This window comes from Castor canadensis, chromosome 15, assembly GCF_047511655.1.
Source record: "Castor canadensis chromosome 15, mCasCan1.hap1v2, whole genome shotgun sequence".
NCBI classification, from domain to species: Eukaryota; Metazoa; Chordata; class Mammalia; order Rodentia; family Castoridae; genus Castor; species Castor canadensis.
Genome location: NC_133400.1, coordinates 34,235,033 through 34,301,700, shown reverse-complemented (window position 1 = coordinate 34,301,700; position 66,668 = coordinate 34,235,033). Strand labels below are relative to the sequence as shown.

Below are 66,668 nucleotides of genomic sequence, written 5' to 3'. Positions count from 1 at the left end.
CCTAGTGGAAAGAAGTTAGGTCATTGGGGGTCTGCTGTTGAAGGGGATATTGAGACCCTGGCCCCTTCCTCTTTTTCTTCCAGGCTGCCATGAGGTGAGCAACTTCTGTTGCCACACACTCCTGCCATAATGTGCTGTGCTGTTTATAGGCCCAAAGTGTCACAAACCAGCCAGCTGGGGTCCCTTTGCCCTACCCAGATAGAAATAGCGTGTAGATGAGGAGAGGCTCTGGCCCTTTTGGAAATTTGCAAGCAGTAGAGTGGATGACAGAGGGCAGCAGCAGTCAACACTGGGCCTTTGACAGCTAGGGTATTGCATGGGATTTGGGCCTTGGGATTCAGGCTTGAAGCTCCTGACAGCTTAGGCAGTGGCACAGGGTTCCAGGGCCCTAAGTGGTGGGAAGAATCTCTCTGCCAGCTGATCCTGACCAGCCACCAGTCTTACCTTTTCCATTCCCCACTGATATTCTCTGCTTGCCCCAGCTGCTCAGCTTGCTGTCCTTACTACTGCCCTGCTGTTGGCAATTTCCTCCCTGTCATCTCTGCTTCTTCTCTCTCTTCACATTACCAGCTCAGCAAAGGTGGGCAAGACCACTGGAGAGAAAGCCTTTTTTTTTCTTGTAACATCAGGTTGACAGAAAGGAGAGTGTCACTCAGTTATTCACAGAGTGAGTTGAGCAGATTGCTTATATAGCCTGGGGTTGGGACAAGGGTGTCTGCACCAGTCATATCAGTCTGCCATGTTTGTACCAGTCATGGTACAGTCCATTATACAAATGAAGGATTTGTGTTTGCACCAATCACAGGTCTTCTGATGTATGGAAGTGCTGCAACCTCGGGCCAAATCAGGAGTGAAGGTTATGGCAGCTGGTCTTCTGTTGCTTACTGGGGCAGTCCCTTCTTGAGCTACAGTTGTGCTTTGGGTATTGGCATGAAGGAAATCCGGCTGCCTGGTTGGCAGTCCTTTGCTCAGGGGAACCAGGGCCCCAGAGAAGGGTCTAGCAAGTGTCAGGGAGTTAAGTTTCCGTAGACCCCAGCATCTCAGGACATTTAGAGTAGAAAAAAAAAAAACCCAAAATTTGCTAAAGGGTAACTACAACAGAGATTTAACAGTAACAGTACTTTAACAGTACTTAGCAGTGGTCTGACAGCACTTAACTTCTGACCCACTGTCACAGGAAGAGGTGAGTCCTTATCATCTGTTTCAAAATCAACAGGGTCAAATGAAACCATGAGGCAAAATAAACCTTTCCTCTTTGTAAGTTGTTTGTATCAGAAAATGAAACTTTACTAATATGGAAATGCACAAAAGTGCAAGGTAGAGAGGATGTTCTCAGACCATTGAAGGACTGGTGCAAGATGGGTTCTCTGAGGAGGTGCCAGGTCAGCTCTGTTCCCAAGAATGGGAAGGGGCTGATCATGCCATAAATGATCAGGGAGAGAGAGCATTCCTGTCACAGGAACCGGCTATCCAAAGACTCCATTGTGGAAAAGAGTGTGGTGTGTCTGGCAGGCTGAGTGATGGTTCCTGAACACATCCATGTTCTAATTCCTGGGACTGTGAATGCTGCCTTACATGGTGAAGGGACTTTGCAGATGAAATTTAGTTAAAAAAAATTTTTTTTTGGTGGTACTGGAGTTTGAACTCAGGGCTTCATGCTTGCTAGGCAGGCGCTCTACCACTTGAGCTACTCCACCAGCCCTAGTTAAGAGTCTTGAGATGCGGAGATGATTCTGGATTATAAGGTAGCCTTAAATGCAATCACAAGTGTCCTTATAAGAGAGAGGCAGAGGGAGAATTGACACAGAAGACAGCCCTGTAACCATTGAAGCAGATGCCACACTCCTGCCTTTGAAGGCAAGGAAGAGGCAGGAACTAAGGACTGCAGCATGACAAGCTGAAAAATACAGCATGCATGTGGTGAGCTAAGAAAATGGATCTGCAGAGGGTAGGTGGGGCCATTTCTTGAGGGACCTAGATGCACATGGTCAAGAATTTGGCTTTGATCTTAGAATAGTGGCAAGCCACTGGAGTGTTCTAAGTAGGGGAGATGAGACCCCATTTATACTCAACAAAGATCTTCTTTGCTCTCAGGTAGAGATGGGGATGGAATGCACAAGTTGGGGATGGGGGAAGTGGATATGAGGGGGCTGCCTAAGAGCCCTTGCAGGTGGGAGGCAGTGGGCCAGCCTTGAGGTGGGTGGTGGAGGTGGTGAAAATTTCCGGAGACAGATTCCCAAGGGCTTACAGGTGGGGTGCATGAGACAGCCAAGGGAAAGGAAGAATCCTGGATGACTTCCAGATTTCTGAATCTACCTGGGGACTGGGGATGATGGGTAGGAAATGAGCTTAGAAGAGGGAAGGACTTGTGTCTTGGCTTGTTAAGTCTGAGACATCTATATGAAGTAAAGTGGAGACATAAAGTTATGACATGCATCTGGAGCCCATGGAAGTCACCACTAGAGAGAATGATGTGGGCATCCTCACATCAAAATGGTGGTGGTGGTGGTGAGGTCTTTGGACCTGTATGACAGAACCCAGGAATAGATTATGAAGAAAAAAGAATTTACAAGGGCCGGTAAGGACAGCATCAAGATCTTGGCATGTCATTACTGTCAGAGTTTAGAGTAGGAGAAATTTCATAACGTTCAAAAGTTCAGCAGACACTGCTGAAGGAACTTCTGGGCTTGTGTAGGTGATAGTGAAATAGAATTCTTCATCTTAGGTTCTCTGTCAGGGAAGTTACCTAAGAGGTAGTATGTGCTCATTGTGGCTTATCCAGGAGCAGACAGATCCCAGATTTGTGGTAAAGAATGCATAATTCATATGTACAGAACAACAAGGTATTAAAGCCAGAGAATTTTCAAATAGCCTTGGGTTTTAATTATGTTAGTCATCATCATCTGAAAGAAAAAAAATGTCAATTTGAGTGTTTCCATCACCCCACTCTAGCAACCTCCATAGTCCTGAAATAGGGTGCTGAAATGAATACACCTCACAGAAATGTGAGTGCTGGACTCATATCTCAAGTGGGCTGGGTTGAGACCAGAACGTCATTCAGGTATTGTACCAGTACCTCTTCAAGCCTCTCTCCCTGCTCAGTGATTGGCATAGCCCATGGGGGAAGCACACAGAATTGGGCACCACCTTGGCTATGTCCTTGCATGAGGGAGCGCACAGCCTTGGGCCCTGGGTAGGCGTTACAGGTGAACAGCCAGGTCATATGGACAGGGGACTGACCTGCACCATTTCCCCTTGGAGAGTTACAAAGAGACTACAGCTTTGTAGACTGGAAATCCAAGATCTTTGACTTGTGCTTCCCTGAGATATCTTTCTGTTTTATTCTAAATTTAATTCCAACTTATCTTTACTTTCTGGACAAGCGACCGATCCAGTCCTCTAAGCCTCAACTTTTCCCCTATCACTCATCCTGAAAAATCCTTCCTTTCAGGAGCACTGCATCCTTTTTAAAAATAATATTTGGAACTTCTTTCTTGACATCTGTTCCAGGGCCCCTTATACCTTGCTTCTCACCTGCCCCTCTCCCACCTCCAGGAAACAAGGGACCCCTTTAGAACCCACTCTGCAGCAGTCTCCCTGCCTCTGCCCTTGACCTACAGAGTAAGACGATTAGAACACAAGTCAGATCAGCCACTGTTTTGATCTAAACCCTTCAGGAATTCCTGTATCGTACAGAAAAACTCAAGGTCTCATGATGGCTTGGACCACCCTGCGTCCTCTCTGGCCTTACCCTTGCCGCCCACAATTCTGTTCTCTGTGCTCCAGCCATACTGGCTTCTTTGCTGCCCCTTGATCATGCCACGCTCTTTGCTGCTTCTGGACCTCCACACTTGCGCAATTCGTCTTATGGAGATGCTCTTTCCCTCCATAAGAGGGACAAAGACAAAGATGAGGTTTGGGTCCTCGTTTCCTTCAGGTCTTTTTTTGTTCATTGAGGGAGCCCTTCCCTGAACAGCCTGCCTATCTTCAAGCATTCTTTTCTTCTCTACCCTGCTTAATAGTGTCTTCTTGGTGTGTGCTGCCTGATGTACTTCTGTTTTTCCCTTCTTGTTAGAGTTTGGGTCTTGAATGTCCTCTCACCCTGCTAAAGGCCCATGCGTTATAGGCAGTTGGGAGGTGGTGGAACCTTTAAGAGTTGAGGCCTAGTGGGAGGTCTTCTGGTTATTGGGGGCGTGTCCTAGAAGGGGCTATTGAGATTCTGGCTCCTCCTACCTCTCTTATTTGATTCTGGGCTGAAATGAGGTGAGCAATGTCTTTGTCATGTGCTCCTTACCATAACACACTGTGGCACCACAGACCCAAAACAACAGGGCCAGGTGAATGTAGGCTGAAACCTCTGAAACTGAGTCAAAATAAAACTTCCCATCCTATAAGTTGACTTTCTCAGGTATTTTGTCCCAGCAAAAGTCAGCTGATTAAAATACTTGCTGTGCTCATGGCATTGGCCTCAGTTTAGAAAGATGTCTAGCACAGAGTGGGCACTCTGACTATTTGGTAATTTAAGTAAGGAATGCACTCTACATAAAGGTGCAGAAAGTCAAAGCTGGAGCAGATTATAAGAACAAATCACCTTCCCCAACCCTGGCAGTGCCTCCTTCCCAGGGAGGAAGCTTGTGCTGGACAGGGGACCATTCTCAAGGTATCACCTTCCTCAAATAGGATCACAGATGTAGCACAAAGGCCTCCATGATGAGCATTCAGCCCTGTTCCTCACTGCTTGTTTTTACACACACACACAAGTCATTCATCTCTGACAAGAGTAAATGGCTCAAACAGGAGACCAAGTGTTTATAGTTTGGCTGGATTAGTTTAAAGATGATTAAGGCAATCCCTTTAATCTCATCAAAAAGACGTATTAGGTGATCAGTGTAAAAGCCCCAGATAGATTGTCTGGGTATACCTGGGGCTCCTCTTCCCTGAGAGAAAAGGGCATCTCTGGGATGGAGAGCTCTCAATTCCTCATCTATTAACTGAAGCACTACACTGGGATTCTCTGTAGAAAGCACAGGTATCCTACCCTTGCCTGTGGGGACACCTGATCCAGGTAGTCCCTTGGCTCAGAGCTCCTTCCAAATGTCCATGTTCACTGGATTGGTGGGGAAATGACTAGAACCATAAGAGGCTGGATGAACAACTGGAAGTTACCATTTATGGCAGTGGAGAAGGCAGAAGGATTGCAGTGTGGGTGGGGAATGTCAGGGTGCCCACGTAGAGTAGGCAGTAAGATAGGAAATAAACGTGGAATTTGGTGAGGCTGGAAGGAGGAGGCCACCTATGATAGCCAGTAGGAAGCATAGAGCAGGGTCTATTCCATAACCTCAGCCAGCACTGCTGCAAAGGTTTCTTTCAGTTTTGACTATGTGTGACTCTATGTCATGGGCTCTGGAAGAGAGCTCCTTTTAATTCAGTGGCTTTTTGCTAGTTTCCTGCTGTACACAATATGATAACTATGCAACACAGCTTACTTTACTACCTGGCTAAAACCCTTCAATGGAGCTCCTCTGTTCTAGGGATGGGGACCAGCCTTGCCCCAGTGCAGTGTCACACTCTGTGCTCTGCCTTTTCCAGTCCCTTCAATATGTCATGCACTTTCCTTTTCCTTTGTCTGGAGTGCTCTGCCTCACCCTATCTCATCTTAAAGGTGCCTTCCTTAAATAGGCCTTCCCTGGGTACCCCACCACCCTTCATGTGTGCTCAAAGCTATTCTCCTGCCCTTACCATAACTGTAAATAAGGTGATTGTGTAACCTTATGAGAGGCAAGGCTGGCACCTTTCTCATCCTCTGCTAGTTACCTGCTCAGTACCTTAACCACTAGTTTGCCTGAACTCGGGTCAAGGCTGGGTGGAATAGACTGAGGGAGGGTGGAGGTGACCAGTGAGGACTGGAGCCACCTGCAAAGACCTCTGGAGGAGGTTGGACTTTGGCTGAGCGCCACACAAAGTGAGGATTTGGAAGGTAGAGAGAATGGGCACTTCAGCTGGAGAAGCCATTTGAACAGAGGTGGTGAAAGAACCTGACTTGCAACCAGGAGACTCAGGGTCTCAGTCCACCTCCTGGATGACAGGGGCAGTTATTTTCCTCCTTTGGGCCTTCATCTCCTTTCTGTAAAGTGAGAGCCTGGTAGATGAGAGACTGCAAATAATAAATAGCACTATGACACTCTGCTCCCACCTCAACCCCTGGCAGGCATCTCTCTTGCCTGTGAACTTGAACATACAGTTTCAGGATTGGGCCAACACAGTTCTGGGCAGCTATTACCAACCTCTAGGAGAAGGGAGATGGTAATTGAGATAAAGCCTGTTTGTCAGGCTTGGCTTAGCTGATGATCTCTTGGATGAAGTCAGGCCCTGACTCTGATTCAATGAGCATGTGACAGGAGGGCTGAGGGAGGTATCTGGCCATTGCTGGTGGTGGGAAGAAAGCCCTCCTGAAGCAGAGCCCTCAGTGGCACCAGATGCCATGAAAGGACATGAAGTTGCTCCAGTCCAAAGATGGCAAATCAAATGTCTTCAGGAACAAGTAGTTAATGCTAAAGGGAGAAGTAGTCCATGGGGGAGAATAGGGAATGGTGAGGGGTGTGGTAAACTGGAGAGAGTGAGAGTGCTTGCTTTGTCTAAAGGATTAAAAAACTCTCTCCCAGTCCTTTTCCTCTTCTCCTTCCTCCTCCTTACTGTGTGGGTCAAGCAAAACAGTCTTAAGGCTGAAATTCTCTCCCACACAGCCAGCCTGTGACGTCTGAGTCCCACCAGCTTTATTGAGAACGTAGATGTAAGGCCACACTGGAAGTCACTGTTGATCCCCCTCACTTTGCTTCCTCCCAGGGTGAGCTACTGAGGTCTGGGAACAGGGTAAGGATGGACTAAGGAAAAGAAGTGGATGGAGGCTTGGGTTTTCCAAACATGTCCCTTCATTTCATTGTGGGTGATGATGGCGAGAGAGAGGAGAGGAGTGGCCTGCTCAGAACTACTTTTAGTACCATCCGTTTCAAGTCCCCAGATCTCTAGAAGCATGTCACTTTCCATTGGGGAAATTTGTGCCATGATTACACACACACACACACACACACACACACACACACACACATATACCCCTTGTTTCTCAGTATTAATCATCTTCCTCCATAATTAGTACGTAAAATGTCAAAGGAGAAGGAATTAATTAACAGGAGTATCCAGTGCAGGAAGGCATGCTGCAGGCTCTGGGACTTGTTATAAAAAGCATTTCCTTAAATATTTTGAGTACTTTTGGGACTCAGAAGCCTCCCTCCTAATCGAAAGATTCTTAACTACACCGAAGTCCTGGCTGGTGGCCAGAGGTGCAGGGCTGAGCAAGACACCATGCAGAATTCCCTTTTTCACCACCCTTAGGAAGCCTCCCTTCAAACTGGGATAGGTGGCCATAGGGGTGCAGAGACAGCAGGGGTCCCAAAGCCGCATCTGAGGGGCAGGCAGAGGTTTAACCTTTACTGAGCTCCCACTGAGCGTCAGGAACGTTATTACAGCATTTCACAACGTTCCCATAAGACAGGTGGTCCTATTGTCTCCATTTTACAGGTAAGAAAACTGAGGCTCGGTGCGGATGTGAGTTCTCCTTGTCACGCGACAACTAACTAAGAAAGCAAAAGATTCAATCTGAGATGTGATTCTAAATCTTTGCTCTTTCATGGAATCCTGGAAAACTATTCCTAGCTCCCGGCTGGACTGCTTCCCACCCCAGTTTTGACAGCAAAAGCAAGAGCCAAAACCAGAACCTGGGAGGTGGAGCTGGGAGCACAGCGCCCCGCCCCGGCTTCGGTATCAGCCAATGGTGACGCCTTTCGTCCAGTCAGCCAGGGCTTGCTGTCCCCCGTCCGTTCCCCCCACCCCCCCAGCTCTTCTCCGCCCCTCCCCTCCGCTTTCCCTTTGGCTCCACCGAGCTTGACAGAGCGGAAAGTCCCTCAGCCGGCGTCACGTTGGCAGCCATTGGAGGAAGGTCTGTCATAGGAAGAGCCAATCAAGAGGCCAGTGGGAACTCAACTCTGGCTACGATTGGTCAGTGCGGCGGTTGTCCCGTCCGCCCCCGCACCCTCCCTCCGCCCTTCGGGTAGTTAGGAGGCGGGGCAAGTGGGGGCGGGCCCAGGTAGCAGGTTCGGTTGCGCCGGGGCCGCGCGTCTAAGGTAAATACTAGGGCGGTGGGTGTGGGGCTCCGGGGCCGAGCCGGGACGCGGGCTAGGGAGGCAGGGCAAGGGGCGTCGCCTCGCAGCCCGACGTGACTAAGTGTGTTGCTGACGAGCGGCGGGCGTCCAGGTGCCCCCAGGCTTCCCAGGCCTTGGGGATCCTCTGGCCGCCGCGGAGACCATCGGGCCTCGGCACCTGCCCGTTAGTTGTCCCGGCTCGCCGGACCTCTGCCGGGCCCGCGGGGTACTGAGCTCGCTGACGTCAGCTCGGGCTTCCCCACCCCCAGAGCCTTCCGGGAAGGGTCCTGAGTCGTGGGAGCTGGGTCGCCGCTGCCGGGACCCCTGGAAAGAGGGGGCTCGGGGTGGGAGTGGCGCAGAACTCAGTCTCCCTCTTTGGCCCCCTTTTGCAGATGGGGAAACTGAGGCACGGGCCGCTGGCTGGCTCTCGAGGGCTCCAGTTGGCACCGAGGGCCAGTATCTTATGTCCGTGCTTTGGGGCGTATGCCTGGGCCGTTTTGGGGGCGTTTGTGGCTCCCTTCCAGGGAGAGCAGTCGGGGTTCTGGTCGCCTTAATGGCGCGTTCTGCTTTTTCTTTCAGTTTCCTCCTTCCAGGGTGAGGATGGTTTCGCACGACAACTCGGAGCTCCGTAGGTGAAAGGTGTGCCCTTTCGAGCCAGGTATTCGTCCTTCCTTTCTGGTTTTCGTTTTATTTTCCTTAACAGCCCCGGGGGAAACCGTGTTCTTGATGGAAGGTGATGTTGTTGAGTGTGGAGCTCAGCTGGTCAGCTGCCCGGTTATTCACGTAGGAATAATGCCATCCCTTGGCATTTGCATGTTTTAGGGTGGTTGTCATCTTCCAGCCACCAAGCCTGTGGTCTTGCAGTCTCCCAACCCCCGTCATCCCTGCCACCCTCCTGTCCCTAATTTTCCCTGGAAAGTTGTCTCCTTAGCTCAGCTAAGGAGCATTCTTACCTTGCTTTTGAATGGTGGCTGATTAGGGATCTTAGTAAGATTGCTCATTTTGCAATCATTGGCTCCCAGAGAAAATCCAAGCCTCAAGAGGGCGTGCATTCAAACACCGGTTTCCTGCACACCCCCTTGTCCCTAAGTAGGTTGAATAGCCCTAAGAATTTAGCCTCCTTCCCCACTGGGTGGTGGGTGGATGTGCTCTAGAACAGTTTTAGGAGAAAACGAGTTGCTGGAAATTTTTGTTGAAGTTCAAGTGTTCTGAATGCTTATAATACCCACAACATTCTCTAATGTTCTGCTGCTGAATTTCAAGACATGCTTGCAAAGAAGCCTCGTTTGGGTGGTAACTTTTGTGAGATGCTGATAAAGCAGGGCACTTGTTATATAAAACATCAGACATTAAGCAGCAATGATTTCTGTGGTCTGGCAGGACTAAACTGTGGGTTTTATTTGATATAAGGAAGTCTTTAATATGAGAAGGGAGTAATTGTCTTATTCATCAAACTACGTATTAGTGTTTTGTTCCTGATTTTCACAGTATGATCTTAGATTTGTCAGGGGATTTATATTGTTTATGCACAATTTATAAACATCATACATGGTATGAGAGTCTAGGAAGCTAGTTTCAAATGAACCTCAAAACAACTTGATTTCATCATTGTGAAGTTTTCCTTATTTCTACGTGTGTATGTAACAAGTAGTGTAAAACTTGATCATGAACTGATTTGTCTAGAGGATTTAATCATTAAATGCTCCCAACTCTTCAGTCTTTTTTTTTTTTTTGGTAACCTGAAAGATGCTGTTAATCACTTAAACAGTATAAGGCAATGGCATTTTGGCTTTTGTTTATCACTGCTGGCTTAATGAAGTTTCTGGTCTGGGCCCTGGAGGTACAAAGAATGATTTGGGAATTTCACAGTTTAGGAATGGAGTGGGTTGGTTTAACTGTAGTGATACAGCAATGTTCCTTTTAATTCTGACACAAACATGCAGATGCTTGAGTCAGAATTTTTAAATTTCTAACTATCTAAGTCCCAATTGTTTTAGGGACTGTGTTCTTGTGTTATAAGTTAATTTGTAAGGAAAATTAAAACCAACTATCTTTTTCCTGATCCTGAATCTCTACATTTCTATTTAGCTCTTTAGGAGTATAACAACTTGTTCTTTTAGTGGGAGATGTTCTTTCTTAAGAATGATAATCATTCTAGCTATTTAGAAGCATTAGGAAAAGGACTCACATGTGTTTTTTCTTGGGTGTTCATGTCGTCCTTCCTACCTGTTTGCCATTTGTGGTCAGGGACAGAATTTTAGTATTGTAATTTTTATTTTGATTTATGGAGCTTCCTATGGGTTTTAGACCAATATGATATCCAGGAGATGCCAAAAGTTCTTGGATTACATCTCTTTGTGAGATTCTTATGAATGGTGCAACCTGGTAACTTAAGCATCAAAATGACATTGTATCTTCTAGATCAGCTAACTGTTGTCAGTTTTATGTAGCTAATGATCATTTGTATTATGTGTGTGACACTTATTTCTTAATCATCTCCTTTCTATTTTAATGATAGGGAACTGGTCAATATTTATATTCTTTAACCCTTATTTTGGTTGAATGGTTTTATTTTAATACAACCATCAACAAACTCAGATTACCGGGTATGATTTCAAATCTCTGTGACAGTGAATTGTTTGCTTATCTTCAGTGTCTTCCAAAGAGAGGTCTTCTGTTCATCAGGGTTTTAGGGTGAACAGTTGTAGTACTAGTATATTCCAACTCTGGTGATCTTCATTCAGTACTTACAGTAATTATCAGGATATTCATGATAACTCAATTAACCAGCCTTCAGTAAAATAGTATTTAGATGAGTCACTTGTGATGTACTTACCCTTAAAATGATTCCACCTGCAAAGTAATAAGGGTCCACAAATGGAAAATTTTCCCTTCACACTGATTTCCCACCCCTGTTTTGAATTTGGCCACGTTTCTTTTTCCTTGTGTTTCACTGCTCTCATGACCTGTACTTACTGGCAGAAGCTTGGTAAAATGGAATGACTTGTAGACAGTCATCATGGCTCCTGTAGTTTTTCAGTATCTAACATTGTCCCACCTTCCTGGAACTCACTTATAGTGTGATTTAAATATTTCCCTTTATATTCTTTCTCTTTTTTGTGGTACTGGGATTGAATGCAGTGCCTTTTGCATGCTATGCAATTACTCTACCTTTTGAACTATGCCCTCATCTGGCCTTCTCTCTAAAATTTTGTTTTGAGACAGCATCTCACTACCTTTTGCCTAGGCTGGACTTGAACTTGAGAATCCTCTTTTCTCTACCTTCTGAGTAGCTAGGATTACAGATGTAGGCCACTTTGCCCAGGCTCTTAATATTTTGTCTTGAGTCAGTTTTTACTGCTTAGTGTTTTTTTTTTTTTTTTGTCTTTTTTTTGTTGTTGTTTTTGCTTTTTTTTTCTATTTTTTCCTTTTTTTTTTTTTTTTCGGTGCTGGGGACCGAACTCAGGGCCTTGCACTGAGAGAAAAGAGTGGAAGAGCCAGGCAAGCGCTCTTCCACTGAGCTAAATCCCCAACCCCCTGCTTAGTGTTCTTAATGCTTCAACTATTGTGCATATTGCAGTGAAAGAAGAATGTTGGCATTATATTTATTACTACAGTGGGAAGAAATAGTAGTAGCATATTTCTGTTGTGAATACTGGTATTTTGAGAATATTAATGATTATTAAATTTACCATTGTATACATCCCTACACTGAAGCCATGAAGTTCCCCATTCAACTTTCTCTGACAGTTGCAATGAAGAGACTTGATTTATGAATATGAATATGAGAGCTCCAAGCTTATTCTTAATGTAGTCTTTCTTCTTCTTTTATTATTTTTTTTGTTGGGTTCTAGTATTTGAACTCAGGGCTTCATGCTTGCAAAGCAGGTGCTTTACTGTTTGAGCCACTCCTTCAGTCCTAAATGTATTCTTTCTAAATGAGGAAAGGCCACATGGTTTTTATTTTTGGATATTGCTTTTTAAATATTTTATGACCTTTGCTTTGGCTGTTCTAGTTCTCTAATGTGACCCGTCCTATTATTGAATCTAAGCTCATTCCACGGGTGCTATTGCAAATTAGCGGAAACTTACTGCTCTGTGTAAGTCACTTTAAAAATTGCTTGAAAACTATTGCACTGCCTTCAACCTTTTTATAAGCCAAGTAGTTATATCAGGTTTTACTGTGTATTATCTCCCTTAAAAGAGTTTCAAAAAGCAATCTTATAATCAAATTCATTTAAGATATAGTATCCTGATACATTATATATAGTAATTTTGTTTTGCCAATATTTTATTAGCACCAGTAGTTTTTACTTTAGATTGTGACATGAATTGTTGAGCTAGAGAACCAATAGAGTAGGAGTTTGTGGCATGTAATTACTAAATTTCAAGGAAGTCAATTTTAACATTTTAAGAAAGCCATTTTAGTAATTTTTAAAGAGAATTTCTTTTGAAAATAGAATTGTTACCCTTAAAAAAATTCCCCCCCCCAAATTTAAATATATTTTAAAGGGAACTAAAACAGCTCACTGTCATTGCTTTTTGACAACTTCTACTTCTGGAAGCAATATTGTAATAATGCCTATCTACTTTACTTCTCAAGACTCTTCCAAAGTTTATGTCTTCCTTTTTGTTATTGTGGTTTTGCTTTTTTAAACACATAAGCATATCTTATCATCTAGCTTCTTAGAACTGATTAAAAGTAGTAAATTGGAAAGCAATAAGGCTGCAAAAGGAGTCAAATGCAACCACAGAAAATGGCTGATTGCAAGAAAGAATATAGACTGTAGATCTATAGAAAGTCAGCAGGAGAGCCAGAGGGGTGTTATAAGGTCCTTTAACAAAGAAACAAACAGCCTTCCATTACTATGAGAGTCACACAGAGTAATTGATATTCCTAATGATGATGCAGTGACCAAGAAAACAAAACAATTTCTTTGTTGAAACAATGCTGACATTTTAAAGGTATTTTAGTCAAAACCTCCAGATACTTCCCTTAGGTACTTTGAAGGTGCAGAGTCAAATTAAAGGGCTGGGTAGCTGCTTGAGTACTCCTTTGATGGGGTTTTGTTTAAGTGGTGCCGGGATTGAGGTGTCCGCAGGTATCTTATGTAAGTGACACATATAAATTGATTCCAATCCTGCTGAAGTAGACAGTGCCCTCAAGTGGAATTAAAGCAAGCACATTACAGAAAAAGAAAAAAAAGAAAGAGAAGCACTTCAGGCTACCTTTGCCTTTGTCCTCACTAACTGTTGCACATGTACTTCAGTAATGTTGGTTTGAAAGCACACCAGGCTCAGCCTATCTTGGGGTAACTTGTGCTTCTCATTTTAGCTTGTAGAGGGACAGACTTGTAAAAACTTTACCATGCTAGAATACCTCATCACCTTAACAATACTTTCTAAAAGAAATTTGCCAGATTCTTTCATTATTAAGTTAAGTGATTAAACTTCAAGTTTGGTTCTTTAGTTGTAGATGTGTTTATTTTTCATTGCAAGGATAAAATGGGTAAATATGATAGTGCTATCAATTGCTGCCATTAACCACAAGAATGGAAATAGATATCTTCATCTCAAAGAAGGATGAAATAAGAACTATATTTAGAAGTAAATAAATGTCCATATTCCCGTGACAGATTACATAGGAGCTATTAATTTCAGCAAAACAATTGCTGAAAATAATGAAGTTCTAAATTTTTGCATGAATGAAACTGTATAGTTTTCAACCATTAGTTAAAATAGGCTACTTAGTTTTGAAGGATTACTTTTGTAAAAATGAAAGTTTGAAACTGACAAAGAGTTTTTTGTATATTCCTTCCTTGAATAGTTCAAATTGTGGTAAAAACGCATTATATTTCATTTAAATCTGTTGATTTAATGTCACTATACTGCAATTATAGTTCTTTGTTACATAGTTCAAGTTTTGATGGTACAAATTGATTTATTTCAAACACCTTTAATATAATCAGATTATAATACCGGGTATTCATGATTATGAGAAATTAAATGATAGCTATGATTAATATGGCTAACATTTGTCTAAGAACAAAATGTACAAGATTAAGAAGAATGAAATTGAGTCAGAAATAAAATGTTCCATTATCAAAATAGAGCATGCAGATAAATGACTTGTGGTTAACATTTCATAGTGTGATATTATATTTTTATTGATAAAAGATGTTCACTAAATGGTGTAACTTTAATTTAAACTATGTGTTCAGAAATCATTGCCTTTTTATTTATAAGATTATATATGTTTTATTCAAACTTACTAGCTTATCTATTAAGCTACTCAGAATCCATTTTTCAAGTTTTAAAAAATGTCAGACTGTATATGATGGTAACTTTTAAAATTTTTCTAAAGTCTGATTTTATAAATTTCAGAGCCTTGGAAAAAATTATTATTGTGTTATTTTTGAAGGCACTTTACCATTGGATTTCTTTAAACATGCATAGTTATAGTAGATATAAGTTATATCTGTCTTTTTAGCCCTTTTAGATATTTTTGGAAATACTTCATTTGTGTGTGTGTGTGTGTGTGTGTGTATATTTAGTAGTCAAATGATATTTTAAAAAGTCTTTAACCTTAATTTAAGTTCGTGAAGAATGAAGTCTAAAGTTTGTTTTTGCTTGTTCACAGGCATTTTGATTTGCTGTCTTTTTACAGCATGGACACCAAATTGCTAAAAACATGCTTTGGGACTGCCAGTGAGTTTATCTTTTATGATTTTACAACAAATTTACTAGTGGCTCCCTTTTTTGAGTTAATGTTCTGAAGTTACTGTCACAATGAGTTCAGGCATATGGAGCCAAGAAAAAGTTACTTCACCCTATTGGGAAGAGCGGATTTTTTATTTGCTTCTTCAAGAATGCAGTATCACAGACAAACAGACACAAAAGCTCCTTAAAGTACCCAAGGGGAGTATAGGACAGTATATCCAAGACCGCTCTGTGGGACATTCAAGGATTCCTTCTGCAAAAGGCAAGAAAAATCAGATTGGATTAAAAATCCTAGAGCAACCTCATGCAGTTCTCTTTGTTGATGAAAAGGATGTTGTAGAAATAAATGAAAAATTCACAGAGTTACTGTTGGCAATTACCAACTGTGAAGAGAGGCTCATTCTGTTTAAAAACAGAAGCCGACTAACTAAAGGCCTCCAGGTAGATGTGGGCTGCCCTGTAAAAGTACAGTTGAGATCCGGGGAAGAGAAATTTCCAGGAGTTGTGCGCTTCAGAGGACCTTTACTAGCAGAGAGGACAGTGTCAGGAATATTCTTTGGAGTAGAATTGCTGGTAAGTTCAATAAACCATTTTAGTGTTTTTGTGTGTATGTGTATTTGTACAAATGTATTTATATCATATATGTAATCTTTCCCCTTCAAACACAAAATAGGCTTTCCCAGAAGTCTTCTGTAATTTTTAATATTCATGAACCACAGGATTTTTTTTGTTGTAACTGTTCTGGTGGTATTGGAATTGGAATCTAGGGCCTGACATATGCAAAGCAGGCACTCTTCCACTGACCTACCTCTGAACCCAGGATTTACTTTTTAATGATGAATTGAGATGATGTAAAGATGATGCTTGAAAACTTTAAAACTGCCTATTACATTAGGAACATAGATAGTTATCATGGATTTTCAGGTTTTAGAAATTTTAACATTGCCTCTATTAAAAGTTAGCTTTACCAATTATGATTAACCATTTCAGAAATTGTTATAGTGTGACTTCATGTATAGTTTTCTCATTTCTTCTTAATGTATGCTGTTAAGTAATGAGTTTATATATAAGATTTTTAATAAGTTGCAGCAATTTAGCCTTGCTTATAATTATCTCTGACTATATATGTGAAAATCATCTTGGAACTTACTATACTGAATCAGAGCCAAGAACTCTGTAAATGTTTCCAAACTGAATATAAATTCTCAAAAGTTTAAATGTCAATTACATTTTGATATTCTGGTGAATAGAATTTCATGCCTTATTTTTTCTTGATTTAATTTTTCAAGCAGTGAAACAATTGAGGATTTGGTGAACAGTTATGTCAGTTTCTATCTAGGTTGCCAGGTTACTTAACCTATCTACTTAACTTCTCTAATTCTACTTCTTCCTCTGACTTGTGTGTTTTTGTAATACACTGATACGGGATTTAGCACAATGGTCATTAAATGGAGCTAATGTTGTTAATTTAAGGTAAAATTTTTTTTGACAAAATAATGTTAGACTCACATTGGAGATTTCAGCCTAACTCTTGTAAGAGAATTATGACTTGAAATTATCAGGTAATTTTATTTCAGCTTCTTCCTTATGTTTTAAACATCTTATATCTAACAGCAACTGCTAGTCATTATATTTCTTATTATAAGGAGTTATTTAGAACTTTTCCAAAGTAATTACCCTGAAACCCCTGTATGGATCCTTTTTCCTGTGTGTAATCTTTCTATATTTAGCTTAGTTTTTTAAATCTCTCTTTTAGGAAGAAGGTCGTGGTCAAGGTTTCACTGATGGGGTATATCAAGGGAAACAGCTTTTTCAGTGTGATGAAGATTGTGGAGTGTTTGTTGCGCTGGACAAGCTAGAAATTATAGAAGATGATGACAATGGGCTGGAAAGTGATTATGCAGGTCCAGTGGACACAATGCAGGTTGAACTTCCTCCTTTGGAAATCAACTCCAGAGTTTCTTTGAAGGTTGGAGAAACTATAGAATCTGGAACAGTGATATTCTGTGATGTTTTGCCAGGAAAAGAAAGCTTGGGATATTTTGTTGGTGTGGACATGGTAAGAAAATTTTGGATTGTATTATCATTTGAATATATGTATTAGTTTTATGACCAATTTAGGTACAAATTTATACTTTAAATATTTAAAGTAGACTAATTTGGTGTACTTTAAAGAACATGTTCTAGTTTATCTTTGGTAAAAGAACCTTGAAATAGGACAGGAGTCTATATATAAAATTACTTTTTTTCCAGTATGAATAATCAAATTAATCTTTAAATTTTTCATATTACAGCTGACAAGTAGACAAAAAGCAACAAAACAATAAGAATAAAATCAAGTTAAAAAACCCCACCAAATACACTACATTATGTGATGCCTTATTTTTATTTTGAAAGGTTCTTTTTATAATATATGCTTGTCCTCTAGTATATTTTGTAAAATTTTATTGACTAGTCTGATTCTAGTGAGGTTTTTAATGTATATATTTATGCACATGTATATGTATTTATATATTAAATTTTATATATATTAATATATTTAAATTTTTAATTTTAAATATTTTAATATAATTTTAAAATTTAAAATATATTAAAATTTTATAAATAAATCATTTACAGAAAGTGCCTGAGTAGAGGAAAGTTTGAGGAATAGACAATTCCCATAGGATATCTTTCTTTAAAAATGTTTTTCTTATTGTGGTAAAATACATGTAATGTAAAATTTACCATTTTACCCATTTTTAAGGGTACAGTTCAGTGTCACTAAGTGTATTCTCATTCTCCTGTCATCACTCTCTTATCTCCAGAACTTTTTCATCATTCCAAACTGAAACTCTGTATTTATTAAATAAATTCTGTTCACCTTCCTCACCCACTGTTAACTACTACTCTACATAATGCCTGTGAATTTGCCTGTGCTAGGTACCTTAAAGAAGTGGAATCATATGGTATTCACCCTTTTGTGTCACTCATTTTTAATGTTACCTTATAACCGTACTTGTTAATAATGAATACTTCCCATTGTGGCATACTGAATTCCATTTGTGGCATTAAGAGCATGAGAGAAAAAAGATGAGAATATTTTTATTATATATTGAAAATATGGGCAAAAATTTATTAGATATAAAGAAGGAGATTTATATAGAATTATTAAATAGGATGTTTTAGGAGAGGATGTGAGTAATAGACTTGTACTTGCTGTGAGGAAGGTTTTAGTAATAATTTTAATCTATTCAGGTATAATCTGAATATTTTGGTATAGTGTGAATGTTGTAACATTTCTGTCATCTTGTGTTTGGAAATTGTATTTGATAGTACTTAGGTGCTAAATAAGTGTTTGTTGAACTCACATGTAAAGTTAGAGCCAGAGTAGAACATGTGGATCCCTCAGTATAGCCAATAATCAAGAACTTTTAAAAACTTATTAAAATCTTTAATATTAATTCAATATTTTAGAGGAGAAATTGTGGACTGGGTGGGGGAAAGATTGGAGAAAGAGGGCCACTAGTCACTGGGGTTAGTCTCCCCTTGCTTCAGGTCCTTTGGCCCAAACTCCAAACTTGGCAAGAGCTGTTCAGGTCTTCCCTTCCTTAGATGGTAGTCAAGGGATCCTCCTGTTTAGCCCTGGCAGCATAGCTAAATGTTTGCCTGAAGCTCTTCTCCCTGCTCTGTCCGTGCACCATTTGGCTTGTGTAGGCATGCAGTGTAAACACTCCTTGTAGGCTCCTTAAGAGGAAATTTCTGCCTAGTACACCTTTCTTCATACCTTGTTTCCAGGGACATTTCAGTATATACACATTGGCGCTTAGGGAAATTTTCCAGTTGGCCCATCTATTAGTTTTATCCACGAACAGCTTTGTACACTTGGTGCTACATTGAAATATAAATTATTTAAATAGGAAAATCACCACTTTTGAAGGAAATTCTTGTGTACCCATAAATGACAAAAGAGCACCTTGAAAAATAGACTTTCTGTGGTCCAGAAAGGAATACCATAGTTCAAATTAAATAGGTCCTCAGCGAATATAAAGATGTGATCAGCTTTGAGGGGCAGGTTTCTGGGTAAAATAATGTATTACTAGCAAATTTTCCTATGGAAACAATGTCTTTTTAAATCTCAGATAAGTGTTATTCCATTGACTAGTATTTATTTATTCAGTATTTATTGTTCAGTAAAGTATGAAAAACAGATTTGATTCCTTGTTTATCTGTGGGTTTGCTGTAACTTGATTATTCTTGGTTCTTATTTTTCAAAAAACAAAACAAAAATCCCAAAGCCTTATTACTTTGGTAATTATTTCTAATATGTTTTCATTTTTTAAGGTAAAATAGTTAAAATTTACCAATGTAAAATATTTTGGAGGGTCTTTTTGTGGAAAATACAGACTTTAATATTTATATTTTATCAAGGAGAGTTTTAAAGTTTATTTTATTATGTAATTTTTAGGATAACCCTATTGGCAACTGGGATGGAAGATTTGATGGAGTACAGCTTTGTAGTTTTGCAAGTGTTGAGAGTACAGTTCTCTTGCATATCAATGATATCATCCCAGGTATGTTTTCTATATTTGTAAGGCAGAGTTTCTAACATATATTTTGTTAGGAGACTGTAAATATACAATTCAAGGTACATTTTCTGAATTTGGCTTTTATATTGTAGCGTTGTTATAAAATAGAATATCCTTTCTTACCCCCAAATGAAAGCAATAAAGATTTTCATTTCCAGAAGTATGTAAGTATGGGATAACATTTATACATTATCTTTCACTTTTCCCTCTGCTAGCCATTGTAATGGAGAAAAAAGCCCTTTCCAATAATTATAAGTTAAATATGATAAACTGTTACCTGATGGAGTAAGAGCTTGTTTTAAACTAGAAACCTTTAATCAGAAATTGGTCATCTCATCTAATCTAATCCACTGTGGACAGAATTCTTGTTGAATGACTTCTGAGATCCTTTCTAGTTTTGAAAGTGTTTCATTGATCATGCCTTATGACTGTAGTAAGAAACAGATTATTCAATTTCACTTTTTTTGTGGTACTGTGGATAGAACTCAGAGCCTTGCACATGTTAATCAAACACTTTACTACTAAGCTACACTCCAGGCAAAAAATTCCTGAGAACCTTTTATTTTGTAACAAGTAGCACTCAGTGACTGCTATGAGGTAATGGACTGATTCCTAGTGATGGCAACATCAATAGTATCATCCGCTGCTGTTAGTAGAATTCCTAGTGATAGGCTAGTACAGTAAAGGTAACAGAGGTAATCAAAGATGATGTTGATACTGAGCATTCTGCAGCTATAACTAAAATGCCCCCAAACCTGCAAATATACCAGGCCCTGAATTAGATGATTTGTACTTTTTTATATTCTTTTTGTTTGTTTTTGGCAGTAGTGGGGATTGAACTCAGGGCCTTGCACATGCTAGGTAAAGGCTCTTACCACGTGAACCATGCCAGTCCTTTTGCTTTTAGTTTATTTTTTGGATAGGGTCTTGCATTTTTGCCCAGACAGGCCTCTGACTACCATCCTCCCTCCCAAATAGCTGTTATTACAGGAATGTCCCACCATGCCAAGCCTATTTTATACATTCTTTACAAGCTTATAAGGTAGGTCTTAATGGTCCCCATTTCGCTGATAAAAAACTGAAGCTCAAATAGGGCTAAGATTGCCCAAAGTCAAAATAAGAGATTGAACCAGAATTCAAATCTAGACCTGTCTAATTTTTTAAGTTGTGTTCTTTTTTATTACCGCCCTTCCTCAACCCCCAAATCCTATGTGTATTCAGATGATATAAAACTCTGCATAGAAAACCATATTTCTCAGTTTCACATACTAGGGAATTTTGTTTCCATGGAGATGTATTTTGCCTCTAATTCTATAAAAGATGAATTTTCACTGTAGCAAGGATCACAGCTGAGCAGGCAAACTAAATTGTTTCTTCTAGTGTTTCCCATTGTTGTTACTTTTGACACAGAGCACTATTGGGTTTCCTGTAGGTCATTTCAGGTGCCCAGGTTCTTGTCTTGTAAAAATGAAAGATGAATTTAGGGGTCTGTCTAGACTGCACTGTGTACCCTTCTTGCTCCCCTGTTGATGTGGCAAGTCATAAATGTTTGTTTTACAGAAGTAGGAAATGCTTTTCATACCGCTTCTTTTTAGTTTTAGAGCAAGAGCACATTAATTTAGTTGGAGCTATGGAATTCAAATGATAGCTTTATTTCAATTTTGCTTTGAAAAATTCTGACCTACTTTGCTTTCTTAATTTCTTTAAAATCAATTTTTAATTTCTTGCAGATTGCATACCTAGCTACTTCTTTGCTTCCCTTTGGAAGCAAATGGTTTATATTCGAGGGAAAGCATATATGTGCTTCATGTTTTATCTAGTGATGACATTTAATTTACTTTTTCATGCATGTAGAGATGAAACAATTTATGGTTTTATAAATTAGAATTCTTCTTGATATTACAATGAGTGCTTATTGCTTAAAAAACAGTATTATAAAATATAAAAGGCTATTCATTCAGACATTTTTAAGCTCCTACATAGGCTTCTTTTAGATGTTGGGGATACAGTAGGAAGCAGATAAAAATTCTTCTAGTGAGTGGAGACAGACAATAAATAAGTAAAATGTGTGGTCACTTAGATGGTGATGAGGGGAAGGGAGTGCAGGGCTGGAAGGGGTGGGTTTTTCTATTTCAGAAATGGTAGTCCCAGTGGACCTCTCTAATAAGACATTGAGCTCATGACATGAAGGAAATTGGGTACTGAGCACACAGATTCCAAGCCAGGGTCCAAGGATGCAGTCAGCTTGAGCAATATCAAGAGTTCCTTGTGATTGCAGCAGACTGTGGGGGAGAGCTGGCACAGATAGGGCCAACTGGGATATTGGATGTATTCTTGGTTTTTACTCGTCGGGAGATGGAACCATAGGTGAGTTTTGAGCAAAGACAGCTTACCCTACTTTCCACTTTTAAATGATGCTATGACTACGTGCGAAGAGTGGACTATAAAGACAGTAGAAGCCAGGGGCCCCAGAAGGAGACTGGTACAACTATCAGTATTGCATTCTGCTTATTTTTCTGTTGAGTTGTTTATTGATTTAGAATTCCTTATTTTTTAAATTTTCATGAAATATTTTTAACATTTTATTTTGAAATTTCAAACATACAGAAAAGTTTAAAGAATTTTATATTGAACATTGTACCTCCTACCTACATCCTACAGTTAACATTTTACTATACTTTATGAGTATCCATGCACTAATCCACTTTATTTTTAATGCATTTCAGAGTAAGTTACAGACAGCAAAGCATTTCCTTCTAAGTAGTTTAGCACTCTAGATTAGCTAGAGTTAAGCATTTAAGATTTTTTTCATTTGAGATAAAAGTCATATGTGTAATATACATTGAATCATTTGAGTTTTGGCTAATGTCAAAACCCCCATCAAATTATAAAAATAATTTTAATGTCAAATAAACTCACATATATCAAATAAAAAGAAAAATGCAGTAAGATATTTTGTTTCCATTTTTTATTCCATATATTCCAGTTGCCCCCCACTTATTCTTTACTTCCCACTGGTAACTAGTTTTATTAGTTTTTAAATATATTTCCAAAGTTTCTTTATGCAACATAAACATACATTCTTTTTTCCATTCGTTTCTATAATACAAAAAGCATACTAAATACACTATTCTGCCTCTTGCTTTATTCTCTTAACTTTATGTCTTGGAGCTCTTTGTATATCTGAATAGAGAGGTTGTTCTTGTTTTTTTTCCGTTGTATGGAAGATAATTCCATAATTTAATCACTTTCTTATTGATTGATAGTTGGATTGTTTCTAACTTTTTACTGTTCTAAACAACGCTGTAGTAGTAGTCTTTTGCATACATATTTCCAATATGTACTAGAATATTAATTCCCAGAAATAGGGTTATTTCTTAAGGAGTACATGCATTTGTAGTGTTGTGATACTGCTAATCACAACCAGTAATGAATATAACAATTGATATTTATACCAGTAGAATAGAAAGGTAACTTCTTACAGCTTAATCCAATAAGTGAAAAATATATTCCAATATAGTTTTAGGTTACATTTTTCTGATAAGTGATGTTGACACCTTTTCATGTGACTAAGGGCAATTTCTGGTTCTCTTTTTGTCCATTCAGATCTGTTGTTAATTTAATTTGATACTGGTTTTTTTTCTTTATGTGTTAGGATGTACAACTCTTCTGTGATATGAGGTGTGAATGTTCTGTTCCTTTACCCCATTTGTCATTTGTCTTTTTTTTTCCTTCACTATTTGTTTATCTGGCTAACCTCATTAATTTTTATTGTGTAAAATATTTATCATTTAATGATTTTAAGTATACAATTCAGTGGCATTAAGTATACTTAATGTGCAACCATCACCACTATTTCTGCCCTTCTTTCATTATCTCAAACAGAAATTCAATACCATTAAGAAATAATACCCTTTCTTCCCTCTCCCCACCTCAGAAATTTCTGTTTTCTACTTTCTTTATAAATTTGCCTATTTTTGACACCAAATATAAGTGGAATAATATAATGTTTGTCCTTTGTATCTGGCATATTTCACTTAAATAGTATCTTTTGACTTTGCTTATGATGTTTTTGTCATGCAGGATTTAAAAATTTTTGTGCAATTGAGTTTATCAATTGTTTATATTTTGGATTTTGAGAGACTACAAGATTATAAAGGAATTTCCTTCATTTACTTTTAATACTCTTATATTTTTATTTTTTGTATATACATCCTTCATTCATTTTTATTTTATGTGTTATATGATGCAGAATATGGATCCAATTTAGTTTCTTTGTTTTTTCACCCAAGACAAGTACTTGTTGACCTAATATTATTCATTAAAAATCCATCTTTTCTCTTGTGGTTTGAGATGCTACTTTGATCTTACTAAATTCCCATATGTACTTTGGTATCTTTTGGGATTTTTTTGTTCTGTATACCCTTATATTGGTACCACATTGTTTTGAGTTATTCTTTAAGTTTGTTTTAATGTCAGTAGTGCTAGTCTCCTCTCATAACGATTCTGAATTTTCCTATTCAACATTGTCTTCTGAAGGTTTGATAGTTTTGCTTTTCACATTTAAGTCTGTGATGTACCTATATTTGATATTGTGTAGATAGGAGGTATGAGTAAAAATACCCAGTTTGGTCTGCCAAACTTGGTGTGCATAAAGAATTTTCTACATATGTATATATGGGTCTCTAGAGTCTGGGCTCTGTCTTTTCTCTACATTAAGGCCTTTTGAACTTCATTGTTGGGGCTTTAGAAGTTTTGCCAAGGATGAGGGAGTGCTGGTGGCTTGGCTCAAGTGGTAGAGTGCCTGCCTAGCAAGCACAAAACCCTGAGTTCAAACCCCATTACCTGCCAAAGAAAAACAAAACAAAACTTTAAGAAAAAAGAAGGCTTGCCCATTGTGAGAATACATTTCCCTTTTTGTTTTTGTTCTTAACGAGTATGTGGGCTATATTATTGGCTGTCTTCATTATAACTTTAACTATTGGTGTCTCAAATATTATAAGAGTTCTGTTGTAATTTTAATTGGAATTGTAGCTAAATTATAGACCAATTTGAGGAGAACTGACATTTCTATTATAAAACTTCTAATAATTGAACATTGTGTTTCTTTTCATTCATTTAATCTTGTTTTAGTAAAACATTTTTCTCTGAAAGGCTTGCTTGCATTTTGACACACTACAAAGTAAAACATCAAAAGTGGGAAGATCATTAGCTCAAGGCTAGCCTGGGCTATAGAGTTGAGAAAAAAAAAAGTTATGGTGAACTTATTCACATATTGAAAATCTTCTCACTTTAAGTATTTTGGTGTATTTTCAGATAAGGTATTAATACAGTCAATTTTAGAACATTTTCATCTCCCTATACAGAAACTATATTTTTAGGTATCACTCACATAAACTGTCATCCTCGTCAGTCATAAACAATCACTAATCTACTTGTTGTTTACCTCTAGACATGTTGAAGTTTATATTCTGTTTATAGCAGTTGAACTATGATCCACATACTGTAATTTTCTTCATATTTACCTTGCTTGGGGTTTGCTAAACTGGGATTGGTAAGCCTATATTTTTTAACAAGATTGGAACAAACTTTAGCCAGTATTTTGTCAAATACTTTTTCTGTTCTGTGTTCTCTCATTTTCTACTTCATTTAGATTTATGTTAGAGTTTTTGATATTGTCTCTCAAATCCTTGTGGTTCTACTAATTTTTTTCCTTCTGCAGATAATTTCTGTTGTTCTAGCTTCAACTTGACTCTTTCCTCATTGTGTTCAGTGTAGCCCATGTATCTTAGTCATTTCTTTTGCTATGATAAAATACCTGAGGCTGGATACTTTATAAGGAAAATATGTTTATGTAGCTAACAGTTTTGGAGACTGAAAATCCAAGATTGGGTGACCCCATTGGTTCTGCCTCTGGTAAGGGTCTCAGGGAGGATGGCATCATGGTGAGAATGCTTGTGAGGGTAGATCACATGGCAAGATGGAAACCATAGAGCACCTTATTCTTTTTATAGTAGCTTGCTCTGGAAAGAACTCACTTCATGAAATCAGCATTAATCCCTTTTGATTGTGATACCCTCAGTGACTTATTCCCCTTCCATGAGGCCTCACCTCTTAAAGGTTCTGCTATCTTGTACTGCCATCCTAGGGACCATACTTTTAGCATATTAATCTTAGGGGATGCACTCAAACCTTATCCAAACCCCATAGCATCATCCAATGAATATTTTCAGATGCTGTATTTTTAATTTTTTTCAAACTATTTTTAAAACTTTTTATTTGGTTCTTTGTTTAAATTGTGTTAATTTCTTTGATCAGAGATTTTCTTTATTCTCTTTTACAATGAGCATATTTTCCTTACCCACTTAATTCCAACATCAGAATCATCTGTATTAGTAACCATTATGACTTTTTCTTTTGAGAACAGGTCACAATTTTATTTTCCTTCTTTCCTTCCTTGCTTCCTCCTTCCCTCCCTCCCTCTCTTGTTTTTGTATGTTGAGCAGCTTTGGATTGTATCTCTGTACTGTTCCTTCCTTCCAAATTTTGAGTCCTGTTGTAATCTGTCTGCTTTTTTTTTTTTCACTCCACAGTGCTGCAGTTAATTGTGTTTCACATTTTATTAAAGTCTGTATCTATTGTCTATAAGATGAATGTTCTAGTAAGAACTTACACTATCAAAGCAGTTATACATTTTAGAATATAAAGACATTTATTCAAAAAGGGGAGGATTTCCCTAGGCAGGCATAGTAATATGATTATTGTGCATTTTATTTTTACAGTTTTTTGTTATTTGAAATGTATTATTTTCACTGGGTAATTGTTAAATTTTTAAGGGTGTTTTTAAAGCATTAGTACAAAACCTTTATAAGAAGATCCTTTTAGATCCAAGCCTGTAGTTGTTAACCTGGGATGATTTTGCGTCCAGGGGACATTTGGAATGTCCAGAGACATTTTTGATGGTCACATCTGAGGTGGTTGGGTACCACTGGTATGTATTCTGGTGTCTAGTGAATAGAGATCAGAGATGCTACTAAGTATCCTATAATGCACAGGGCAGCCCCACACAGCAAAGAATTATCTGGTCCAAAATGTCAGTAGAGCTGAGTTGAGGCATCTCATCCTAAACAAATTATGGGAGTTATCCTAATTTTATAATGCTAATTTGTTGGATGGTGATGAGGAATGCCTTGTGGAATGTTTTCTTTCATTGTTTAAGTATTCTTGCAGGGATAGCCAATTCTGGCCAACAGTGTTTCTCCATAATCATGTAGCAAATCAAATATGTTTGGGAATTTCCTTTTGAAGTTTTTTTTTTTTCTAGAGGTGGGAAATGTCTAAAGGGTACTGTTGAAAGTTCAAAACCTTATGGCATTTTAGATTGAATGTAACTGACCTTTTTATCTACCTTTATTGCATTTCTTTGAATTACTCATTTTACAACTGCATATACTTCATTATATTGAGTAAGTTGAGAGGGGGAAATCATTAATTTAGTATTATCATTTAAGAAGAAGATACCTGAACTGTGAAGTTCACTTATGTATAATTGATTGTGTTTTTCTCAGTCTGTTGTAGAACAAAGATTTGGAGTGCTTTTCCTCCCACCCACTATAGCTATATTTCTTTCTCTATATTTTTTTCTACCTTTCAATTTGGTTTGAAATGTAAATTATGTTGGGGTCTGCAGTATAATTAAAGAGAAAAGAAAAAGCTACCATATCTGTTTTTCCTGTGATAGGATTTAACATAACCTGACAAGGAATTCTTCTCTAGTAGTATTTATCTTAAAAACACTTACAATTATAATGTATTTAAATATTGGTATAGCATTAAGATAATGAAAATTGGTTATATGACTCTCTCGGGAGTCACTTGTCAGGCACGCAGGAATCTTCCAGATCCCTGGTTGTCATTGACGTTATTGCTGGCTCACAGCACTGATGAAAAAGGAAAAGAAGACTGTTTTTTTTCCTTTCTTTTAAAGCTTGATATTCATAAACCCTGAATAGGAGATAATTAAGAATGATACCAGCTTTTATAGCATAATACAGAAATTACACTTATTTGCCAACAAAATAAAGCTTGCAAATACAGTTTAAAAAGTAAAGTTGTTTAAATGAAAATTAATTTAGTTTATTTGAATGAGTCTCATCTATATTTCATGTCATCATTAACACTCTTTTCTTGAGGGGAAAAAGAATCACAGTGTCTCCTGTAATTCCTTAGTTTCTTTTTCTTGCCCAATTACCTTCATTTGTGGGCCAAAATTAATATTTCCAGTATTGAAGGAAGATTCTTTTTTTGAGCAGTGGAACAGCTGGTGAGATTAGGAAATAATTCTTTTTAGTCAATTGCTTGTTACTGTTGCCTTTTGTATACCTTAGCTGGAAAGATGCAGGAATCTGAAATATGCTAAAAATTTTCCTCTCTTCATTGATGTTCCTAATGTTTAAAACGTGAATATATCTAATTTGACATTATGTTCAGGTTCTTGAAGTTGTGATGAAGCATATCAATTAGTGCCACCCCTAAATAATATATTTCTTCTTTTCAAGCTCCATCTCTGTCTTTTAGTTGTGGGGTTAGTAGTATAATGCTATTTATTTTTTTTTATTTTAAACTGTGTAGTACAATCACCTACACAGAATTTTAAAAAGGCATTTAATGGGAACTTTCCTTCCTACATTGATACCAACTACTTCATTTCCTTTTGTGTTCTTATTGATCAGTTTTTTCTTTGTGTTATATAATATTTGCATGTGTTTACACTTCATGAGCCTTCTTTAAAAATAATTAACAGCTTTATAGTGATAGAATTGATATACAGTAGACTGCACATGCACATATTTAAAGTATGTGATATGGTAAGTTTTGGTATATGTGTATACTCATGAGACCATGACTACAATCAATATGGTGAACATACTCATCACTCCAAAGTATGCATTTTGGCATCCCTCCCTCTGCCTCTGCCCCTCCACCCCCCAACTCACGCATCTACTGATCTTTCTTTCACTATACATTTGTCCACATTTTCCAGAATTTTATATAAGTAGAAAAACCTGTGATATATTTTTTTGGTTTGGCTTATTTTACTCAACCTAATTACTTTCTGATTGGTCTCTAATGTCTTTTTATTTCTGAGAAGTATTCCAGTTTGTTTATCCATTTACTTGCTGATGGACATTTGGGTTGTTTCCAGTTTTGACTATTATAAGCAATACTGCATGAAAATTCATGTACAAGTCTTTGTATGGACATATGTTTTCATTGTTTTTGAGTCACATCTAGTTGTGACATGGCTGTTACCATTGTAGGTGATTGTTTAACTTTAAAAATATTTCCCAAACCTGCCATAATATTTTCCAAAGTAGTACTATTTTGCATTCTCAGAAGCAGTGTACAAGAGTTCAGTTCCTCCTCATCCCTTGCTAGCACTTGCTATGGTCTGTCTTCTAAATTTTAGTTTTGTAATGGGTATATAAAGCCAATTGTGGTTTAATTTGCATTTTACTAGTGACCAATGATGTCAACCATTTTTTCATATGTTTGTTTGTCATCTGTATATCTTCCTTCATATAGTATCTGTATAAATCTTTTGACAATTTTCTGTTTTTTTATTATTGAGGTTTAGGAATTACTTATGAATTCCAAATATAAGCCCTTTATCAGATACATGATTTTCAAATATTTGAGATTATGATAGATTAGAGAAAGCACCTATTTTACCCTTTAGTTAGTTTGTTCCAACGGTAACATCTTATATAACTAGTACAGTAACACAGCCAGGGTATTGGTACAGTGTGGTCATGATGCAAACATTCCTATCAGCACAAGAATCCCTTACATTGCCCTTTCATTACCACACTACTTCCCTCCTACTCCCACCCTTTCTTGACTTCTGACGACCAATAAACTGTTCTCCATTTCTCTTAAGTTTGACATTTTAGGAATGTTATGTAAATGGAATTGTATGGGATGTAGCCTTTTTGGGATTGGCTCTTTTTACTCAGAGTAAGTCTCTGGAGATTTGTTCATGTTGTTCAATGTTTTTTTTTTTTTTTTCCTTTTTATGGCTAATAGTCCTTGTTATGGATGTAGTACTGTTTAATGATTTGCTCACTGAAGTACATCCAGCTTGTTTCTAGTTTTGGGCCACTGTAAATGATGCTTTTACAAGCATTTATGTCAGGTTTTTAAGTGAACACAAATCTTCATTTCTCTGGCATGAATGTTCAGGTAAGTAATTGCAAGATATAGGATATTTGCATGGTTAGTTTTTAAAGAAACTGTTACACTGTTTTCCAAGGTGACAGTACTATTTCACATGATCACTGGCAATATATGAATGATAGCTTTGCCACATCCTAATTGTAATTTTAGCTATTCTGAGAGATGTATGGTGGTAGCTTATTGTGGTTTTAATTTGAGTTTCAGCTCATGATGCTGAACATCTTTTCATGTGCTTATTGCCATCTGTTTATTGTTTATCTTCTTTAGTAAAATGTCTCTTCGGCTGTTTTGACCAGGTTCTAATTGAATTGTTGCTCTTTTAAGAATTCTTTATCTATACTAATCCTTTGTTGGATGTGTGATTTGCAAATATTTTCTTTTATTTTTTTTGTGGTGCTAGGATTTGAACTCCGGGTCTTGTGCTTGCTAGGCAGGCACTGTACTACTTGAGCCATGTCTCCTAGCCCTTTTTGCTTTAGTTATATTTTGAATAGGGTTCCACGTTTATGTCCAACCTGGACCTCCATCTTCCTGTTATGCTTCCCATGTAGCTGGAATGCCAGGCATGAACCACTATGCAAGGTTTTATTGATGGAGATAGTTTCATGAACTTTATGCCTCAGCTGATCTCAAACCACAGTCCTCTTGATCTCTGCTTCCTGAGTAGCTAGATTATATTGCGCCCAACCTTTTTCATTCTTTTAATAGGGTCCTTAACAAAGGAAAAGATTTTGATTCTGGTGAAGTCAAATTCATAAAATTTTCCTTTTATGGTTCAAACTTTTGGTGTCTTGTTTAACAACTATTGTCTAGCTCTAGATTTGGAAGATTTTCTCTTAAGTTTAAAAAAATGAAATATAACTCATATATCATTCAGTTCAGTGATGTTAAGTAAGTTTACAATGTTGTGCACATAACACCACTATTTAGTTCAATGATTCTTTTTTTATCAACTCAAATAGAAACCCTTTACTATTACTCCCTATTGCCTCCTTAAGCAAACATTAATCTGCTTTCTATAGATTTGCCTATTCTGAAGACTTTGTATAAATGGAATAAAAAATGTGGACTTTTGTGACTGGCCTGTTTTACCTAAGCATAATCTTTTCATCTTGCAGCTTGAATGAGGGGTACTCAGGTCCTTTTTGTGGCTGAATAGCATTCCAGTGAATGGATAAACCATATTTTGTTTACCTGTTCATCAGCTGATGGACATTTGGATTGCTTCTAGTTTTTGACTGTTACAAAAATGCTGCCATGAACATTCATGTACAGGTTTTTCTATGGACATACATTTTCATTTCTCTTGGGTATTTGCCTAGGAGTGGTACTGCTCCAACATATGGTAATTCTATATTTTTAGTCATTTGTGAAACTGCCAGATTATTTTCCAAAGTGGCTGCACCATTTTATTCTCCCAGTAGCAATATTTGGAATTTTCTTTGCATCCTCTTTCTCTCTTTTTTTAATTTTAAAGTTTCATAGTTTTACATTTTATATTTAAGTTCATGATCCATATTGAATTATTTTTTTCAAAGGAGTGAAACTTAAATAGAAGTTCTTTCATTTTAAACCTGCGGATATCTGTTGTTCCAGCACCATTTGTTGAAAAGGCTATCTTTCTTCCATTGGATTGCTTTTGTACTTTTATTAAAAATCAGTTGGACTATTTGTCTGGTTCTGTTACATGGTCTTGATTCTGTTCAGCTGATTTTTGTGTTAATACCCACTGTCAATACCACATAGTCTCAATTACTGTAGCTAAATATAATAGTAGGTAGTACAAATAGGAAATTGATTCTTCATAAGTTTATTCTTTTAGCTATTCTAGGTTTTTTCCCTCTCCATATATACTTCAGAATAATTTTGTGTACATCTCCACAAAATCTTGAGATTTTATGAAAATTGCATTAAGCTTATATGCAACTTTGGGGAGAATTGATGTCCTTTGACTAGAGAGAGCTGATTTTTGTTGGGGCTTTGTTTTGTCTGTGTCTATGAACATTTCTAGGTTGCTGGCTTCTGCAGCTCTAAGTCTGGACGATATATGAGGCAAGAAGAAAATGCAGGGAAACCTCTACCATGTCATTCCTTGGGTCTACCCTCTCTTCTTCCCTTTCAGGGTCTTCTACTATTTGCTTTACATATTATGTCTAGACTATGTAGTTCTACTTAGCAAGAGGAATAGGGAAACATACATCTACTTTATCTTTTTAAGTTAACAGTAGAGATGAAAATCATTTCGTATCAGCACATAAATTGCATATTTACTCTTTTATTTAAATTATTATATCTTATTTCATTTTATGAATGTACCATAACTTTTTAAACCAATTCCCTATGAATGAGCATTTAGGTTTCTTTCATTCTTTTGGCTCTGAATTATGCTCTGTGAGTGATGATGTCAAGTAGTAGGTCAATTAAGCAATTTCTCTAAATTTAATGGGTCATTCAAATTCACAGACATTTCTTTTGGTTAATAATATAACTTCTTCACTGTTTTATTGTTAATGATTTTTCAACCCAATATTCTCCAAAGGATTTTTCTTTTTCTGATTAAATCAAAAAGAGCAGCAAATAATCTACTGATTTTATTATTTTGAATGTAATCCTGCTGTGTATATATTATGTATACTTTAGGTCTGGTTTTTTGTTTTTTGCCCAACACAGTGTTCATATTCTTATGTTTGCCAGTAATTTATTCATTTTTTATTGCTGTGTAATGCGAATGAACAGACATTTGTTTATCCATTCTTCTGTACAGTGGATTGTTTCCAGCTTTTGCTTATTATGAATAGGGTACATTTTTGTGTGCATGGTTTAGTGGACATATCTTGCCATCTTTAATTAGGATCATTTTAATCTTACAAAATTGTTTACTGAATTTATTCCTTCTTTGTTTACTCTCCCATATTTACCTTTTCCTAAGTTGATAACCTTTTAACATTTATTTAAGTCAGAAGGCTTTGCTTTGTGATCCAAGTGATTTTGGATCATAAACATATATTTGGTATGTAATTGTTGTAGAGGGCAAGGTAGCTGTGGTGCATGACCCTTTATCTGCACAGAATCCTGTTACATGTCCTATTCCTCAAAGTTGATTTTTGACCCCCTCCCAGACAATGCCTTTGGCAGAAGATAGCTTCAGTTTCCAATTCCAGTGCCTTCCAGCTCACATTCCAATCTTTGGACTCCACTCCCACCCCACACAGCATCACTAGCAGAGCTGGTGTCTTGCCTCATTCATTTGGCTCTATGTTTGGCTCATACCACTCAGCTGCCTTCACAGCCTAACAAGGGGAGAACCTTTGTGTAACATACATGTGTTATGGTATATATGTGGATGTCTCTTTTCAAATGGAGTTATGTGCAGTTAATTACAGTTATAGTGAGCATTATCTTTAGTCAGCTTATCTGCTATAATTTGAGAACCTTTTCTAGTGACAAGCTTTTTCTTCCACAGTAGCTGTCATAGGTGACATTTACAGATATCTGAATGGTAAAATCATAAAAGTATTTGTAAATACCACTTCTTTTACAATATCATTTGTTAAAATCATGAAAAGTCAGTATGATTTTTAATTAAAATAACATTCCAATATTCCATTTGATCATATTTTGAGATGTTTAATGATATATACCCCTCCTCCAGCCATGGAAAAAAAGATACCGAGCATTTTTTACATACAATTAATTTGGTATGTTTTTTTGTGTTTAAAATGCAAAAATTTCCCTAGTTTTTTTCTTTTTGTCCTCAAAAATCTCCTGTGGGTGGGTACCATTTTTGGTGATATATAGCTTTATCAGGCATGATTCCTAAGTGTCATATTAAACTTCATGGATGTGTTATTGAACTTCTGAAGGGAAAGATTTTCCATACTGACTCATCTACCTTTATTTGATCAGTACTTATTAATGTCCTATGAATGTTACTAGCTTTTAATGGTTAGAATGATCTTTGTATAAAAAACACATTTATTACAACTATATTCCAAAGAGAGGTTAACAGTGTTTTCTTAAAAAATATTGTGTGTCCCCAGCTTTTTGCATTACTAATTTATGTGTAATTCTCCATGTTTTTCCTGTTTATGTGTGTTTGTATACACATCTATATTATTCTTAACATACATGTGTTTTTAAAAATAAATGCATGTTCCTCATTATTGCATTCCTAACAATGATCCATATTCCTACCCAGACTTTCTTCAAACTGCGTTCTGTGAAATATATTGACCTGAGATACTAAGTGGAGTGGCACAAAATGTATTGTTAAATAAGTTTACTATATCCATCCTTGAGAGATTCACAAGACACATTAGTACATAAAGATTCTGGTTTTATGCAGTAAAGAAATTGTCTTTGTTTATCTCAGCATCCTCTAGAAATATTTGAGCGTAGAACACTTCATAGTACGTAGGGAAGGACAGAGCATACTGATTTGGGAAATGCTATAAAAATATAAATAAGGTTTTTAGGAAATGCTGTAAAATTATAAATAAGGCTTTCTTTGTAGTGTTTGAAAACATCAAATAAAATTGACTACATGTGGTCAAGTTTTCAAGCATTTAAGACAATTAGCCTAATTGTGTTTTGGGAGTGTATTTTTGGTAGAAATTACATTTTGAAGTACAGTGTTATATTTTTTCCCCTGAGATACTACTTCTTTCACTACTTTTGATGATCTTTAAAAAAAGTTTGTACAACTGTAAAAAGTGTGCTTTTTTATAAGAAAGATTTTCTTTTGTTTCTGTTATTGTCATTGTTTGCTTAATTATTTATCTTCTAGAAGAATTATCTTTAAAAAGCGTGTTTACTGTTTCAGATAGCGTGACACAGGAAAGAAGGCCTCTCAAACTTGCCTTTATGTCAAGAGGTGTTGGGGACAAAGGTCCATCCAGTCATAATAAACCAAAGGTTACAGGTATGGATTAATAGGGTACAATTCTTGGTAATTTACATGATATCTGATTTGCCCAGGCATCCTTAACATGTATGTAGACTTTTTTTTCTTTCAGACATTTTAAGTAGTTAAACTATAATTTTATATAGACAGTGTTGCTTAAATCCAGCATTCCCCATGTTTTTTTTTTTTTTTTACCAGGTGAGAAGTTTCCTGTGAGGACTTGTTTCTTTTCTGGTCCATAATTAGCTGGTTTTTTGAAACACCTTACTTGTAACATTGTTACAACTATATAAGCATCTGTATAAACAATTGTATAAATAGTAGTTTAACTGTATAAAATAATTATATATGGATAGTATTATGTAGGATAAAGGATAATGGGGATTAATTATGTGGATTTTGCTAACTAGAAGTGGCACATATTCCAAAATGCTAAGCAAAAATTCAGCTCTCTTCCAGAAGCTTCCTCATGATACACATGGAGTTCATAGCTCTTTTTCCATTGGCTTCCACATACTTCATAGATTTATGGGGTGGTAGTTAAACCAGTTCAACAACTTATTTAAAAAGCTGTAAGAATTTTTGTTAGCTCAGATGTGGGTTAGGAGGATATTTTTTCCTCAAACAACTAGTGAACAAAATTATTTTTGCTTGTTTAAAAGAAAATTGTACATTAAGAAATACTGGGCCCTGAGACTTAGTATTAATACAGGACATGTAGGTAACCTTTGTATCCATATGGAATAGCTCAAACATGCTACTCTTACTTGCATATTAAAAAACTAAAGATTTCCTTTTCTGAGACTGAGTCTTGCTATGTTCTCCAGGCTGGCCTTGAACTCCTGGCCTCAAGCAATCCTCCTGGTTTAGCCTCCCTAGTATCTGGGACTACAGGTGTGTACCACCATACTCAGTGTCAGATTTCCTTAAGGCATGAGGTGTTAATTGTGTTATAGTAGGTCCAAGTTAAAGCTATAAAGTATGGAGCTATCTGTTTTAAGTTGAAAAAAAAATGGCTTCTGTGTCACTGCTCTCCACTGTGGTGTGCCTCCTTTTAGTTAATACTGTGTTAGGGCAGTCTGGAAATATCTGTGACATAGTAATGCTTTTTATTGCATTTAGTAAATCTGATATACAAGACACAATGGTAGCCAGGCACCCATGGCTCACAACTGTAATCCTAGCTACTCAGGATGCAGAGATGAGGAGGATTGCGGTTTGAAGGCAGCCTGGGCAAATAGTTCGGCAAGACCCTATCTTGAAAATACCCATCACAAAAAGGACTGGTAGAGTGGCTCAAGGTGAAGGTTCTGAGTTCAAGCCCCAGTTCTGCTACCAAAAAAAAAAGACACAGTGGTGCTACATTTTTTCAGACATGAGGAAATTAAGCAAGGAATGTGATGACCAATTCTAAAATGTTTAAATATTAAATCTTAAAGTCTTTAAAAATTCTTGTTTTTTAGCTGTGTTGGGGATCAAACTCAGGGGCTTACTCATGCTAGGCAAGCACTCTAGCACTCAGCTATATAGCCATAGCCCCTAAAGTTTTTACACCCCCTTTTTTTTCTTTTTTTTGGTCCTGGGGATTCAACCCAGGGCCTCACATATGCTAAGCAAGTAGTTTACCCCTGAGCTATACACACTAAGCCTTAAATCTTTTAAAACTTAATTTATGAACTGATAAGTATTCAGCATTTGAAGATTACTTTCTCCTGAAAGGAACTATTTTAAAAGATAGTCACATATTGATGGGGATACATTCTGAGAAATGCATTGTTAGGGCATTTAATCTTTGTGTGAACATCATAGAATGTAATTTACAAACCCTGGCAGTGTAGCTTATTGCATACTAGGCTATGTAGTGTAATACTCACATATATGCAGTTTGTCATTAGTTTTTGAACCAATAGATTCACCAAATGAAACTGGGAAATGGTGATTTTGGTATTTAGTAATAATATGTAACACATATAATGATTTCTTAAAAGCAATTTGGATTAAAAAAATGAGTAGGTCAACAAAAGAAAAAAAATGAGTAGATTTTCATTTCCTGTTCCCTTCCTGTATTAACTCTAGGAATGAAGGATCTTTTTAATGTGACCAAAATGGTTACCAAATTTTTAAAAACTGAAGACAACAATAAAATATATTGTTTGTATACATCTATTGGTTGTGTGAATAGTTGTTAACACCATATACATATCACCTTCTCTTATTAAAAAAAACCCTTTAACACCATATTGATTATTTTTTAAAGGAACTTTTCTTGTTCCATAGGATCTACCTCAGACCCTGGAAATAGAAACAGATCTGAATTATTTTATACCTTAAATGGGTCTTCTGTTGACTCACAACCACAATCCAAATCAAAAAATACATGGTACATTGATGAAGGTAATTAATAATTTTAGTGTTATTTATAATTATCCTCTCCTTTTAACTCATCAGAGAAAGAATGCTCTTTGCAGGTTTTGGAAACAGAATGAATAGACCATTTTTAATATTGCTGAACTAAAATATTGTATATAGTTTAAATGACACTGCTGTTAAGAATAATAAAACATTTAAGATGTTTTAGTAGTTTGTTCTGATCTCTTAATCTGCTTAGGGTAGAAGATCTCTAGAATCAGTTGAATCATCTGAAGACTTTTCTGGTTGGGTTTTTCTTGACCTCTTTAAACCACTCCCATTTAAGTACTCTTATCTTCTCTTAGTTTTGGGATACCATTTTCTTCTGGTTTATTCATTTTCTTGTTCATTTATTCATCAAATATTTTCTAAGGCATTCTCTGTCTCTCTCTCTCTCTCTCTGTCTGTCTCTTTCTCTCTCTCTCTTTTTTGCAGTACTGGGGTTTGAACTCAGGGAATACACCTTGAGCCACTACTCCAGCCCTGTTTTTGTGTTGAATTTTTTTGAGATAGGGTTTCATGAACTATTTTGCCTGGGTTGGCTTTGGACCATGATCCTCCTGATCTCTGTTTCCTGAGTAGCAAGGATTACAGGCTTGCCATTCTCTGAGGTCACATGGTAAGAAAAAAATAGATCTGGCCTACAGTTGTCCTATTTGAGTTTGCAGTAAAATTGTTAAGATAGAAATTAATCAAACACAGAAACAGCTGTGTAGTGTTGGGAGTATGTACTAAAGTGAATTTTACCTACAACTGCTTCTCTGAGGAAGTGACAGAGAAGAGTGGTAGGTAACACAGTGGGAGGACAGAAGATCCTTTTAGCCAGTGGGAATAGTATATGTAAAGACATTAGAGAAGAATGAAGCCTAGTGTATGCCAAGGACTAAAATGAGGCTGCCCAAGAGTAGAGCAACAGGGCCTGGGCACATGGAGCCTGTGTGCCCCGCTAAAAGGAAATGCAAAGCCACTGAAGGATTTTCAGTAAGTGGTGTCATGGCCGTGTTTGCCTTTTAGGAACACCTTTCTGGTGCAGAGCAGACATTAGATTGAAGTGGGGTCTGGTGAATGCAAGGACAAAATTGAAGTGATTGATTGTAGTGTCTGGGACTAGACTTGAGAAAGAAATAGAGAGTAGTAGATGCATGTAAAAGATATGAGGAGTTGGATTGACAGGATTTATAGATTGAAAATAAAAGTTGAGAAAGAAAGGCATGCCAGGTGTGACCCCTGGTTTTTTGGCTCTTGAAAGAGAAGTAAGAATAGAGAAATAAATTTGTAGATTAAGGAAGATTAAGTCCTTTGAGTAATATTGCCTGAGGAGAGTCAGAATGGAGGGTATGGGCTGAGATTGAGCATTTAGGTTTTTAATGACTGATGTGGGAGGAAGGTAAATAATCAGAGGAGACAGAAAAAAGGTGACCAGGGAAATGTGATGAAAACCAAGACACTGTGGGGTCAAGAAGCTAAGGAGCAAATTGATAGTAGTGTTGGATGCCCTGAGAGGGCACACAAGATGAAGACCACAAAATACTCATCAGTTTTAGTCACCTAGAAGTCATTGGAGGAATTTAATCAGGCCAGATTGGAATGTACTGAGGGTGTGGAGTGAAGCCACAGAAATATATGAGTGGAAGCTTAGGTTTCCTTCTGGACCCTCTTCCCCTCTGTCTCTTCTCTGTCTGTGTCTCTACCTTCCTCTCTGCTCCCTTCTCCTCCCCTCCTTTCCCCTCCCCTCCCCTTCCCTTCTCTCTCACTTCCCTTCCCTTCTCTCTCCCTTTCCATTAGTCATCCCCAATTGTCACCGAGAATTCTGGGTTCCTCCCTTTGCAATACCACTAGAGTTTTTCCCTGCTTCTTCATCTCTGTTGTTGTAATTTTACTTCAGTTCCTCTGTTCCTGTCTGGGTTAGTATTGTGGCCTTCTAACAGGATTTCCTGCCCTAGTCTGTTCCCTATCATTTTATCCTTCAGAATAACAAACCTACCACCACACTATCATCATCTTCACCTCCATCATGGTTATGGCAGCTAACGTTTCCTGACTTCTTACTATATGCTATACATTGTCTAAGCACTTTATATACATTATTTTGTCCTCATAATAACTTTGTGAGGTAGATATTTTTACATAATTTTTTGTTATAGTAGTTGAACAACTTGCCCAGTATCACATAGCTAGTAATAGTGTAGCCAGATCTATTTGACACCAGCTCTTGTGCTTGTAATCACTATGCTTGTGTTCTCCATATTCCCATCAATGTGATTTTTTTCTGAAGATATATCTACTAATATCTTTTCTTTGTATAATACCCAATAATGCTTCCCTAGCTCTTGAAGATAAAAATCCAAATTACTTTCTTTGGTATGTTGGGCTCTTTTATGGTATAATTTCTTTCTCATCTCTGCCATTTCTCTTGGTCTAACCACACTGTACTGGGACCATTCTTCGGATATACTGTGCTAAATCAGAAAATAGAAGTAATGTAGTTGTACAAGAGAAGTATTCCTATAGTTAATTCTTTTTTTTTTTTTGCAGTACTGGAGCTTAATACTCAGGGTCTACAACTTGAGCCACTCCACCAACCCTTTTTTGTGATGGTTTTTTTTGAGGGTCTCACGAAGTATTTGCCTGGGCTGGCTTTGAACTGCAATCCTCCTGATCCCTGCCTCCTGAGTAGCTAGGATCATAGGCATGAGCCACCAGCACCTGGTCCTATAGTTAATTTTACCTATATATTTAAAAAAAACCTTTTCTTTACAGTGTTTGATTTATTTAGACTTTTTAAAAGCAAATATTTTACAAATATTTTCTTGTGTTAAGGGTTATATCAAGTTCTGTAGATTCAACCATGGAAAAGACTAACAAAATTGCTGTTCTTATGAAACCTATATTCAAGTTTTATCACTTATATGATAGACAATAAGTGTCTTATTGGCACATCATGGAGGAAGTGAACAAGGCGGTACAGTTAGTGGGAAACTGTCTGTCAAAGGTGCATTGAAAAAACTCTGAGGAAAGGATATTTGGAATCTGGATGATGAGAATGAACCTGTCAGATAAAGAACCTAACAAAAGCATTCCAGGGAGAGGAAATTGGGCAAAAGCCTTGTGATGAGCAAGTGTATTTGAGAAATGAGAAATAGGCCAGAGTATCTACAGAGTAAGCAAAGAAAAGTAGAATAGAATACATGCGTAGAAGGTCGATCATAGAGAACTTCCAGGTCTAGGTAAGAAATTGAGTACTTCTAAGAATACTAGGAAACCACTGGATGGTTCTAAACTGGAGAATAACACATGATCACCTAAGGTATTTAAGTTTTAAGAAAGATCTTATTAGTTGCTGTACGATGAATAGATTGAAGAAGAAGACAAGAGAGCTGGTAAGAGACTGGTTACAAGGGCATCATTATGGTAGCTTGAATTGAGATGATGGCAGAAGTTAAGAGAAATAGATAAACTTCAGAGAACTTGCTATTTGGATTCAGGTGTGGGGCTAGGGAGTTGAGGGTTTCGGAAAGAAAAGATTTTTTAAAAATTTGGATTAAATCTTACTGCTAAAGAAATTTAGATGGAAAAGGTGCAAAGAAAAACAGTAGGTAGAAAATACAAGTAGTCATTAACCTCTTTAAGAAAAAGATCATTGTAATCACCTTTGAAATTCCCTGGGTGCTTCTTCTTAAACCCATTCTACCCATTCTCTTTATTCCCTTCTCTGAGCTAACATCATATTTGATTTAATGTTCCTCTTCATTATAGTTTTACAAGTTATGTTTGTGTATTTAAACAGTATGCTGTTTGTTCTACATGTTTTTGAACTTTATATACAAGGAATCAGATTTTATGTTCTGCTGCACAGTTTCCTTCACTCAACACTATATTCCTAAAATTCATGCAAGTTGCAACATGATTGTAATTTATTCCTTTTCATTGCTATGGTATGAACATACTACAACTTAATTATCCAATTTATCATTGGTGAGCATTTGCATTGTTTTTATTTTCTCACTGTTAGCAGCTTTGATATTAATATTCTTTCACATGTTTAGAGTATATAACTAGGAGTGGTATTATTGAGATAGGGGATACACACATTTTTCCTTAATGAAATAATGCTAAACTGTTTCTCAAACTTTATACCACTTTGCATACCATCTTAGTCCATTTGGGCTGGTATAACAAAATGCCATGGAACTGAGTGGCTTATAAACAGAAACTTACTTCTCACAGTTCTAGAGGCTTGGAAGTCCAAGATTAAGGTGTTTGCAGTGTTTGCAGAACTGGTGTCTGCTGAAAACTCACTTCCTGGTCTTTTTGCTATGTCCTCACCTGGCAGAAGAGCAAGGAAGTTCTTGGGGCTCCTTTAATAATGGTACTGATATCATTCGTGAAGGCTCCACTTCATGACCTAATCACCTCCCAAAGACCTCATCTCCTAATACCATCACATTGGGGATTAGATTTCAACATAAGAATTTTAGGGACACAAACATGCGGTCTGTAGCACACTCCCATGAGCATGAGTTAATCTTCATTCTTACCAACAGTTAAATAAATGATATCTCATGCTGGTTTTGGCTTTCACTTACCTATTTACTTGTGAGGTGAAAAATCTTTTCCTCAACTTTTTGGTTATTTGGGGTTCTGTGAATTACCTTTTCAAGTCTTTATTTTATTATTATTTTTTTAGTTGTCTTGTTAGTAAATGGACTTTTCCCAAGTTCTAATCTTTTGTCAACTATATACATTGCAATTATTTTCTCCTTGTTGTGGCTCAAATTTCTACTGTCACTATGGTGCCTTTTAATGAACAAAAAGTTACTAATTTCATTGTTATGTTTATCAATTTTTTTCTTTATGGTTTATATACTTATATCTAAGAAATTTCTCTTTACCCTGAAGTCATGATGAACATTATCCTATATCGTTTCCCAAAAGTTTATAGTTTTTCCCTGTCACATTTGCTTTTGTGTCATTTTGAACTGGTTTGTGTTAGAGTATAAGTAGGATTCCAGTTTAATTTTTTAAGCATATGGTTAAATGATTATCTCAACACTGTTTGTTAAGAAGTTCATTTTTCCCCATTGAAATGCAGTGCTGCTTGTCAGTTGCATTAGTCATTTTAAGGAAACAGCTTTTAGTATGATTGTCTTCACTGTATGCTTGTTTTCTCTTGAGTAGTTTTTTTTTTGTGTCTATTTTAACTCTAACTTTGAGCTTCCTTATTGTATGTTTGTTGTTTTGTTTATTCTTGCCTAGTTTCAGGGGGAGTTATTCTGTTCTTCTAACATCCTAAGTTGTATGCTGAGTTTATTAATATCTAGCTTTTTGTTTTTCTAAAATAAATTGTCTATATATTTCCTTTATAAATATTGCTTTGTGTTCCACAAGTGGTTTTTCTTTCATTTTATTTTTTCTTTCTTTATTTTTAAAAATAAAAATATCTCTTCTCTTTTTTGATCCAGTAGTTATTTAGAATTGTTTCTTAACTTTTTGGTGTCTTTTTGTACTTATATCTAACTTAATTGCACTATGGACAAATAATATAACCTATATGACAACCAATCACTAGTAGATTTTTTGGCTTAAACAATTGGCTGCCATTTACTAAGCTAGAAATTCTTGGAGGTGAGGAAGAGAACTAAGATCACTGTTTTGAAGATAAAAGTTTGCAGTGTCTGTAAGAATTCTCATAGAGAGGGGAGTTAGACAAGATTTATCAATTTTTAGAAATGTTAGGTGTATTTAATGTTCTTGAATAGCTTTCTTTAATTAAGAAGTTTTTTTTTTTTTACAGTTGCAGAAGACCCTGCAAAGTCACTTACAGAACTCTCTGCCGACTTTGGACATTCTTCACCACCACTGCAGCCACCTTCCATGAACTCCTTATCCAATGAGAACAGATTTCACTCTTTACCCTTCAGTCTGACGAAGATGCCCAACACCAATGGCAGTATTGGCCACAGCCCACTTTCTCTGTCTGTTCAGTCGGTGATGGGAGAGCTGAGCAGTGCACCTATCCAAGAGAGCCCGTCTGTGCCCAGCTCTTCTGGTAACACACATGGCCTAGAAGTGGGCTCACTGGCTGAAGTGAAAGAGAACCCTCCTTTCTACGGGGTGATCCGTTGGATTGGTCAGCCACCGGGACTTAATGATGTGCTAGCTGGACTGGAACTGGTAATTTAATTTGATCTAAAAAATGCAATTCTTTTCTGTTTTGCACAGATTTTCCTCTATTGTATATGTTTTGGGAAACCACTATATTTGTCAAAAAAAAAAAAAGCCCTAACTAGAGAAAAAATTTATTATGATGCTGCCTGTCTTCCCTTTCACACTCCTAGGCTTCTGACTTACTTGTTTCTAAAAGTTGATCTATGTTTAAGGAATAAAATTGATCTTAGGCTAGAATGTTTAGGTCCTTATATTCAAGAGAATGCAGTAAGGAAAGCAAATCTGTTAACTGTTTTTCTTTTTGTTCCTCAGCTTCCTTTCCATAGTCAGTCAATTCATTGTTTTTAAAAATAATCACCATTTTTAGAGAGTTTTTGAGGCCTTTGATAGACAGATCTATTTCCCTATAGAGATCAGGAAAACATATTGTTTGACATTTTGTAATCAGGAAAGAGGACTTTGAATACATTCAGCTTTTATTTAAATATATTTCTTGGGGCTTTCTCTTTCTTTCTTTTTGGTTTATCTTTGCTTGTTTGTTTCCATACTAGAAGATACTAGCAAGGAGATAGTTAATATAATTAGCCTTTTCCTGTCCCTTGGTTTTAATACTTGTGCAAAAGGTGCAGGAAAGCCAGTTGACCAGGGAAGGTCTAATACATGTTCTGAATGGAAATACATTGAGGATTTCCTTCTGGACCAAGGAATTTCTTTCTTTAGGAGTTTCCCTACCCTCTCCTCTCCTCTCTTTGCCCTCCACCCCCCCTTTTTTTTTTTTGGTAGAATGGGGGTCTGAATTCAAAGCAGGCACTCTACCGCTTGAGCCACTCCACCAGCTGGGTATTTTTTGTGCTGGGTATTTTCGAGATCAGGTCTTCCTTTGTTGCCTGGGCTGGCCTCAAACCATGATCCTCCTGATCTCTGCCTCCTGAGTAGCTAGGATTACCGGTGCCTGGTAGGAATTAATTTCTTAAATCATTAGCTCAGAGCTAATAATATATAGTTGATGATACAGATATAAGAGGGAATCTGGAGAAAGGATAAGCTAGGAACGCATCTGAGAAATCTCAGTTCTTTAAGTGGGCTCTTTGTAAGGTGCGATGTAACAAATGTGGAAGCCTTTCTTTTTCAGGAGGACGAATGCGCAGGCTGTACTGATGGAACCTTCAGGGGCACTCGATATTTCACCTGTGCCCTGAAGAAGGCGCTGTTTGTGAAACTGAAAAGCTGCAGGCCTGACTCTAGGTTTGCATCCCTGCAGCCTGTTTCCAATCAGATTGAACGCTGTAACTCTTTAGGTACTTGGATGCTTTTCATTTATTTTCCAAGCTGGAATGACTCCATTTCATTCTGTTTTGCATTATGTGATGGTGACAGTATTTAAATGATAGTCTTGTGAATGTTCATCAAGTTTTTAAGCCAATAAAGATTGTTACTTGGTGTATAAGAAAATTAGTTATGCTTGGAGGAGACATTTCTTTTATAAAGTACTAGTTAGGAAGAGAATTTGGGATTTATTTGTCTCTTTCTGTTAAGACATTGAATTTTCAGCAATACAGGAGGTAGAAATTGAAATGAGACTTTCTTTCTGCATTGACTTCCCCCTCAGTGGCAGTTTAAGTATACCAGTTAGCATGGCTTATCAGAAATTGGCTTCCATTTGAGCAGTTTTAGCTTGATGGATGGAGGACAAGTCTTCTCATCACCTGTGACGGGTGGAAGTTTCCTGATGTTGTTCCTTCTCAGTTTTGGATAATAGTGGTAAAGCATCTTGAGGGTTAGACTGGTATAAATCGAAAAACCATCTTTATAAAAAACTTTCTTATAACATTGAAAGAATACTTTGAAACTTTTTGTTTTCTTTTCAGACTTAAAGCATTTTGGGTAGATAACAAAATATTTTATTTGACAGATTTTTTTTTTTTACAAATAGCATAATACTCTAAAGTGTTTTTTAAATTGTAGAGGAAGTAGGGTTGAACAATAGCAGTTTTTACAAGTCAAGTTGAATAGCAAATAATCAAAGGTTGAGAAACAAATTTTGCATCAAAATGCAGTTTAAAGTGAAGGCATACACACACACACACACACACACACACACATATAATATTATACATATGTATGTACACACACACAGGAGTATATACCGTAATAGTATGAAAGAATTATTTTCATTTTCACTTTTTATCTTTTCAGCATTTGGAGGTTACTTAAGTGAAGTGGTAGAAGAAAATACTGCACCAAAAATGGAAAAAGAAGGTTTAGAGATAATGATTGGAAAGAAGAAAGGTATCCAAGGTCATTACAATTCTTGTTACTTAGACTCCACCTTATTCTGGTGAGTTCAAAATTAATGCAGTAGGTATAGCTAGTGACATGGGGACAGGGATATGTATGTATGATATAAAAGAAACTGCTGACTGCTTGTGTGTAGAAAGACTGGGTGACTGGGGGTCAGGAAAGAAAGGGAGACTTACATTCTCTAATATGCTCCTTGGATGCCATATAAGAGATGCTAGTCTCTTATTCCTAACTCAAAAATTAATGTATGGACCGTATCTCAAAAAATCCCATTTCAAAAATGGGCTGACAGAGTGGCTCAAAGTGTAGGCCCTGAGTTTAAACCCTAGCACTGCAAAAAAAAAAAAATTAATGTAAAAAATAATGCAGTGAATAATGTGATTCATGTGGAACAGATATACTGAGGGTATGTGAAGTGAATAAGTATGGTATCTTGGGGCACATGTCAAATAACGTGACTTGGAATAAGTCATTGGCCGTGTGTGTGCTGTGTTTGTTTTTGTAGAAGTGATCATAAAACAATTATTTAAAAAATCATTTTCAATAGCACTATTTTCCTCAAATACATAGTTTTTGCCAAAGTAGAACAACTTAACATGGCAAGAAGCATTAGGCTGTGAAGATTGAACCAAGAATATTTAGGTGCTGTGTACTGCCACATAAATTGAGTGTAACCTGCCAATGCTGTACAGCTATGGCATAGGAGTTAGGAAATTAACATGAGGTGCTAGAATTTTAAAAGAAGAGAAAGGAATAAAGGTGGTGGATCATTTTGCTGACAAAATTCTTTTGTGTTGATTAAAAACAAGCCTCACAGCATTATTATAATATTCTTTAGATATTCTGATAAAAATGTATATTAGCCAAATTTTGTTTTCTTTGATCCCAGAAAGCTTCTGTTGCTATTCATTCACAAGTGATTTTAAAGAAATTAAGGTCTTTGCAAGGTGGCAAAAAGAGGAGTGAGAAATTTGATGCTGAGTTGTGTTTGACTGGAGAAATAGTTTCCAAACTTCCTCCTGTTTTGTCTGTTTATCTATTTTGTGTGACTCAGATTTTCACCTTTTACAAAGAACTTTTTTTCATGATATATTCTGGGCATATAGTTATCCTTTAACACTGTCAATGCAGTTTGCCTTCTTGGTATTATGATCTCCTAAACCTGGAAAGATTGCTCAGCCATGATGATTGACCTATGTTCATGAAAAACATGAATTTTTATGTTCTTTGTTTCCTAGACTTTGCTTCTTTTACTCTTCTGATTTTTAGAATCTGTTTCTTAAAAAATATATTTATAACATGAAGAAAAATATTCTTTTTATTTTGCAGTTTATTTGCTTTTAGTTCTGTTCTGGACACTGTGTTACTTAGACCCAAAGAAAAGAATGATGTAGAATATTATAGTGAAACTCAAGAGCTATTGAGGACTGAAATTGTTAATCCTCTGAGAATGTAAGTAGAAGATAAATATTTCACCTTTAAATGGAGTCCTGTTTGCTGTTTTTAGTGCAGTAGTTGATTTGTGCCCTGTGTTCGTGTAATAAAAAAAAAAAAAAAAAGGAAGGAAATTAGTTCTCATGGAGAAATACTGATTTTTTTTTTTTTAAAAAAGCTCTGTTCTTGTACTTCTGTTTCTTACTTAATTTGTTAAGCCTGGCCAATGTATAGCACATAGAACATTAATCCGTGAAATGACTTAAACAGTTTTGGTAGAGTTATACTACAAGTTAGCAATGGCAATAGAAAGCTGATATATTTTGCTGGGGCTACTGATCTTTTGAAATAGTTTGTTCTAATACCACTCCTAATAGTAATGCTTGTTGGTGTAGTCTGACTTCTGAAGCTTAATTTTACCTGAAAGAAAAGGAGCAAGAGAAGTTTCAGACTTACAGAATAACTAGTATTTAATACTTATGTACTAGAAACAGATGAGATGTATTTTTGTAATTTCTTTTGTAAAAAGAAATATATTTAGGCCTCTCTTCACCTCCTTTACCAAGGTGATTCTACATTTCCTAATTTAAGAATTATCAAGATGTCTTTTTTGGCCACAGGAAGCACTTTGTAATGTTACACACACAGATGACAGAAGACTGTATAGTAAATAAATACTTGATAAATGGTGGTAGCGATATGTGATAAAGTCATTTTATAAAATTTAAGTGGTGAAGAATTGAGGCCATGAATCATAAAACAAATTTATTCATTCAGGAACACAGAGAATTTAAAGTCCATATAGAGATAAATTTAAATTTTGTGATATAGTTTTCTTATTTAGCAATTAAAACAAAAAAAATAGTTTGATATAGGATTTTGACCAAATAAAAGCAGAATACTGAAATATAATCATCTGACTGATCTATGGTATCACATGATTAGGAAAGTAAATTAAAAGAGTTACAATTGCTCCTTTGTTTTCCTTAAATTCTCTAATTATCTTACTCTTTAAGATAATTATGAGTTTCTAATTTTCACATTAATTATTTTGTCTTATGCAAACTTTTAAAAACAAATTATTTTCTCTACTATAACAAATCTAAAACTCTTAGGGCATGTTATCACTTCCTTCTTTCCAAAAAAACATAAGCTCATTAGCAACACTCTTTGGATACTGTTGTCCAACCAATTAAGAATCATAGTTAATCATACTTTGTCACCCTGTCCATAATAATAAACTTGCCAAATGGTCTTTGAGATCCTCTGTGTCTAGCCAGGCATGGCAGTGCATGCCTGTAACCCTAGCACTCAGGTGGTTAAGCTGGGAGAATCACTTGAGAGACCAGTTTGGTCTACAAAGCAAGACCCCATCTCAAAAAACAAAACAAAAATCCCTGTTTTAGCTGATAGATTTTATTTGGTACTGAAACCCTGTTTTCCCCCATTGTAAGCTTCTCAAGGGCAGAGACCCTGTCTTCTTTTTTTACTCTATTCCTTTGATAATCTAATCCTCTGGCTTATATTACTACGTAAGTGGTAGATGCTCAGTGTTGGTTGTAGAAAGCTAAATGATGAGTGAAGAGTCAGTGTAAAAAAGTAAATTTAAGATGAGCTGGTTTTGACTTGGCTTTGTTAAACTCATGATGGCCTGTTCTATTCTGAAGCCATTTTTAGAATGAGAGTTTTGCGAAGGATTGACATTAAGCTTATTGAATGTACCATGTATTCAAACAAAATAAGAGAAAATGGTATAATTATGCTGACTGGTTTGATTGCAAATTTTAGGTTCTTAATATCTCATCAATTTCCTTTCCCATTTCCCTTGGCAGGTATTTCATCCTTTAGTATTAAAAGTACTTTCTCTCTTAAAATCGTATATCCTATTTTATAAAGTAAATGCTTTAATTTCCTAAGTAAATATTACTTTAAAAATCACTCATCACAAATTTTAAAAATATTTTAAATTGCTATACTATTACTATATTTTTATAATATATGATAGTCATTTTAAAAGTAAATAATAGTTTCTGGGGTAATTCTTGTCCTAGATGTTTAATTTTTCAGACTTCAATAAGAAGCCTATAATTACACTCTTCAAAATAATTGCCTAGCCTATTGATTTACGTCATATTAGAGTTGTATAAGAAATGTGTGGTTATTAAGATATGTTGTATAATTTACCATATATGCAAGTGCCAGTTAATTAAGTTTTTTACTAACATAGATATGGATATGTGTGTGCCACAAAAATTATGAAACTGAGGAAAATTCTTGAAAAAGTTGAGGCTGCATCAGGATTTACTTCTGAAGAAAAAGGTGACTATTTTATAGTATATTGCATTGAAAATAACTTGAAAGCAAATTATTTAGCAATGTGCTAAATATTTGTGTCTGCATAGTTTTGGGATTCAATTTTAAATTAAACATTTTGAAAGTGCTGGAGATTCTGCTCAGTGGTAGAATGCTTGCCCAGCATGCAAGAGGCCCTTAGCATAGCACTGTAAAAAAAATTACATTATATAAAATTTGTACTTCATTTTATAAATTCTTCCTCTCTTCTAAAAATAAATGATAATGTGGAATAAGAACCCCGTAAGGTCTGGTTCTACTATATTAGATAAATAAGTATAAGGATCTTTCTTTTTCTATCCAGCCGTAGTGTTCTGAGTTATTTCTCATTCTCTGGTAAAATAAAGGGTACATTGAGCTATCCATGTTTTCCCACTTAATTGTCCTTGTTGTGAAAGGGAGTTACAAAATGGCTAACTAGGATTAAGTTATGGTCAGTGTTTTAATCTATTCACAGCTAAAGGGAATCACTAAAAGATTCAGCTCCTAACTTTGAACTTTTTAGGAGTAACCAACTATAATGTTTAGAGACTTGATAATTATTTATAATATTTAGAGGCTTGATAATTATTTATAATGTTTAGAGGCTTGATAATTAAACAGCAGGTAAAAGTGGGACATATTTAAGGTTTTATTCTACTTAATCTTAACCTCACCCACCAAGTTATTTTACTATATGTGAATGATTATACCCTTTCAATAAAGTTATATCAAAATTGAAATATAATATTTTATCATAACCTTTAAATATTCTTTATTATTTTTTGTCAATAAAACTTGAAAACTATGCTTTTAATTGAAATAATATTGAATGCATGAAATTGAATTCAGGATAGAAATATGATTTATAAATAAAGAATACGATGATTTAAAAATTTTTCCTGTGACATTTGATTTTTTTAAATTTTCTCCTAGATCCTGAAGAATTCTTAAATATCCTGTTTCATCATATTTTAAGGGTAGAACCATTGTTAAAAATAAGGTAACTCTCAATTGTTATAGAAGCATTGGAAGAATAGACCATCCTCATTTCCACTGTCATCTTTCAGCAGAATGATTTCCTTACTGGTTATTTCATATCGTATTTGTTTAGGGCTCTTAATTATGCTAGGTAAGCATAAATACAAATTAAGGTTGATCATTGTCTTCTCTATAATGCCGTACTTAGCTTGAAGAACAAATCCAATTTAAACTTACTTTTTAAGTGTTTTAATTATTGCAGTTCATTTTCTTATCAAACTGTATGTGACTATTTTTGTAATTTCAATCAATCAGCCTTTTAAGATAATCTCATTTTAATCTACTCAAACTCTGTGAAAACATTGGTTTTGACTACTTATCACTTAAAGAATTAAGTTAGTTTTAAATTCATTCTCTTGTTCTCAGTTTAGTAACTTGGTTTTCCCATGTTGGGAAACCTTGAATGTAATGCAGTACAGTTCTTAGTGATTAGAGTGTTTGCAGTCTACATGGTAGACTTTTTTTCATTTTAGCCTGACTTTCTCTACTGAAGATCTTGGTAACATACTACTGCTTGTTGACAAGTTCTCTTACTTGCCTCAGTGTCTAAGTGATGTTGTTTGAGACCAGGGTTGAACTGATGGTTGAGAAAGAAGGAAGGAAGTATGAAAGTGCCATAATTATAGTTTGATAGTATTGGTGAAGTTCTAACAAATGAAATAAAACATGATGCATAAACATCAGGTAGACGTATTATCTGGTCAAAGACAGTAATAGCTATATATATACCTAGGTAATCCTAGAGAATTGCCTGGAAACTACTAAAATTCACAAAAGAATTTATAATTCAGCTATGTAAGAAAATAACCTTGGGGGGGGTGGGAAACTCATAGTGTTTCTGTATATACCTTTATGCTGATAGGAAAAAGGAATAATTTTATACTTCATTAAAGTAAAATACCAATGAATTTTATTGAGATAGATTTTTTTAAGAGACTAACTCACACAGCTGAAAGGTGATTTAATTAATTAGTGAGAAAGAATGTGTTTGAGGTAGGAAGATTTAAAAATTTAAAGATGCTAAGATTTTACAAAATAATTTGCACATAAGTAGGATCTGAACCTATTTTATTTTTTTGGAACTCAAGAAAGTAATTCTAATATTCTGTAGAAAATGAAGTGGGTGAAAATATTGAGTTCTTTTATCTAAAAATGAGGTCCATTATAAGTTATAAAGGAAAAACAATAGATATTAAAATAGTGTGTAATAGTGATATAAAAAGAAGTATTGATAAATAGAATTGAATAGAAAGTTCAGTAGTACTTCATTTTAGAAGTCAGCCTTCAAACAAATGGGAGAGATGCATCTGTATCTATCAATCAATTAATCAATCACACGAAGTAGGACATCTGGTAGTTGCTTTTCATCTTCTAAAGATGAATACTTAAAATAGTCATTTTTATCCTTAAAATTTTTATCTTTCTTAGCATAGTACACATAAAGGATGTCATACCTTCAGTGTTAACATAAGTTGAAAACTGCAGTAATTCTCAGAGGGGATAGATAAGCACTGGTCAGAGTCTGAAGACCTTGTGTGAAGGACCCTGGAGAGTTCTTACACCCTGGAGAGGTGCACTGTCCCCTTTTCCCCCCAAGCAACCTCTTCATATTTTAAACATTATTATCTAAAAACTGTAGAAAAGTATTTTAAGTTAGTCTGTTTCTCTCGAGTATCATTTTTTCCACTGCACTTGCATTTCTCTGTGACTGAGGGAGAGTCAGCTGACAAAGCCAATAGTAGGATGAGTACCTTACAAGTCAGAAGTAATAAAACAGTACAAAAGGAGTGATATTTTTAAATAATTGAAGAGACAAAAGAAGGACTAAATACCATTGAAAGATAAAAGAAGATTTGATCAAATAAGCAGGCAAAATAGAATTTCCAGAAATAGTTCTGTCCTGGTGGATAGAAAGCCTCACTGGAGATGAGTACACAGCTGGAGAGAGGATTGCCCACTGGAAGACAGACCTATTGAAAACAGCTGAGAATTTGCCCTGAGTGTAGAGTTGCCTTGAGTGTAGAATTTGCCTTGGTGTAGAGTTGGAAAACAAGAAAAGAATGGATCTATCTTGGAAGATAGATTGTAATCAGAGTTCCTTAAGGAGATGCTAAAGAGAATAGAAAAGAAGCAGTGTTCCATGTGATTTTTCAGAATTTTTGGCAGTAAAATTCTAAGAATAAAAATTCTTTGAGAATTCTTTAAAAATTCTAAGAATAAAGATTAAGAATTCTTTATGAACCAGGACTAAATTAACCATTTGGAGACTTATTACAAGGTGTACTTTAGTAAGACAAACTGAATTTAGAATAAAGGGGTAGGATGCAAGAAACAAGGAAGGGTCAAGAAATTGGTAAATTTGAGTAAATTAAACCTTAACATTTAAAAAACAACAGCAGTGATGGTAATAACAGTGATTGTGTGTATAGCATTAAAGATAAACTGAAACTAAAGTCATAGGCACTTAAGAGGGTGGTGATTGAAAGCAGCCAAAAAAAAAGTGGAATAACATCAATAATCAAGAAGCAAAGATGTAGGGGAGTTTTCAGACTGTGTAGCTAAGTACCTCTCATTACGGAACATGATAGGAGCATTCTTACAGGGCTGTATCATATCTGAATTATAGTCATTCCTGCTGGGTACCCCAGATGGGTGAAGAACTTCAGTGGCCACTCTTTATGGTCTATGTCACAAAGATAGACAGACCAAAATTATACAAATTCCATGGGTCTTTTTATCTTCTCTGTAGATGTCCATTTTCTTTAAAAGTTACCACATTTATATCCTGGCCTCGAATTTTCCTTAGGAGAATAAAATCTAAATTGCACAGTTTGGTACAATCATGTCACTTCATTGTGATTCTGTAGAGTTTAAGCCTTCAAAAAGTTTAGAAGCAAGTTTGGAGTAGTGTTATTCCCTCCTTCCATTCTGCTCCAGTATCACAAAACTGTATTTTCTACCTCTCTTATTTCTGGCCCTTTTTCTGTGTTTCCCTCCCACATCAACCACCATGCCTTCTCCATGGCTGTCATTGTTACTTCTGCTACTACTTTTTGGGGTTTGTACTCAGGGTTTCACACTTGCTAGGCAGGTGCTCTCCCACTTGAGCCACTCTGCCAGCCCTCCTTCCACTACTTTATGCTTTCTCAGATTCTTGTATTATTTTTTACCTATTAATTTTTTGATGCGTTTTTGTTTTCCCAGAAAAATCCTGGCCTGTTGTAGTCATCAACAACCAATTAAAATATTGATCTAGCACAATTACCAGATACTTAGATTATCATTTATTCTTATTTTTTTTGTGAATTCTCAAGAATCTTCTGCTTTGTTACCAAATAAGTTCTGTTTATTTAGGTTATAGGTTTCCTTGCTGAAGATTTCTACAGGTTGATCTCTGAATTGCTGAGTCATTATTATGAAAACTATATTAATATTTTTTCCTAAATTAGATACGTATCTAGATATAAGCAGTTTGACTCTAAACCCGAAAATTCTGCTAAAAAGGTAAATAGTAAACTTAAAGATTAGTTAACTTTTTGATGGAGTTAGCCTTAAAGATTAATGGCATTCTTCTGTAAGGGAGAGGAAAATATTCAATATGAGGGCTTCCCGTGATTGGCATCTAGTAGGCACTTGCTTGGTTTTGTTAATTCACTGAGTGACTTTCTAAAGAGGTCGCATGTTCTAGCAGAAAAAAATAGACAGCAGCCTAAAGGACCCCTGGGTTCCAGACTGCATTCTTCTTTTGACTTGCTGGGAAATATCTTTTCCTTAGCTCTCAAGGTCTTCATTAAAAAAAAAATAATAATAAAAGCAAAACAACAACAACAACAACAACAAAAACTGGTCTAGAGGTTTTCTAAAAGTCTGTCTCATTTAGGTGTATACCAGGAATTGTTTTCCTGGTTCTGGCATTAAATGCAGTTTGCTGCTTTGTTGATTTAGATGATGAAGTTGAACTAATTGATTTTAGCTTCTGATTATTGTTCACAAAGTGCTTCTTGACTATGGATATTATTCTATGGTTTTTCTCCTGATCACCAAGAGAACTTTTCAATATGAAAGGTAAAATAAATCATTTATAAGGTATTCTGCATAAATTCATTTAATTATTTTATTTGAATCATTGCTCCCCATACCCCACTTTGTGTGGACTTTTCAAAGCTGCACATCAATTTCATGGTTTTTCTGTTCTCAAATCATTCTGGAACAACTTCTCATTCTGATATAAGCATTTAATAGATAAGTTACATGTGTTTCTTTCTGTGTGCTCTTAGATCAGCAGGTCAAAAAGTACAAGATTGTTACTTCTATCAAATTTTTATGGAAAAAAACGAGAAAGTTGGAGTTCCTACAATCCAGCAGTTATTAGAATGGTCTTTTATCAATAGTAATCTGAAATTTGCAGAGGTCAGTGGTACTCTTTTTGTTTGCTTGTTTTGCATTGCTAGAATCAAAATAGAGCCTTTTCTAACATACTAGGCAAGTACTCCACCACAGAGCCATATCCCAGCCCCCCCACTGAGTTTTATGTGAAAGTCTGGAGGATTCTTAAGAGTATTAGTAGATTCAGTGACTATTGGCTTTAACAAAGAACAGCTTGAAAAACACACTGTTAAGAAAATGAATTGGTCTGATGCTGGTGGCTCATGCCTGTAGTTCTTGAGAGGCTGAGATCAGCAGGATTGAGGTTTGAGGCCAGTCTGGGCAAATAGTTGGTGAGACCCCATCTCCAAAATAACCAGAGCAAATGGACTGGAGCTGTGACTCAAGTGGTAGAGCGCCTGCTTTGCAAGCATAAAACCCTGAGTTCAAACCCCAGTCCCACCAAAAAAAGAAAAAAAGAAAGAAAACAAATTTTAATAAATGTACAGTGTTTCAACTTTGTCCTCCTTATAGAAAATGCCTTATATTTAAGATAGATTTTTTTAGATTTGAGGTGCCAAAGAAAACACCAAGCTAATTTGTAACTTGGAAACTTTTATAATAGTTAAACACAAAAAGATTTATGTTGTTTTAAAAATTGTCATTTTACCCTATCATATTATCCCAATATACTAAAAGAGAATGTTTACTTTTCTCCTTTCATTAAGAGACAAAATGTCAATAAATTCATCTATATTAGTTTGTTAATGAACAAGTGATACAGATTAATTTTCTTCTTCTATCAAGTATCTTTATGATTTTGTAGTTCATTAATAAAGGAATGTTTTGCCAAAACTTCAACAGTCATAATTGTTTACTATTGTATACTTGTTGTTCTACAAGGAATCCTCTATGATGATGGTTTCTATATTGTATTTGCAAACACTTTTCTAAAACCTTCCTTAAACATAAACCCACAGTAAAATGACACTGTAGATAATAATCCCGTTGTTTGAGACCCAGGATTGTTGGACTCCCTAACCTCTTGGTATTTGTGTGTCATGTGACCAGAGATGACTCAGATTTGTGGCTTGTTGCTCTTCTGTGTTCACACTCCACAATTATGTGTGCATCCTGTTTTACAGGGCACCAGCATTATGTGAAAATCACCATTTGGTTTGACAGCCATGACTATTTTCAGTTTCATAGGGAAACATCTTTTGATGTTGATTTCTAAAAATCTGTATCTTTTTTTCTAGGCACCATCATGTTTGATTATTCAGATGCCTCGATTTGGAAAAGACTTTAAATTATTCAAAAAAATTTTTCCTTCCCTGGAATTAAATATAACAGATTTACTTGAGGACAGTAAGTATAAGACTTTTTAGTTTGCTTTTTTGTTCTTTAGAAATTGTCTGGTCTTTCTCATTATTTGTGGATATAATACTTCTAATTAGCACTTCCGTATCTGATGAACTTGGACATGTCAAGCCAGGCTTTTTAGTTCTGGGAACTTTTTCTGAAAAAAAATTAGAGATGAAAATAAATATTTTATATGCATATTTGCTGTTTATCATTTGAGTAAGACATCAGACACAATCTAAATGTTAAGAGGGGAGTGGTTAAATAAATTATATATCCATATAAAGAAACTAATGTCATTAAAATTCATGTTTTTGAAGCTAATTTGTATGAAAATAGTCATGTGGCAACATTAAAAAGGTAAGGACATTAATGGATTCTGCAAGAGGAGCTTAATACAGGTGTGTCTATAGCATATGTAACACACATATAATTCAGATTGAGAATTATTAGAGAAAAGTCATAATATTGACAAGGGCTATTTCTTGCTAACTAAAATGGTACATTCTGTAATTTTTTTTTTTTTTACTTTTTTGTGTTTTTGACTTTTCATCAATGGACATTTTATAATCAAAGGGGAAACACCCTAGAATATATTATCAAAAAGTTATTTGGTTAAAGAAAATGTCTTTAAAGATATTCCAAATCTAAGAAAATGCAATAAAGAGGATGGGAAAGGATTAGACATTTTTGAAGCCCTGAATATTATCCTTTTTCAAGTATAACTTTTCTTGTTAATGAAAGAATGCATTTCTTAAAGGCCCCTTACTGTCCTCCCCTCCCTCCACTGCAGCTCCCAGGCAGTGCCGAATCTGTGGAGGGCTTGCAATGTACGAGTGTAGAGAATGCTATGATGATCCAGACATCTCAGCTGGAAAGATCAAGCAGTTCTGTAAAACCTGCAATGCTCAAGTGAGTCTGCCTTCACTTAATGAATGTGTCTGAAAACAGATTTCAAGTTTTGAAAAGTGTTTTAAAATCATAATTAACTTCAAAAAATCTATAATATAATGGCATAATTTATAAGCATAAATGCCATTATGGGTGCTTAACTTGCTAGACGTATGTGAAGTACTTACTTTCTATTTATAAGGGATGCTGTCAGTAAGACTAGGTAAAGTCCGTCCACTTGAAACACTGCATTTAGCTCATTCATGGCATTCTCTTTGTGGTCCATTTTAGGTCCATCTTCATCCCAAGAGGTTGAATCATAAATATAACCCAGTGTCACTTCCCAAAGATTTACCTGACTGGGACTGGAGACATAGCTGCATCCCTTGCCAGAAGATGGAGTTATTTGCTGTTCTCTGCATTGAAACAAGCCACTATGTTGCTTTTGTGAAGTATGGAAAGGATGACTCTGCTTGGCTCTTCTTTGACAGCATGGCTGATCGGGATGGTATTTAAAATCTTCCATATGTGGCAACCTTTTAGTTTGGGTGGGCTAAACACAGTGGGATATCCTGTTCTGAGTAATAAGATATTTTGTGAGAAAAATTCTTTCAGTAATATCTTGGTGACACAGACTTAAATCTTGAAATACATTACCAACTCTGATACCTAAACTAAGGAATAACATTGTTGTGATATCCTGACATGTATACATGTTCTTTGTTAAAAATAAAGACTCTTAAATTTTTTTATTTGAGGGTGGGAGATTTTACCTTCTACTTCCCTTCATTATTATATAATCACCGGTAGCTATATGGAGCACATACATGGCAAGCTCTCTGGGAGTGCATTGATTATTCTATTGAAGTCTTTGCAAGATGGGAATGATTCTTCTTATATTTCTGTTATTTAAGCTGAGAATTAAGGTGGTTAAAGTAACATGGCTAGCATTTAATTCAGTTTTTCTGATCTCATAATTGTACTTTTATACTAACCTATGTTGTCTTTCAAATGACAAAATATGAGAGCAGAAGCAGTATCCTCCTTGGCAAAGTAACCTGTTCTGCATTTAATGTGTTTCTTCCTGAACTGTGGATGAACTGCACCTTCTAGGCCATTTTCTAGGGTGCTTAGTCATTTTTTAAATACATACTTGAGTGCCAGAGGCCCGGGAAGGCTTCACAATAGTTCCCACTACCCATCTGGAGTTTTCAGAAGGCCAACCACAGGCAAGGTTGGAAATTATGACTTCCATGTTTCCCCATTCTTTTTCTTACACCCCCTTTTTAACTACTTTCTCAAACCCCAGTCCCCAAGGTCTCTTGGTGTGGCCATCTAATAACTTCAAACACCCCCTAAGCAGCAATCTCTTGATTAGAGGCCTAAACTCTAGACTTACAGTTCTCAGCCTCTTCTAAGGTCTCAGATAACCAAGGAGTACAGTCCTATATATAAATGTGCCACTACCCAGCTAGTGTTTATACTAACAGCATGACTCAGAAGCATAGGGATTTCAGACATTTGGAAAGGCCATTGAGAGAGCTAAACCAGAGGGCTTTGCCTAGAAGCAGAGTATCAGAGCATCTTCATACATAGTCTGATGATACATAAAACAAACTCTGCTAGAGGTGTACCAATATATTATGTTACTAGGTCTGCTTAAAATTGAGCAATCTCATGGTGAAGTGGATGGGGTGGGGGTGTTTGCTTCTGATACAGAATTGTGAGGAACTTAAACATATTGCATATGTATAGATAATATTATTCCCTGATTGAAGATAGAAACCTGGGAAGTAGGCTTGAGGCTTTTCCAAAACAAGTGTCCTTTTACTTATTTTATTCACTGTTGGCCCCAGAATCCTTTCAGAAACCAAGAAATAAGAAAGCAGTCACATGACTGGCAGATTGGCTCAACTGGTAGAGCGTGTGCCTGACAAGTGTGAGGCCTTGAGTTCAAACCACCACCACCACCAAAAAAAAAAAAAGTAAATTAAAAAAGAAATCAGTCACAAATTTAAGGAGGCTTTAGCTTCTAGAGCCCACAAGTAAAACAAAGTGTTTTAGACCCTGAGAATCATCCTTCATTAAATTCTAGGATCTTAGAATCCTAGTGGTGGGGATTTAGAACTTCACTTCCCTAAAAAGAGCTCTCTCTCCTCTGTAGGTGGTCAGAATGGCTTCAACATTCCTCAAGTGACCCCCTGCCCAGAAGTGGGAGAATACTTGAAGATGTCTCCGGAGGACCTGCATTCCTTGGACTCCAGAAGAATCCAAGGCTGTGCACGCAGACTGCTTTGCGATGCGTATATGTGCATGTACCAGAGTCCAACCATGAGCTTGTACAAGTAACTAGGCTCATCCTTAGAGGTTCAGAGACTGAACGCAGAGTTTCAGTGTTGCGTTTTCCTCAAGCTGATTGTTCTTTCCAGCGTCCATTGCCGGCAATGGGCGTCTATGTGGTGATGGCCCTTCAGCAAAGGATTCCTGTGTTTCAAAACAAATTGCTTTTGTGTTCCAGAAGTATTTAATAAGAAGCATTTTGCACTCTAGAAAGTATGTTTGTGTTGGTTTTTTAAGAAGTCTAAATGAAGTTATTAATACCTGAAGCTTTAAGTTAAGTGCATTGATCACATATTTTTGGAAGCATAAAATTTTAATTGTGACAGTTTAAAACCTCTTTTAGTCCATGAGAATGTAAATAAATATTTCTTCTTTATGGACCAAGAATATGAAATCATTTTTCCTTTGTAGCAATGGCTGCCTTGAAGAAGAAGTTATTTGATTTTATTAAGAGTCTACTTTCAGTTGTTAAAGGTGTACTGAGTTTGATTGTTAATTCTTCCCTATATAGTGCTGATTTTCTGCATGTCCACAATTTGCTGAGTTTCTGTGTTTCTGAAACAGTGGTCAAAAAATACTGAAATTCCTTTAATGGTGTTGTTTTCCATTTGTTCTGGTTTTGAGATAATTGAGTGATTCTGTCATAAAATGTCCATTTTTGATGTAATTTTCTTGGAAGATAGGTACTCAGCAATCTTATTAAGTCATAGTAACCTATCACATAACAGGGTGGGTTTTTTTTTTTAAGGGGCTCAATTATTTTATGAAACAGGGCTCAGTAAATTTTATGAAAGGATTAAAGTGATAAGTAAAACTATATAGTCTTATACAAATATACAGCCCCTAAGAAGATAAATTTGACATATAGAATAACTAATTAACATTTCCCTGAAGAGAAGTATTAGAACTTTAAACCTTGTATTTAAAATAAATAAGTTTATTTAAAATGAAAGTTTTATTATTTTAAATAAGACTGATTTTAAATTTAACCAATCAGGCCATATACTCACTAAAGTTTGGTTTCACTTGAGGTAATGACAGGTATGAATCAGATGTTGTGGGAATATTAACAGAAGTTTCACCCTCCTCCTAATTAAGTCAAAAATAGGTGTTTTCTTAAGTACTGTCCATAGTGTGTGTATAGACCACAGTGGATGTTGTAGATTAGAACCGTAAGTTATTTACGTCAGTACTATGGGATGTATGTTCTGAGTGTTATTTTATGGTATTGCCTTTCTGGATGACTTCTCAACCTTTCAGAAAGACAGAAAAGATGTCATATATATAGCATATGACTTTATAAAATATTTAACGTCAAAAAAAAGGTGGAAAGAGTCTTTTACAAACCCTGCAGTTATTTTTTTGAAGGAACTTTTACCCTTTAGTTTTATCATTTCATTTTGCTTGTATGTATTAGTTTTATAAACCATATTAGGTACAAAAACTCTTTCATCTTGTAACCTTTTTGCTTTTGCAATGGAAAAGTACATACATTTTGCACAAGGTTTTATACTACTCAGTGTGTAGGCTGGGTGGTGATCCCTTGGCTAGATGGGGTTAGGACCCCTGGCTATGGGCTGGCCCTGCCTTTATCTCCCTGGGACAAGTGAAGGCCTGGGATGAAGGGTCTGAGCTCTCTTCTAGCTCTGGCCATCTGGAGTTCAGTCACTGTGTAATGAATATATGCTGAGTGAAGAAAAGGATGACAGAGCTTATAGGCCTGACTTTAAGAGGTTTTTCTGGAGGAATGATCAGGAATCTGTATGTAGGGAAGGCTAGATTTAACAGAGGAGAGAAGGCAGTTCTTGTATTGCAGAAATGATATAAAATCCAAGCTGAGGGAGATAAGCTGCCTTCTCACATGGTAGAAAACTTGAAGCCTTTTTTGGATGCATACACAGTTGCAAAGCTCAGGGGTAGAGGCTCTTTTAAGTGGACAGAGCCTCATCCATAAGTGATTCCCAAGGACATATTCTCCAAGTGGAGCTTTATGTACTTCAGGACTACTTGGGGAGGGAGCACACAGTGAAAGGGTACCAGGACCCAGCGCTAGTGGTCAGGGAGGTCTGAGTCCTAGCCTTGTTCCTTCTTCCCTTCCCCTATCCTGTCCCGTAATCTCTGGATAGTACCTTCTTGTTCCTTGCTCCCGTGAAGCCTGGTTTGTCAAGGGGGCACAATCAGGGCTGGGCTGTGTGGCATGGATGGCCCATGTGCCTGTTGTTTATTTAATTTTTAGTTGTACGTGTTCTTTAATATTTTCCTGTTGACTTTTAAAATGTTTTCATTATCCTTTATCCTTATCATATCTACATTCAAGATGACAATATAGTAGAATCATCTTATTTATAACATGGTTTATGATTAATTGCTACAAATAGAAAATATGAGAAGTCATTTTCCTCCACCTCCAAATAAGAGAGAGAGTGTGTGTGTGTGTGTGTGTGTGAGAGAGAGAGAGAGAGAGAAAGAAGCAATCATGTTATAATATAGAGGCTAAACGTATCCAGTCCTTTACTATCAGTTTTATAAAGGGGTCTGACTTCACCCTCCAGAGAATGTTTCCTAAGACCAAGATGGGGAAACACATTGAAAACCAAGAGAAACAGTAACAAAAATCAGTTTAATATAGTTGTTACAGATTTTCTCCTTAGAATAGTTTAGCATTTTTATTTTTATTTGTCAAATGCTAACTTAAATGGTCAGATCCTTCCTATCCCTTGGATCACATACAGACATTTGAGAACAAGAGAAAGACATAGTAATTAATCTTATAGCACTTGTCACCCAAATTTCTGGTGATTTGAATATGGCATCTTCATAGATTCTGGAGTTACTACCCTTCTCAGCTGGATGTTGATATCTACCTAGATAGTTTTTGCATCTGTTTCGATGATGATAGACTGAGATTAGAGTGCAAAATACAGTATTGGGCCATCCCTGAGTGACCACCAAGGATTTATTGGACATTTATTAGGTGCCAGGATTGGCACCTAATCCAACAATGAGATCTCATCCCTACTCTCAAACAACTTAAACACTTAATTACAACAAGAGAACATCTGTTGGTGGTTTCTTAGCTTAAGTGTGGGTGATTGATAGGTCTGGGGAACCCTTTAGGAGGCAATGTGGTATAACAGGCAAGGAAAGGACTTTCGCTTGCTCTGTAGGCTCAGAGAACATTTTGACTACTTGGGCTTTAGTTTCTCCCTCTGTTTAATGAGGGAGTTAGACTATATAATATTATAGGGAAAAAGTACAAATTCCAAGGTCCCAGGCCATGCCTGCTGGATCTGATTTCATGCTGAAGCTAGAAAATCTGCAAGGCAGAAGTTTACCAGGTGAACCTGAATGACCAGCCAGGTGTGAAGTCACTGGACTGACTGGAAGATCTCAAAGGTCTCTTCTCTTTATGTGGTAGTGGTTTACATAATGCTGTTGTATTAGTCAGCCTACATAAATGTGAATAATTGGATGTTTATCATATTTATCTGTGTTTACATATGAACTTATATAAGAAATGCATTTTAGAATGTTTACCTCAACAACTATTTCTTAGAGGTTTTAGCAGTCTTTGAGGGTATTTGATATTTACCCGGACATTTCTATTTTATTTCTGTAGGGGAAATTAAGGCTCTGGAAGCCAAAAAAAGAGAAAAACAAAATTCTCATGCAAAGTTAAAGAAAAAAATTATATCATCTCTTACTTTATATTGAAACACCTAAAATTACATGGAAGGATTTTTTTCTGGGATAACAGGCGCTGTTATCGTAAAGTGAAATGTCCCTTGTTAAAGTAGAGAATCTTAAGCCTGTAATTAAAAGCAAGACCACCTTCCCTAGATGTTGGTGATGCTGACAACATGTGCAGTTCTCCATCAGTGAAAATAATCTTTGAATTCCCTGATGCAAGGGTGGGTTGTGTGGAGAAGAGGATGTTAGCGTGGAAACTAGTGTGCAAAAGGGGGTGGAGGAGGAAAGAAGGTGAGCCCCTTACAGCAAATGGCAGGGCCACATGAAGGTGGGGTTTCTGCAACTGTTGGGGTTGTTCTTCCCTAAGACAAGGACTGCAGAGAATGAGGCTACTTGTGGGAGTAGGCCTTGCTTTGTGTTTTCTTTTCAGATTCCTTATTGTTGGGGAAGAGGCTTATTCTTAATCTGGGAGCAGCTAAAGGATTTCTCTTGAGTCAAAGCAGTGATAGAAAGTTAACCAGCAGAGGGGCCAGGAGTGGTGGAAAAGTGAAAAGGAAATAGAATCCTTCCTAGTTGCAGTAATTGGCAGCATCTGTAGCTGGATACCCAAGAGCTCCACTGGGCTTCCTGATCTCTGTCTTGGCAGTGACAGGTTTGTCTCCCGTATTTTAAAGTCTTTGTTCCTTTTCCTAACGGTTTAGGAGAGATTGTTCTTCCAAGCATCACAGCCCCGGTAGAATTTCCCTGTGCTTTTAAATCCTGCCCACTTTCCTTTTTTATTCTAGCAGGATTATACTGGAGACTCAGCTGGTTTTGGTTTTATATTATAAAGTGGCCTTGTACTGTGGAATTTTAACTCTGGAAAGTCTTAGCATCATACCATAGAGATCCATTTTTAAAAATTCCATGTATTTTCCCAGGGACATTGTGATTATTAGTAGGTTAATGGAAAAGAGCATATTTTGTACTGTATTTCCGTTTCTGGTATCTGGTCCAACATTTTCTTTTGCCTGAAGAACATCCTGTATTTATGAAAACATTAAGAACAATACCACATAAAGTACCCCTTACTCTCTGATTGCCCTGACTTAGCCTTAATTTTGTTAAACTTTTTAGAGATGAATGAAGTGCTGCTGTGGAAAGAAATGTACTATATACTATTTCTGTATCATTAAAATGAAATTTTTATGGTTCCTTTTTCTTGATTTCTTTGTGGGAAGGATCTTGGGTTATGGGAAAGCTGGCATTGGGTCTCTACAACGTCATGTTTGCAGTGGTGCTGGGAAGATTCCTTTGGGAAATGCTGCATCTGGGCATTTGTGTCTTTGTCCAGCCTCTGCCATCATTGCAATTGTTTTTAGAAAACATCACACTTCCCTGGTTCTGGGAGATGGGCCAGGGCATCATGAGTCTGTGTAATTTCTTGATCTGTATTGGCATTCCCAGCTCTGATTTTAATAAAGGCTCACTTGCACCAGACTATAAGCTGCTCTAACAGGAATTGTTCCCCCTGTGCCTCATCCTATCACTGTAGACATGTCCTGGAGTTATTGTCAGGGAGCTGTGAACTCTGATCACAAGATTTACAAATTATTGTGTACTGCGAAGAGGTATCCAGGCAAAATGTGGATACAGGGAAAAGGTTAGGGAGAGGAGTTACAAAAGGCCATGGTGGGCCAGGTGGAAACTTGAAGCAGAAAGAGAGCTCTTTTTGTTTCAAGGTGTTTTTCAAAGTCATGCTAAGCCAGGTGCAGATGGCTCACACCTATAATCCTTGCTACTCTGGAGGCAGAGATTAGGAGGATCGTGGTTTGAAGCCAGCCCCGACAAATTGTTTGTGAGACCCTATCTTGAAATAAAATCCAACACAAAACTAGGCTGAAGGAATGGCTTGTGTCTAGCGTACCTGCCTAGTAAGCATGAGGCCCTGAGTTCAAAGCCCAGTACCACCAAAAAAAAAAAAAAAAATTCCCTGCTAACCTGTAGGAGGGAAAAACCTGGGCAGTTCCTGAGCACTGATAATGGGCAAGTGGGGAGGTGTCTGGATGGTCCTGGTGAGTCAGGATAGGGTGGTCAACAGTTAACTCTGTGAATGCACCCAAGCTGTCTCCTGGACAACTTTCACCATATGCATGGGGTGTGATCAATATCCACACTTTTATCTGAGTGATAATGGAGAGCAGAATTGCCCCACGGCTTTTTGTCTTACAACTTATAACAGCAAAAGATAGCATTGGGCTGAGATAAGGAGTTTAACATGAGATGTGCCAAGGTTACATGGGGTCTGAGGAATCCCACAGCCTTTTCCCTATGTCCTAGCCTGACTCGGGGCTGTTTACTATGGTTGCCTGTGTTCTGGTCCTCGAAGTTGCCAATGATACAGTTAAGTGCTTCTCTGTGATAGCCAGAGGAGTGACTTCACAAGGACTGAATTTTACCGCCTCCTTTTAGGTAACAAAGTAGATAACAAATCTTTAGGAATTCCTCAGAGGTTAAGTAAGTCATTTACCGTGCAAAGGTAGGAAAGGTAGAACGGTCGAGTTAGTGCACTGGCCCTTGTTACAACCCGAATGAAGTGGGAGCACTGCTGAGAGCAGTGCGTCTTCATCTGACTGCAGGTCAAATCTACGCAGGGATTCTTTCCAGATTCTGATGTCTGGCCACGCTTGCTGGAATCTCTGAAGATGAGGCTGGCAATTGGTATTTGCTCAATCTCTTTTTCACTAGTCCAATGTGCAGCCACGTGGGAACCGATTGTCAGGGGAAACAATCTACTTGCCCCTTCCCCCGTGGACCTTTCTGCTCTAGTAAAAGACAGCATTGTGGATACAGAAAGCTCCAAAGGGGAGCTAGAAAATCTGTTGTAGAGCTACTGACCTTGGAAACGTGGTAGACGTGTTGAGGCAGGAAAAAAGGTTTGGAAGAAGGATGGAAATTTCCTTATTTGTGAAGAGGGCTTGAATAGATATCTTTAAGGGGTTTCATGAAACTGAAATCAGGGTTTTGTGTAGGACCAAAAGCTTATACTCAATCTTGCTGGCTTAGGTGTTCAGCCAAAGGGAGGGCCAGAGTCCTGGGTTCTTGTCTCACAAAGCTGAAGAATGAACTTCTCGGACAACGGACAAAGGGTGAACATAGAGGTAGGAAAGTTTAGTAAGGGAAGAATGAAAGCTCCCTTGGAAGGGAGGGTCCTGAGTGGGTTGCCAGAGAAGTGACGTGGTCTGAAGTTTTTATCCATTTTCTCCTGGGTGTTGCTTAATCTCTATGCTAGTTAGGTGTGCAGAAAGCAGCATTCTGGTTGGCTGTGCCTGTAACGCACTGACTGCTCATGTCCTAGTCCTTTCACTGTCCTTATTCTAGTCTGTCCTGCTTTTCCTTCTTTCTACTCTTTAAGGTCACAGGGAGGTCAGAATGGAGACTTCCAGGGGCCAGCCCTTCTGTCTCAAGGCTGCTCTTATCTTTGTTCAGGAAATATTCCAAAGTGCGTAGGCTTCTGGCATTACGAGCTTTAGATAACATTTTAAAGAAGATTCCATCAGGTGTTCTAGGGATGCAGGTAGAGGAATTCTTGGGACTGCCCTGGGCAGCTTTTCCTATCCTTCTTGTCCCTGAACTGTGGACAGTTGGGTCTGAGTAGGTCTCTAACATTGGCACACTGTTTTGCAGTGCTGAGTTTTATTGGATAGGAGTCATTTCCCTGGTCTAATTAGAGAA

At 36.8% G+C, this 66,668-nt stretch overlaps 1 protein-coding gene across 9 annotated transcripts; it reads left to right on the top strand.

Annotated features, from left to right (window-relative positions):
* The first annotated feature begins 8,081 nt into the window (after positions 1–8,081).
* On the top strand, positions 8,082–64,148 carry Cyld (CYLD lysine 63 deubiquitinase). Of its 9 annotated transcripts, none has more exons than XM_020184157.2 (18): positions 8,082–8,177; positions 8,775–8,853; positions 14,836–15,488; positions 16,672–16,974; positions 19,363–19,468; positions 34,542–34,640; positions 36,900–37,016; positions 42,826–43,205; positions 44,332–44,497; positions 45,396–45,537; positions 46,830–46,952; positions 49,162–49,253; positions 50,202–50,268; positions 54,584–54,716; positions 55,931–56,039; positions 56,827–56,945; positions 57,216–57,432; positions 59,089–64,148. In XM_020184157.2, the coding sequence occupies exons 3-18, from the start codon at positions 14,985–14,987 to the stop codon at positions 59,271–59,273; spliced, it is 2,862 nt and encodes a 953-aa protein (XP_020039746.2). In that variant the 5' UTR covers positions 8,082–8,177; positions 8,775–8,853; positions 14,836–14,984; the 3' UTR covers positions 59,274–64,148. The 9 variants fall into 9 exon arrangements, with proteins under 9 accessions (XP_020039746.2, XP_073912113.1, XP_073912109.1 ...); XM_020184156.2 differs by lacking the exon at positions 8,082–8,177 and adding an exon at positions 8,203–8,379; XM_074056010.1 differs by lacking the exon at positions 8,082–8,177 and adding an exon at positions 8,203–8,421 and having other exon boundaries at positions 14,836–14,903.
* Positions 64,149–66,668: the final 2,520 nt, after the last annotated feature.

Bases quoted from the DNA above. Each gene is read 5' to 3' on its own strand.
- Cyld (XM_020184157.2), top strand. From the start codon at position 14,985: ATGAGTTCAGGCATATGGAGCCAAGAAAAAGTTACTTCACCCTATTGG. The intron at 16,975-19,362 runs GTAAGAAAATTT...TGTAATTTTTAG, and splicing joins ATTTTGTTGGTGTGGACATG to GATAACCCTATTGGCAACTG. The intron at 54,717-55,930 runs GTCAGTGGTACT...CTTTTTTTCTAG, and splicing joins GTAATCTGAAATTTGCAGAG to GCACCATCATGTTTGATTAT.